The sequence below is a fragment of the Dipodomys spectabilis genome, unplaced genomic scaffold (genome assembly GCF_019054845.1).
Source record: "Dipodomys spectabilis isolate Male_0828 unplaced genomic scaffold, ASM1905484v1 ptg000669l, whole genome shotgun sequence".
In the NCBI taxonomy this organism is placed as follows: domain Eukaryota; kingdom Metazoa; phylum Chordata; class Mammalia; order Rodentia; family Heteromyidae; genus Dipodomys; species Dipodomys spectabilis.
In genome coordinates this window covers 358718-430089 of record NW_024871346.1, presented here as the reverse complement: position 1 = coordinate 430089, position 71372 = coordinate 358718, and the positions used below count along the sequence as shown (strand labels likewise).

Genomic DNA, 71372 nt, shown 5'->3' with positions numbered 1-71372 from the left:
TCTGCAATAATGTCCATGTCACTCTTTCTTTCTTTCTTTCTTTCTTTCTCCTCGTTCTCTGGGTACACCCTGGGCGTCTTTTCTGTGAAGCCGAGTCATGCAATGGTGGCTATTCCTGAACACGAAACCCTTGCTTCTAAAGAGGTAAATAGAAGACGTGGCTGGAGATCTGTTTGTTACTGTGTTACACTGATCATAGAAATAAGCGAATCTTAGCTGGGCGCTGGTGGCTCACGCCTGTCATCCTATCTACTCTAGAGGCTGAGATCTGAGGATCCTGGTTCAAAGCCAGCCCAGGCAGAAAAAGTCTGTGAGACTCATCTCCAATAAACCACTAGAAAACTGGAAGCGGTGCTGTGGTTCAAGTGGTAAAGCACTTGCCTTGAGCTGAAGAGCTGAGGCACAGCGCCCGGGCCCAGAATTCAAGCCCCATGATCAACCAAAAAAGAGAAAGAAAGAAGCAAATCTAATTTTGAAGCATTTTTTAAAGGCACAAGGTGTTTTGAAGGAGCAGGACTGCCCCATCCACTGTGCGAGTCAGTCAAGGCGTCTGCTCCTCCACCCAGCGCCTTCCTGCTGCTTTGCGGTGTGGCTGTCGTGATGGAGTTCCTGTGTGCATAGCGTGCATGACACACCAACTCAGCATCACAGCCTGTGCGTGCGTGGAAACACCGGCGTCTTTGGTCTAGAGGGTCCTGGGAGTCTCTGGTACACACAGTGTTTTCAGAAGGGGTCAGTGCCCAGAGGGTGCCTGTGCTCAGGGCACAGGATTGCTTTGCTCTCGCCTACCATGCCTCCATCGGTGAATAGTCTCTCTGGCATGTCACATACAGGCCGACGCAGATCCAGCTCCACCTTGGCCTCCAAGTTTCATGGGGATGCTTACTCCCTTTTGTATATTCAGTGAAGGAAAAGTACAGTTAAAATAAAAACCTTTAACTTCTTTCTTATCAATGCTATACCATACAAAGAGAAAACCTGCAAAGAAAGAAATCCTGTGCATGGTCTGTGTGCTGGCAGACAGAAAGGGTAATCGAGTTGTGTTATACTCTTCATCCTTTCAGACAACATAGAAAATGCGAGAAAAAGTAAAATGCCCAAGGACTGCTTTAAGAAAGGAGGAGGTTAGACACATATTTTAGATCATTTTACCAGGGAGAGTGAACAGTGAATTGAAGCTGCTTCATCTCCATTTATTGGCAATCTGGGAAAGCCAATCAAAGGATCTAATTTTGAAAATGGACGATCAAGCCAATAGAAAAAGAAAATCAAAGCCAAAGGACCATTTTAAGAATTGCCACTGCTGGGGCTGGGAACGTGGCTCAGTGGTAGAGTGGTTGCCTTGCATGCCTGAGGCCCTGGGTTTGATTTCCCAGCACCACATAAGCAAAAAGAAAAAAAGCTGGAAGTGGCGCTGTGGCTCAAGTGGTAGAGCGCTAGCCTTGAGCTGAAGAGCTGAGGGACAGCGCCCAGGCCCAGAGTTCAGGCCCCACGACTGGACCCCCCCCCCAAAAAAAAAGACTTGTCACTGCCAATATTTTCTATCACCAAAAGTTGGGTAATACATTCTTGTCCAGTGGCATAGAGTTAGGACACGAGTTGTATCTTGTGGTAGATTAATTTTGAAAGCTTTCTGTTGAGCATCACTGTAATTTCCTGAGTAAGATCTGGATCTTTCTGGTTTCCCCAGCCCTCCCCCCAGTCTGGAAGATGCTAACGCTGGGTCTGGACACAGCGCTAGGTATACACAGAGTGTGTGGGGGCAGGACATTGCAGACAGTGTTGAATGTATAGTTTATGACAGACCAAATAATTCTCCAAGTCACATGGTGGGCTGCCAGTGTGTACGCCATGGTGGATATTTAATGCCATGCAGACAGCATGCTCTCTGCCCACAAAAACTCATTTCTGAGGGGTTGATGAGAACTGCATTCTAATAGCGACACCAGTTCCTCATTGCATTATGATAAACACAGCACATGGCAGCCTTGTGACTTCAGCCTGTGACACGGTAACTGTGAGATGTGGATGTCACACTGGAGGGAGCGATGTGCTGGCCCGGCCTTCTCCCACCCCGGCTCCCTGCAGCCCAGGCCTGGCTCATTCTCGCGTGGAGTCCGTTGATTTCCCAAACATGATTAGCCGGGTTTTGACCTCTCAGGTTCACTTGCTGTTAACACAATTAAGAACTAATTAATTGCTAATTGCTTTTAAAAACGCATGCTAGACAAATTCTTCTGCGTCCGTCTTGTTTATTTTGCGTACTTGTTTGTTTATTTTCATGCTGGGGATGGAACCCTGAGCCTCACACAGGATTTCCACTGAGCTACCGCTTCATTCTTTCTCATGTCTTATTCCTTGTCTCCATATTTTGATAAGCATCTAAAAGTTGACAACGTTACAATTCTCATAGCAAGATGGCTATTTTGCGTTATATAAGGTTGAAGCTCAAGTTGGCGTCTGAGCCTATCTGAGAAATAGGAGTTAGGGACATCATGATCCTGGCATATTTGCATACAGAGGAGATGTTTTATTAATGTCTTGGAAAGACTTTTCTGGGCCTTTTAAAATAACGTATGAATAGTTTAGAGAGAGAGAAAAAAATATTTGCACTGGCAAGCAGTCAAAGAGAAAAAAGAGAAGGAACGTTTTCCCGCGTAGTCCACGGCCAGTGTGAGTTCTGCGGCAGCATCCCGCACCTTCCCAGCGGCTGTGGAGCCCTCCGCGTCGGGCGCTCACTGCCAGCCGGCGCGCAGTCTCCTGTGTCTTTTCCTTGCAGGAACTCAGTTGCATCTACTATAGAAGAGGTGGAAGTTTTGACAATTTAGGGCTTGAAAGTCATGTCAGCCGAGAGTTGTAGAGAGTCATGGAGCAGAGGATGAGGAAGTGGAGGAGGAGGAAGAGGGTAGGAGGAGGAAGAGGGTAGGAGGAGAGAATGAGGAGGAGGAGGTGGTAGGGCTGGACAGACTTGTAACTCCTCTGCCTCGTGACTTGCAAAGATGACTTCTCTTTTTCAAGAGCAACAGACAAAGTGATGGGATCAGGGTTAATAAACCATTTATAACTTGGATCTTCTGGAGATCATGGGGTTTTGATGACATTCAAATGCCGATGTCTCTTGAATCAGTGACATCGGCAATTTCCATCATGTTATCTCCGCTGGACCTTAATTGCTGGATGTCTTTTAGTTTCTGACCTACAGAGAATGAATTTAAATGCCAGATCTGATATGTTCACACTGAAGTCGGTAGTTATATACACAAACATCTATCAGAAAAAGGAAAGCATAGCATGTAATAATAGGAGCTATACATTTCCTGGAAATGGCTTTGCATTTATAAGAATGTATATGTAGATCACCTTGGCAGGAAAGAATGTGCATATTTGATTTTGCATTAATAGGAAATGTAAAAACCAATTTATACAGCACATTCCTTTAAAACGTGCTTTCGGTAATATTGGCTTAATGTTTCACAAGACTTAACTCACTTCTTAACCAAAGCTGGAATTTGACTCTGGAGCATTTTCAAAGCATCTTAAGTTCATTCTTACTTACGTCTTCTTAAATAAGTAAGTGGGCTGTCCAGTTCGATAAAACATCCACTCTTCACTGTCAGAGTGCTAGTCCAGAGACAAGGATTTATTTATGATTTTACTTAATGATCATCAACTCTTTTAAATGTGTACCTTGGTTTCTCTTGGGCTGTTTAGTTATTTTGAGATCAGCCAGGAGTGTAAGAGCTACCTAAATTGCCTGAGATGGTGGCTCTCTCTGCCATGGCCGACTAGATCATTCTCAGCCAGTTACAGATCACCGTGAGCCGTCAGTGGGCCAGGGAGGAGCCAAGACACAGCGCTGGCCTGTCGGCAGAGCATGCGCCGTGTGCTCTGTGAGACAAGCTGACTGAATTATTCATGCAGTTATGACAATCACGTTTCCAAGGGCACTTAGCTCAGTGTTTTATTTACCATGACATACATTGTTGTTACGTCTTCGGATGACTGTGTGCTGTCTCTCAAAGCCACTCGCCATGTATGCTTAGGAATGATCCGTGCAAGGTCACCCATGACCTGATCAACAGTGGAAGTTACTAGGAAACACCGAATCAGCTAAGGCGCATCTGGGACATTGTGGACTTGGGTGTGATGCTTAACCTTGAACCTTAACTTCATTTTCTTTAAAATGGAATGAGAAGATGATGATGGAGATTCATATTTAGATGCCTGCAGTATTTAGTATATAAGATGCACAGCACCTGGTGTCAGCCAATGGTGACGGCTTATTTAAATTGCTTATAAGACGGCGGGATGTTGGTACTTTCAGCAAAGTCTTTTCATTGTTATTTGCTTATTTGTAGCATTTTTATTGGTTGGAAAAATAAAGGAATAGAGACAAGTCAGTCGCTTGCTCCTTCCCTTCATTCAACTTAAATCCTGAAGGAGTCCCAGGCAATAAAAGATACCATATAGCCCACCTAGGGTACAACTGAGAATGGCCAGTGGTCAGGACCATGTGGCACAGGAATGGAGCTGCTTCCTCCTTTTAGAGCTTTACTCCTCCTGTTCCTCCTCCTCCTCTCCCCCTCCTCCTCCCCCTCCTCCCCTTCCCCCTCCTCCTCCCCCTCCTCCCCTTCCCCCTCTTCCTCCTCCCCCTCCTCCTCCCCCTCCTCCCCTTCCCCCTCCTCTTCCCCCTCCTCCTCCCCCTCCTCCCCTTCCCCCTCCTTCCCTTCCCCCTCCTTCCCTTCCTACTCTCCCCCCTCCTCCTCCCCCTCCTCCCCTTCCCCCTCCTCCCCTTCTCCCTCTTCCCTTTCCCCCCCTCCTCCTCCTCCCCTCCCCCTCCCCCTCCCCCTCCACTCCCTCCTCCTGTCCTTATTGTAAAGCAGCACAGAATGCGTCCATGTTTCACCCCGCCGTGTAGCTCTCCGCCAGCCTCACCAGGCCTCTCTTCTGCCTGCCTGTCGCTGGACCGTGCTGGTTGTGGCGCTGCTGCGGTCCTCTGCCTCCTCCTCCCATGATCTGGCCCAGGGCATGGCACAAAGAGTGTTCTCCAGCCCTCGTTTTGGAGAGCTCCGTTTCCAGCCAGGCACTGGCACCTGGAAATAGAAAGTTCTGGTCAGTTCCTGTCCCAGTGTCTTCTATCACTGTGTTCTATCAGGGCAATGTGGCGGGAGGAAATGTCTCCTGTCTCCTCTCCTCTGGCGCTTCCTTTTGTATACCGGGACTTCACAGCTTCAAAAACCCATCTTGGCCCAGTGAGGCTTTTTTTTATCTGCTCCAGACAGTGTCACCCTATTCCACGGGGGCACACAGTGTCTAAGTGACTACGGAAATGATCGAATGGCTCCTGCACTGCAGAGCAGCCTCATGAAGGCAGGGAAAACCAGTGTGTACATCAGTGTGCACACACAGCAGCATGTGCAGGAGAGGTGGCTCAGGTGGCCAGCGCGGGGGTCCCTAGCTTGCTTCCTGGTACTGCATGAACCAGTGTGTACATCAGTGTGCACACACAGCAGCATGTGCAGGAGAGGTGGCTCAGGTGGCCAGCGCGGGGGTCCCTAGCTTGCTTCCTGGTACTGCATGAACCAGTGTGTACATCAGTGTGCACACACAGCAGCATGTGCAGGAGAGGTGGCTCAGGTGGCCAGCGCGGGGGTCCCTAGCTTGCTTCCTGGTACTGCATGAACCAGTGTGTACATCAGTGTGCACACACAGCAGCATGTGCAGGAGAGGTGGCTCAGGTGGCCAGCGCGGGGGTCCCTAGCTTGCTTCCTGGTACTGCATGAACCAGTGTGTACATCAGTGTGCACACACAGCAGCATGTGCAGGAGGGGTGGCTCAGGTGGCCAGCGCGGGGGTCCCTAGCTTGCTTCCTGGTACTGCATGAAAAAGCGCACAGAGCAAAGGACAGCAATGCCCTCCCTGCTGGTCTCCATTTCCCAAGAGCCGAGCCGAGCCTTGCGCCAGCTCGGCGCCACACTCTTGCCCGAGAACAGGGATCATGTTTTAGGGAAGGAAGCAGCAATGCTAAAGGAAAGGTGAGGCGGCCTCTGGGTAATGGGGGCTGAGGGCTGCTGCTCCCGGGGGGCGCACCAGAGCCTCTAGGCCCCCAGTGGTCTGGGAGGAGCCCACAACCGCTGGGCTCGCCAGAGACCAGATGGTGATGGAGGTTTCCATTGCTCACCCTCTCCAGCTCCTTTAACAAGACAGCGGCTACCGAAGAGAGAGAATCAAACCCGGCCCGCCGGAAACCATTGTCACATGAGATCTATGTCCACAATACCAACGGGTACTGTTGAGAGTCTTTTTCTGATTGTTTCCTTCCTCTCCACCAACCTGTTCATTCTGTCTTGTTTTGCAGCAATGAAGTTGGCGCAGAAGTCATGATGCTGGAACGTTCTAGAAGGCCGGTCTAACCACTTGCTAGATTTAACGTTGACTTTTCCCCCCCAGAGTGAGTGCCCTTGTTATGAACTGCAGTGCAGCCGAGGAAGCGCAAACCTAAACTAGCTTCCTGCAGGTGCGGTGCGGTGACCTCACCAGGCCCAGCACAGGCGGATTGAGCCATTGCTTCTCGCTCCACTAACAGCTTCCACTAAGCCGACAGCAGTACTAACATCCCCTCCCCTGGCCACCAAAATAAAGCTGAGTCGTGCACAACGACAAGAAACGGCTGCGACTGTTTATCAAAACCGCGCACACGCTACTGATGGGATCAAGGCTGTGTCTTCCTCTCCCTTCACTTTTTACATGTTTAAAAAAAGAAACAAAAACCAGGGCAAAGAGCACCCCAGAACGAAACAAAACACAACCCCAGAGCGTCTTTCTAAAGGGCCCCTGCGTGTCTTAACAGGAGGCTGACACGCAAGGGTCCGGTGGACGAGCCGTGAATGCAACCAAGTTGGCATTTCACGAAATACCCGTGCGTGTTTAGGATTCCATGCACTGGAACACACGGTGGCCGGGCCCAGGGTGGGGACGCTGGCCGCCATCTTGCTGGAGTGTCTGGAGCGAACGCTTCTCTGCCTGCGGCCACATGAACCTTGTGTTTCCTGGAGGGTCTGCTGTGATAATCCCGGGAACGGCAGAGACCACAGACAAACCACACCGGTGGCTCCTGCGTATGGGCCATGCGCCATGTGTCACGCCAGCTCCTCTGCAAAGCTCTGAGTCATGGAAAATTCCACACACAGCTCTAAACAGGGCCCCTGGGTAGCAAAGGAGCCTTTGCAAGGGCCCTGTGACTCCCCGTGGTGCTCCAGCCCATGTTCCCCACAGAGCCGACTCTCGGCCAGGCCTCCCGTCCCCACAGTCACCCGGCGCAGGAGACTTTCTCTCCTGCAGAAGAATGGCTCCTTCATCCTCCAACATCCACTTCGGAAGTTTCCACGGTCAACATGTGAATATACAGTTCTCCTCATTTCCTCCAGAGGAATCTCAAGTGGGCCCTCAGCTCACCAGTCTCTCTTTGGGAGCACGCTGCATTGTGTGATCTCCCTGGGTAACCGACGGTGGACTCTGTAACATTCATTGTGGTCTCGCGTGCGTCATCACCACCCCAAGTGCTTCACATGAGCTCAGTACACATTCTCAGTACTCCTACACGGCAGGTAATATCACAGTAGAAATTTTATGTTTATAATTCATGTATTTCACATGGGGAAATCAAACCAGGAAGTAGCAGGGGCAAAAATCCAGGTAGTCTAAGACCATTTACTCATTCATTCATTCATTCACTTTTTAACATGTGAATCTTTGAGTTGATCATAGCCCCCAGGTTATAACAGATTAGGGTCATAAATCTGACTATAGTTCCTCTGTGTATCTTGTGCCTAGATGACGATTAGTTCCAGCATTTCTATTTTCCTTTCCCTTGCTGTAGGCCCGCATGCTTCTGTGTTAGTGTTCATCTTTTCTAAAATAAATATTTTTCATTCTTACTATAAAGGCGATGTACGGAGGGGTGACAGTTACGGAAGTCAGGTAATGAGTGCGTGTCTTTTTGGACAATATCGCCCTTTCCCTTGCTCTCTCCCAGTCCTTCCCTCCTGTCCCCATCTATACATTGCACAGTTCATTTTCAACAGAGTGTGTAGTGAGTACCACTGCTGCTTTTGTTCACCGTTTGTCCTTCCATTTCCATGCCCTCTTACCCTCCCAAAGACAGGCAAACAAACAAACAAGATGAAAAGAAAAAAAAAACAGCCCTCTTGTTTCCGTTTCCTAGAGTTCATTTCAATAAATCTTATTTTAGATGAGCAGAGGCACAGAGGCCGTGTGCCCTTGTCATGTTCATTTTCCATGTGTGTTTTGAGGATGTGCATCTTTTTGCTATGTCTGTTTTGTCTGCGTAGGTATTTAATCAACATGGATGGCATTCCCCATATCCTCCTTGTGCTCAGCGCTGCGTTTTCAAGGCCCTGCGGCACACTGGGCTCTGACACGCGGCCTCTGGCTCCTGGCAGCAGAGGCTGAGGACTCTCGCCACAGTTCACCTGCTCATCTGCCCAGCCGTGGCCGCTCACTTGCTTTCCTTCACAAAAAAACCAGTGCACTGTACAACGTGTACCACCATGTGGGTCTTTATCAGAATATCCTGGAAATCTATGCCCAGGACTAGACTTGTCAGATTCTCAAGGATTCATGTACAGAGGGATGCCTAGAATAGGCAAGAAGGCTGTTTCTTAATCCCAGAGCCTGGCTCTGCTTCGAATGGCTGAGCTTCCAAGCGTGGGCCATCCTGCCATGAATGCAGCTCTCCGGATGGGGTAGGTTTGACTGTGGAACCCTGCCTACCTTGTGTCTGCACGTTCTCAAAGGCTTCTGTGTCACTGGGACATCAAGACCTAAACCACTTAAGGGAGAGAAACACCTGGACTTCTGCTGGTTTCAGAGGTGTCAATCCCTGCTCCTGAGCAGGTGATGTCATGATCGACCCCTGATGGTCAGGAAGAAGAGGTGACAGAGGAACCGTGCATCCGGTGTGACCTTCACAGGCATGCTCCAAGTGGGCTATTTCCAAACCTCCTCAGGTTTCTAGAACCTTCCAAAATAGCACCAGTAGCTGGAGACCAGGCATTCAATGCACGAGCCTGACAGGGATAGTCCACATTCAAAGTGTCACACCCTTTAGCTCACCGCGGTCTTCCATCAAGTATTGTTGATGTATTTCATTGGTGAAGAAAGTGTTTTTTAATTGAATCACCAAACTAGTGAAGTACAAGCCTTCTACAAAGTCTTCTGATTCCCCTGCTGTGTGACTTATTTTTTTTAAAACACAGATAAACGAGGGCATCTGAACATCGTGTTTCCATTGGTGTGTTCTGTGAGGGGTTTTGTCTTTTGGTGGTGAGGACATGGTGCACAGACACTTGTTTAGTGTTGGGTTGGTCTAGTGCTGGCATCTAGTGCTCTGAGGTTGGCTGTAGAAATGGCTGTCTGAGGGCGAAGGCAGTACAGACAGACCCCGGTGCTGTCTGTCCCCTTGGGCTCCCCGGGAAGCTCACTAGTCTAAGCGAAGGATGTAGTCATTTGTTTTGGATGTGATCAACACAAGAGCACTGGTAAGGATGTGAGGAGGTGAGCTGTGGAAGGGAAACGAGACATGGAGGAATTCATGGTCGAGCCACGGACTGCGCAGACGGGTGGCCGGAGCCCACTGCCGGAGCCCACCTGAGCACGGAGACTCCCCCGCGCCGCGCAGCTGCTCCGGGTGCTGCCTTGACCCCTTGATGGGAAGCATTTTCTCCCCTCCGTGAACATTTCACGGCGCGCACTAAATTGGAGCCATCATTTTTCTGCAGAATTTTAATTTCGGGAAAATAGATGGTGTATTAAATAGTGTTCGTTATTGTTTCTGAAGTACAGGAAGGAAGAGCTGGCTGAAAGCTTACGTAACAAGAGAATATTCTGAGAATTATATCAATTGCGAAAGTGGAGAATTTTGCCAGTACAAATGGGAACAAAAACTTCCTTTAACTAGACGGCTGTGGGTTTCCACCCTTGGACAATTTATCTCCTAGAAGTGAAGTCAGCGGAGTGTGAGTGGAGAGTAGGAAGCATCTGTCGGAAGGAAAGATGGTTTTGCTTACAATAGGCCCAGAGGCCTTATTATAATCAATTACTAATTAAGAAATATTTTTTACTTTCTTAAAGGATACTGCATTCTGGGGATATTTCCTGTGACACGCTGTAAAATTACATATTATATTCCCCCAATGCTTTGAAATATATTATTCTCAATTTATCTGACTGGAAATCGATTTTATTTTATGTCCAGTGGACACATTTTAATTTTTTATGAAGGCTATCTAATGTTACCTAATGTTTCTTTTTTTCCCCTCAGTTGCTCTCCAACCACTTAAGCATCTGAGCCCAGATTTTCCTTTCACTGAAAACTCTGGAATTGAAGTAAAAAAAAATAATAGTACTATCCAGTAGACAGTGGAAGCTTCATGAATAATGAGCAAAAAGGAAAGAACAAACATGAAAATTTCCAGGGACTACAGATTGCAACTCTGAAATACTGAGCCAAATGTCTGAAATAAAAACAGTAGATGACTCAGCATTAAAACACCAAAATCTCTGTGTAACATTTGGCCAAAAGCATGTTTTGTGGGAAGACTTAGCGAGGAAGAAGTTCAGATAACAATGTGGATGAGACTGGAAAGTATTTCTCACCAGGCTTAGTGAATGCGTTCAAGCTTGACCTAAATCATCCAAGAAAGAAAGGATTCCAGAGATTTTTGTAAAATCTGCTTTCAGGTCAGTGTTGAATCTTCTAAGTCAGGAACAGTGGAGGTAAAGAGGTATAGCATGTGGATAAACAGAGGTTTATGAAAAACTCTTTACCTATGTTGCTTAATGTTGGAGAAAGAAGCAGATGTTGACAAATATGGTCAGGGCCAGGCTCTGAGTCTTCTTTAACTGGTTCTTAGTTGATAGCACAGTAGAAAGGCTCAACATAATGTGAGAAAGTACACCGCCAAGGACTCGTGTTCTCTGAAGGATTATATGATAAAGTAGGGATCTCCGGCAGAATCTACTTTTACTGGAAATTTGTTCTTAATGGTGAGAGCTGAGGAGACAATGCAATATAAAACACTATCCGATAACAGACTGTTAAATGAGATTATGGATTCCTTGTTCTTGGAATGAGCTTTTAAGACAGATGAGTCCTGGTCTTCCTTCTATGTTTTCTAGTTCCATTCCATCTTCAGATTGCTTCTTAATTTCTATGTAGGTACTTTACTATCCCTTTCTCTATCTTCTCCCTGTCAGTCCAGGAAGCTTATTGAATTCCTTCAATAAAAGTAGTTCCCATCCTCAGAACTCCCCCGCAGCGGGTCAAACAAGTCATACCGTTTACGATCAGAACATAATATCCTATCCACAATCAGAACCACCTCCTTCTTTCTCTATAGCATGAAAGCATTGCATGAAAACATTACCACAAAACAAACACACAGAAAACCAAACCAAACCACAGTCACCTCCAGGATGACCGGAAGCCGTCCCTGCTGCTCTTCTGTGGAGCTGTTCATTTGGGCATGTTCTGCAACGAGGAACTTCCTCCAAGACAGCCTGCCTTTAGGGTCTCCACAGCCCATCTGCATGCTCACGCGCTCACGCTCCCTCATTGGGTCTGCAGCTCTGCAGCTCCAATTTGGACACTGCCCTGGGCTCTGACTTGCACGTCCCCAGGGCCACACTCCTTGGCTTTGGAATTCTTTAGCCTCCTCGACTCTCTGCGCACTTGTGAAGGGCTCAGGCCCCAGGGCCAATCTACAGGAGAGCAGTGCAGGCTCCGGCTTAAACCATCGACCATGACCACTGGGACGTGTCCATCACATTGATTAGCAATGCATTGATTAACAAACGCTGGGAAGGTGATCTGTGCTTTCTACCATCTCTGAGGTGCAGATAGAAACATTGAGAGCAACACTAAAAAATGTTGATGATTGAAAATGCACTTGACTTCCTGGAAGAAAAAAAACCCACACTCATGAAAATTTCAGTTTCTATTGATTGCCTTTGTGAGAGTTCAACATAATTTAGAGACTTTAAATGGAACAGAATATATGAGGGTAAGCTCAGAATCCTAAGTCATTCTTGTTGCGTAAGATACATTTTTAGGGTTATTAAAAATATTATATGCCAGACAATCTCCTAAGTAAGGGCTTTATTTCTACAGCTAATAGAAGATAAAAATGGAAACCTGTTCTGGAAGCTCACATGCTACTTCCTGCCTACCGCCAGGACTGAGCTAAGCAAGGGTGTTTTGCATTCTAGATGAGCGTCTGCTCCCTTGGTCGCCCTGCGGACAGAGAGGTTCAGATGTTTCCTACAGACAGAACTTCTGCTCCCGGCTAGTATCAGCCTGAACACAACCACAGGGAAAGGGTTCCTGGCACACACTTCCAGGATGGCACATGGGACGTGGTGGCGGATTATTCTACTCACTACCTTTGGCCTTTGCCTTTGGTGGTGTCACAGCTCACCAGTACCAGCTCCAGATTTAGATTCAGGAATGGGGGCAGGGAGGTAGGGGGAGAAAAAAGAGCAGATGGGTTGTTGCATCCATTCTCCATCATCAATCCAATAACAGTCTCTCAGCCTGCTCACCACTTCTCAATATAACACACACACACACACACACACATTCATGCACACACATGCATGCACACACACGTCTTTCTCTGTGTGAACTCAAATAGGCACACTTTCTGTACTTCATGATTACCTGCTAATTTTAAGCATTCTTTTATAATTATTTTGATGGCTCAAGGTTTGGGTCTAACACATATCCGTGAGCACTAACATGTTGCTACATGCAAGCAAGCTGTCAGAGAAGTCAGACACTAGAGGTGGAACGAATCCACTCTGCCTAGAACAAGAAGTCTGGCGGCATTCTTCCATCATGCAGGGTGTTTTTGTCAGGATGGCAGGATGCTTTCTTCATCCTGGCCTCGTACGCTCTGAAGTCCAGGCCTAGCTTCAGAATTTCCCATGCAGAACTCCAGGTGGTCCTCACCATGTGAGTATCGCATTACCGTTTCTGCCCTGAAGAGATGCAAGCTAGCTCTCGGGAAGTTCATTCTCCTGTGTGTGTGTGTGTGTGTGTGTGTGTGTGTGTGTGTGTGTGTACTCTTCGATGACCATTCATGTTGAATGTTGGCTCCAGCTGAGTGCTCCAGGCAAGCGGAGTTTTGTGCGCTGTGCTCTGTGTGCTGGGAGAACCTTCCAGGGCAATGCCCACGCCATTGCCCACAGCAGCGCTGCCTTGAGTTCTCAGTGCACACAGCACATCCCCAGGATGCGCCCCGGGTTAGATCACGGGACAAGTCCTAACACAGCTGAGGAAGTCAAGGTGACTTCAAATTTCTTCTTTCAATACAAAGGAATAAAGCGTACATCGATATCAGATGGGAAAACTGGAAAATTCTCAAACAGGTGGAAATAATACTAGTCCAACCCTTCAATAAACAGGATCAAGAACAAATCAAAAGGGATGTTCAGAAACATATTGAGATAAATAAAAAGGAAACGTAGCATGCCAAAATTATGAGAAGAAGCAAAAGCAGCACTAAGATGGAAATTTATAGTGGTGTCTACATTATAAAAAAATAATCATCTCAAACAAATGATGTGACAGTACATTTCAAATAGCTAAGACAGAACAAATTAACAGATCCCAGAAATTAATTAGCGCTAGACAAAAATAAATAAAATGGAGACTAGAAAAGCCATAGAAAAGTCAGTGGATCTAAGAGTTGCTTATTTGAAAGGGTAACCTATCAAAACTTTAGCCATCTCAAAAAAAGAAGAAAGATTCAAATAAATACAATCAAAAGACAAAAAATTTACACATGAAATAGTATATGGCAATAAGTTTGACAGCCTAAAGAAAGTGCATAAATACCCAGAAACATACAAACCATTAAGTCTGAATCACAGTGAAATTTAAACTTTGAGATGACCTATTGTTAAGAAGTCTAATGAATTAACAATAAAATACTTCCCAACAAAGAATTGCCAAGATTCATTGATGAATTTTTACCAAATCTATAAAGATGAATTAATGATAGATCTCCTCAGACTGTAGCCAAAAAAAAGAAGAAAGGGAAGGAACTCATCCAAATTCACTTGTATCAGATTAGCCTTACCTTCCCTCCATGCCCATCCAGGGAAAGAATACAGGAGAGGAAGACTTAGGACACCACCCTGATGATTCAGATATAAAAATGCTAATGAGTGGCTGTCAAACTAAATTCAATGGTACATTAAAAGGATCACACACCATGGCCAAGTTCAATTTATCTCTGGATTGCAAGCATGTTTTAACATTGGAAATTCAATCAATGTGACACGCTACACTAACTGAAAAGAGCATGAAAATCACATAATCATCTCAATGCATTCAGAAAAATATTGATTAAATGAAACACAGCCTCTCATGATGAAGGAGAATGAAATTGCCTTAAGAACAAAGACCAGATTTCAGTAACCCAGAGCCAACACCATACTAGATGGTTAAAAAAAAGAATCAGGTTTATTAAGACCAAGCGGCAATGTCATCGTATCCTTCTGAAGCAGGAGCAGGCAAGCCAAGAATAAATGGCTGCTCCAAAGGTGGTTGGGTTTTGCGCTTCTCTTGCTGTCTTGAAATTGGTTGGTGTTACAGTCAGCGGGACTGGCACCGTCCCCGGGTGGATGGAAAGTTTGTCTGCTTGTAGTGTAGGGAGGGCTCCCTGGCTCCGTCACTGTCCAGGCTGGGCAGGCGGTCGACAGCCGCAGTCCTGCGTCAGGAGTTGTGCTCTTAGTACCCACTCCCCACCATTCTCAGGCATCAGGTTTCTGGATCTGTCTCTAATAGTGATGTCAGTGAGCATCACGTGTAATATCCAACCTATCGCATCCCACATCCCTAGATCCAGGGACAAGCCCGAGCCTTTGCAGCTGCTGGGGTCAGAGGTTACAGATAGAGGACGGCGTGGACGGCTCTCTCAGGATGCAGATAGTGGAGCTATCCAGGTTAAAACAAACAAACCACCAGAGAACAACCCGGAGTTCTCCAGGAGGCGTACTGAACCAACAAAAGTAGAGAAAGTCAGAAAGAAGCTGTGGGTTAAAGCAGGGTCTGGAAACATAAGGGAGCCGTAGGGCAGGGGGTGTATGTGCTGGTGCCGGCCGGACGAAGCCGAGAGGAGGCTCGCAGGGAGACCTGAGGCCTTGGCATTCCCTGCTCTTCCTTCCCAGCTAGCCCAGCCTTCCCTGGTGAGCCTCTGGTGGGCGGGAGGCGGAGGGGCCATCCCTGGGGGGTGAAGCGCACATGAAATGGGAAATGCCGCGTGCTCCGCGCAAGGTGAGGCGCTGGAAGTGTCCTTCTCATCTGCGTTGGCAGGAAGCGGTGGAGACATGCGTGGAGGTGCACCAGCAGCCGGACCCCTGCTCAGCTCTGGGGGACTGGGAGCGAATGCAGCTTTCAGAGGGTGTGTGTGTGTGCGCACGTGTGTGTGTGTGTGTGTGTGTGTGTGTGTGTGTGTGTGTGTGTGTGTAATGTGTTTGAGGACAGCCACTCCGACCATGCCCACTTCCTTCCTTCTCTCTCTTTCCTTCCTTCCTTCTTTCTCGCTCTCATTATTTCCTCCCCCCTCGCTTTCATTCTTTAAGTTCTTTAATTATCCTTAAGTAGTTGTACAAAGGAGCTGCCATTTTGCTGAGCAGTTTATGAACTCAATGCCCCTTGCTCGATGTGACCTTTCCACAGCCCACCCCTCCCTTCTCTGTCCCCTCCCTCTTCTTAAGTTTGTAGGACATGCAATGGATTGTCGTTGGCGTTTTCCCCTCTTCTCCTCCATCGTTCCTTCTCTCTCTGTCCTTCCTCCTCTCTTTCTCTCCCTCCCTCCTTCCCTTCCTCCTCCTCTTCCTTCTCCTCCTCTCTCCTCTCTGGTGTATGTTTAGAAATGCTGGGCCTGTAACTAGAAGATACTTCAATGGTCGTATCCAGTGTACGGGTAAAATACGTATGAGGAATCTGAAACAAAATCTAGACCAAAGCTGTAGATGTTGAAAGGCAACATTGCCAGTAAGAGAAACCACGGGACAGATGCGTCCCAGCTGCCCGATGCGGAGACACAATCCAAGCCGCACGACGCAGGGCTCCGAGGGGCTCTGGCTCGGGTCACAGTGTCACTGTTACCCTTGTAGAGGAGCGGCATTCGTTAGCTGGGCCCTTTACTTTTAAAGCTGAATTTGCTATTCACACCCATCTCAACACACACCGCCTATTGTAAAGCTCCTGAAAAGCCTCGGCGAGTTCTGTATGACATTTAGGAGCAGTTTCCACCTGCTGAGGAAGAGTGGAACTTCCCGGAGACCATGACGTGCTCAGCTTGGATAGTGGGAAGCTTCTGGAAACTGAAGGGAAAGGCCTCTTGCAATGGCGAGGCGTGGACCCGCAGCGAGAGCCGGGCGCGGCACAGACCACCACGTAGGCCGAGGCCGCCCGCCAGGGGCCGTCTTACAGCGCGGGTGACATGTCCACTTCCCAGCAGGACTTGTCACTCAAGGCCCCACATCACCTGGGGCCTTGTCCAGTGTGGTGTGGGCCACGTTTCCTTCGTCTGTGAGTCACGTCTCGTGTACATGACCAGCGTAATTGACCTGTGAAGACTCACCAGAAAATCTCTGCTAGTGCTCTACATGGGCCCACCACAATTTCTTTGTGCTGCCCTAGTCATCCGGAATTGTCTCTGCGTTCCGTCAATGTGCTGGCGATGAGGGCAGCAAAGTTCCTGGCATCTACTAGAAGCTCAGTATATTTTTAAACTGACATTTCTACCAGCGTGCATTAATTAGACAAAGGATTTCACTGTAATGTTTCCATACACGTGTATCATACGTGATTACAAGCCTTATTACCTCTCCTTAGCCCTCGGTTTTGCTCACAGTTTTTAATGGATTTTATTCTTCTATTTTAATGCATGGATCACATTCACCCCACATTTTCTCTATTTGCCCTCCCCCTTTCTGCTTTTTTTCCTCCAAAAGACCAACTTTTTTATCTCCCCACATTTTTTTTTTCATTTTTGTAGGGCTAGATTCCACAGATGAGGAAAAAAATGTGATATTTCTATTATTAGGATAAAAGAGTGAGTGAATAAAACCAGCTTTCCTCAAAGCAGTATAGCACAAGTGTGCTGACAGATAGCAGCCGTTTCTCCTTTCAAGTGCCTCTTGTGAAATCAAGCACTAATTACGCATTTTTATTGGCTCTGGAAGTAACACTTTGCGTTCCCCATTATTTCCTGTTTAATGATATTGAACATGGAATTTTGATGTGGAAGGAAAACTTTGTTCTTTCTCATCTCTGCAACTTCCCCTCCAATGACTGGTAGTTTTGCCCTAGTATTGGATTGCTACCCAATTTCGCTTTCATGCATTTGCTTTTTCTCTTTCTGGGTTTTGTCATTGCCAGGTTTACCACGAGGCATGGAATTGGCAGCCTTGCCTGGTGGTATGTTGAGCCAGAGTAGAAAACAGGAGGGAGGTGTGTGGCGTTGGTGTCCCTGTCTCTGTCTTCTTTCAGACGGAAAGGTCACATCTCTGTGGACATCGCCCTTGGCGTGCGTGGAGAGCAAATGTCTCCAGGCTGTCTCCATGTAGAAGTACACAAGTCACCAGGCCTCTCCCTGCTGACTGGGATGTCAGCAGGAAAATGTAGGACAGAAAGAAGACAAGAGGAAGGCGGTACCCTAAGTACCGGTTTGGTTGTGGTGAGAAAGGAAAGGGTTGGAGCAGAATTGCTGAAAGCTAGGAGCAGGCCAGTGTCTCCACCCATGCCCGGCCGGGGCTGTGGGAGGTTTTCCTTCCCAGGTCCCAGGCCGCTCTTCTTCCCCAGCTCTCAGGAGCCTGTCCTGGAAACACAGGCGGGCGTCCGCAGAAGACTGCGGCTCTCCTCGCGCAGTGTAACAGCCCAGCGGTGGGACTCCCCTCGCTCCTCCTCCAGCTCTGCCTCCGCCTCCGCCCCTTCCACACGGGTCCACTGAGGAATGTGGAGAGGGAAGATTCGTACCCGAGTTGCAGGCTGAGCCCCGGCTTCGGACACAAGGCCAGGTCGAGACTTGGACAGAAGGGCGGACGGGGCACGGGGCGCTCACTGCACCTGGGGCGAACACTGTGTGACCTTGCTTCGTCTCCAGCCTTTGTCCTTTGTCTGGCAGCGCTGACCGCGATAGTCATTACAGCCTCTGCCACTGCAGCCTGCTGGAGGATTCCGTGAGATTCTCACTCACCTGCACATGGCAGAGACAACACGCGGAGATGCTCGGGGTGACACAGACATACACACGGAGATGTCCTTGGTGACAGAGACGTACATGCAGAGATGTCCTTGGTGATTGTCATGTGCCAACTTCTTCAGGATCCTTCAGAAACTGAATCCAAACATCAACCCATCTTGGAGCTAGAAAGCATTTGTTACTCTCGATAAAACGGCTGAAATTAGAATTTACTCACTGGGGTAGTGCCCAGTGATTCATTGATTAATAAGTCATTGGTTATTGCTCATCAATCAAGTCTCTTGCCATCCTCCTCAGTCCCCGCTGGCCCTGGGGACCATCCCAGATCGCCTGTGGAGCGGGAAGGGTCCCACACGAACCTCAAAGGTGGGTGCCAATTCCTTCAGTGTCCTTGTGAAGGGAGACACAAAGCTGAACTCTCCTGCCCACTTCCTATTTCAGAGCGATGACTCTCTAATGCTAGAATTTAAGACATCGGGTTGATTAAGATCTAAAGCGTCTAAAGCACCACGGCACAAGGCGTTGTTACAATTGACATGAGTGGCAGTGCAATGGCTGTGCTGGGGTCCTGGGCGCCGGGAAGTGGAAAGACGGTGGACACAGAGGTGAGCGAGGGTGCGGACATGCACGCAGCTCTTCGCAATGTGAATAGAGAGCAGCGAGACCTGGTGGCGCTGTTGTGCGGGGCAGGGGAGGGGGAGCGTGGAGCGGAGTCTCACCGGCTGGCATTCATTATGCGCATGCACGGGAATGTCACAGTGTACCTTCCGCTGTAAATCCCATTCAAGCTGATCAAAATTCATACAAAGATTGAATTTAGGTCAATCAAATTATCCTCAGCAAGCCAGTCTTCTGATACCGTCTCTGCGTGGCATATAATGCGTTGGACAGAGGCCCTGTCCCCACACAACGCCTACCAGGGAAACGAGCGTCTGTATTGCTCACCTCACTACAGCTGCCCCGTCCCCTCTCTTCCTTTACCACCCCTCCTTCCCTCCCTCTCTCCTCCCTGCTTTCCTCTCCTCATCCTCTTCCTGAGCACACCTAAGGCCCAACCTCTTGAATGCTACAGCTGAGTCACGAGCCGGCAGGGGAGAGGAGTCAGCGTTTGTTGGACTGGGAAGAAGGGGCACCAGAGTCGGTGCCATCCAGGTGATGTGGATTTGTTTTTTTCAAGTTAAGCTTGTATCTATTTATCTCTGGCGAGGAGGGGTCGGAAGGAAGTGACAAAAGGCCGATAAAAGTGTACGTTGAATACATTACAGACAAGGTCAGGGAACAAGGTGGAAGGATTCGAATGACAAAAATAGCCACGCAGAGGAAAATCCTCATTTCACAGCAAAGTAACTGAGGGCCGGAGAAGTAGCAGCAGGGTTTTGCCCCGGTGTCTGCCAATTAATAGGGTGGAGGCCACCAGACATGTCCTTCCCACACGGCCGGCCAGCGGTGTCCGCTCAGCCATTCCCCAGCGCTGTCCCCTGTCCCGAGGGAGTTATTATCGTTAATGAATAAATCAGCAAAACCCCCTGTAAGTGCAGAGCTCTACAGAAACACCGCCGCCGGCATGGTGACCTTTGAGTTTTGTTCCCGACTCCCTCCCCGGCGGGGAATTTCCTTGGCTGGGTACCTTGGATTTCCACGGACGCTGGGCAGAGCCCGGTGGAGGGCTGAAGGTCACTACAGGAATGTCTAGCTAGGGGGGCTCCAGCACACCTCGAAGTCCCACCGCTTCTGATAGCCGTGGTCAGGGCCTCCCAAATGGGGCCCGGCCGGGAAATCAAGCCAGTGTGTGGCTGGTGTGGCAGATCCCGGCTGGCCAGCCGAGGGACGCTTGGGGCATAGCTCTTCACTTGTGACTTCCCTGCCCTTTGTCCCTGGTGACTGCAGCCATTGTGTGAACCTTACGTCTAACACGAGTTTCAGACTTAAATTCTAGAACCTTGGAGTGGGAAGACCATCCCTCTATCATTTAGGTAGATTGTTTAGTGATATGGCCGGCTTTTCACATTAGATGAAATATCATGCTTAACTCTGAAGAAATTACACTTGTATTATCTTGGGCAAACATGGAAATTCTTGACTAATGATTAACTGGGAGAGGTATGCTCAAGGAAAGGGTGTGTTTCAGAGTTCAGGCAGAAGTGTCCTGCTGATTAGATTTCAGGCTCCCAGGAACAATCAGAATAAGGAGAGGCCTGGCTAAGGAGTGAGGGTCCAGAGAATGTGGACCGGATATAAGATACTAATTTTCTCTTATCTGGCTACAGAAATATGGACAGAGGGGAGTTCTTTGTCTGGAAGAGACGCGGGCCCGGGAGCGGCTTCCAGCAGGAATCACAGCAGCTCGGAAGGTACTCGCTTGAAAAGGGCTGTGTTCCCAGGCCGCTACTGTAGCGCCCTGGGGTGCTGTGAAGACAGAGATGATGCCTGTGTAACTCCGTTCTATGAGGCAGACGCGGTGTGTTACTGTGATAGATTCTGTGAGAGGGACCATTCTGATTGCTGTCCCGATTACCAGTCCTTTTGCCGTGAAGAAAAGGAAAGGCCCAAAGCTCTGCCTTGGTATTCGGAAGGTAGGCCTTGAAGACGCGTTTGCACATTGAGCTCACAACAAGATCCAATTGTTCTTCCTCCCTCCCTCCCTCCTTTCCTTCCTTCCTCTCCTCTCCTCTCCTCTCCTCTCCTCTCCTCTCCTCTCCTCTCCTCTCCTTCCCTTCCCCTCCCCTTCTGAGGAGCAAGTGGTTTCTGTGATGAATATCTTTGAACTGTCAACCGTCATTTGCTTTGGTTCAGGAGCAGGGTACCTGCATTGCATTAGCATCTTCAGGAAAGTTCTGGTCTGGACACTGTTTTAAACACTCTTCAAGTTATAGATTATCTGCCACTTTTTCTTTCTTTTAAAATGTGTGGGAGCTACAGCTGCAGTTCAGTGGCAGGAGATTTGCCTACCATGTGTGTCACCCTGGGTTCAATCCCCAGCACTAGAAAATGGACACAGAATGTGTTTCGAACAGAGCTCTGAGGGTTTTTGAGTCAAACTCTTAGTGACTCAAAGCTGGCACATGGTCGTAAACAGCACCAGGCACATTTTACTCACCTACTTACTGTCTCGTGGGACTAACACACCCCTGCCATTGACATCTGTGATGCTAACAATGCCATTAAATCCCAGGCGAAAGCAAATCAAGTCTGGCCACTGCCACGGCCCCCTAAGTAATATGAAATACATCCATCAAGTGTCTTTTTATTTTTATTAGCCTGTAACTTTTAAATTATTTTTAAAAAGGAGGGGGCTGGAGGTGTGGATGGAGTGGTAGAGCTCCAGCTGAGCAAGCGCTGAGTACAGGCCTTGTTACCTGAAAAGGGGCAGGTTTGGGAGCCGGTTGGTGTAGAACAGACCTAAAGCCTGGTGTCCAGTGATCAGTGCAAAAGGCTCTTGCAGAGCACGGTAGCTCTTACTGTATTGGCCTACTTATATGAGAGTGGTTATTGATTCTGAGCAAATGGTAGCATAGAGTTCCGGAACAAACATACCCCAGGCAGGGGGCTTAGCTGAAGCCCCATCTTACTGCCTCCTCCCACTCAGTGTTCTCCTCCATGGAACCCCTGGGTTGATTAGCATGTAAAGCCTGGGAGTCTTTATTGAAAGCTGTGTTTCTAGCTACTCTTGAGAAGCTGGTGGATCCTAGGTTCAGTCTTACAGGACTCCATCTCTGGAGCTCTTAGCTTTAGAAGCCACTGGGTGAAAGGAAAGAAACTTTCACAAAGTTGGAAAAATGTGCAAAAATTAAAAAATTAAAAGACACCTGTGCTTTATTTTTTTGCATGTACAAAACAACTTCTCCCCCAAGATATCATGCTGTTCGTTTATTTATTTATTCTATCTAACTTTGCCCCTACAAGGGTTTGAACTCAGTAACAGTCCTGAAGAAAAAAATAGAATTTAAGATTGGAGGTGTGACTAAAGTGGTAGAGTACTTGCCTAACAAGCAGTAGGCACTGAGTTCAATGTCTAGTAGCAGAAGAAAAAAGGCAAAAAGAAAGGCAAGAAGGAAACAGAAAGAAAGATGCCCCCCCCCAAAAAAAAGAAGGAAAGCAAAGAAGGAAGGAATTAAAAATAGGATGTATCTAGTTTTTTTTTTCCCCCCTCTGGTCGTGGAGCCTGAACTCTGGGCCTGGGCGCTGTCCCTCAGCTCTTCAGCTCAAGGCTAGCGCTCTACCACTTGAGCCACAGCGCCACTTCCAGCCTTTTCTGCTTATATGGTCCTGAGGACTTGAATCCAGGGCCTCATGCATACAAGGCTAGCACTCTACCACTGAGCCACCTTCCCAGCCCCGGATGTATCTATTTTATAAAGTATATCCAATGAGTTTTTTTTTGTATTTTGGTCCAGATTTATGAGCTACTTTCTCTGGTCATTTGTCATGAATCACATCCACTTATGAGATCTGATTGGCATCTGGGAGGTGAAGTGGAGTTTGAGCTCTGGGCAGACACTCTTACCTCTGCATCCTGCACGCAGCCCTGACTTCTCCTTGTTATTTTGATATAGGGTCTCCCTGCCTGCCTGCAAGAGTTTCTGGGCACAGTCCTCCAGTGTTAGGCACCAGGTCCAGCTTCTGAGAAAGCATCTAGCAGACTTTTATTAATTTTTTTTAGGCTGGCCTCAAACCATGATCCCAACCATCCTAGCACCCGAGGCAGCTAGGATTACTGGTGGGGGTCACTGGCCTCTGCTCTGATTACTGTTTTTTTATTAATAACATAACCATAAATGAATTCAAATGCTGTTATATATAAACAAATTAATTACTTTTGGGTGTAGTGATTAAGTCTATGGCAACCCAGGTTTTATGCTTTACAAATCCTTTCTGTGTAACATAGTAGCCATTTAAAGATAAAAGCTCCTGGAACATCCCCGGAAAGAATCTGAGATACAAACCTGGGCTGGCCACGTGTGGACTGCCGTCAGATCGGCATCGAACGGTTTTGCCTGTGGCAGCGTTCACCACGGGGTGAGATGCCTGTTGCCCACGCACGGCAGCCACGGAGGGGCTAATTTGTGTGCGTCTTCTGCTAACAGGTTGCCTCAGAGATGGGCAGCACTTCGAAGAAGGATCGGTAATTAAGGAGAACTGCAACCCCTGGTAATGCCCGAGGGATTCGGGGCCCAGCGCTGTGGTCTGTGTGTGCTTTCTTCTGCTAAGAGGGTCACGGGAGGCGGGGGAGCAGAGCACGTGTTTAAGCGTGTGCTGGCGCTCCATATCATGGGGCATCCCACCACATAGGTGCACACCCTAAAAGCACATTGCAGAACGTAATTATGCATGAATCTCTTGTGATTGAGCTTAATAATGTTCTCGATAATGAGCCTCCTCCATACACCGGGCGACATCACACGTACCCCTTCATTATGAACACTTTAACAGGCTCGAAGCAAGTTGCTTTTTTATGAGTAGAAGAACTCTATATAAAAACAGGCTGCTTCCAGAAAGGGTCTAAGCACCGGTACATTGAATCCACTCTCCAAGTTGTATTTCTTTAAGAACAGATTCAGTGAATGTGAAGCAGAGGACGGGAGCCACCGGGGCCACGCCTGATATCTGTGTGATGCGGACTGGTTTTCCTCCAAGGATCAGACAGACACGGCTGCTGTTAGCCGAGCGAGATCCGTTCTGTGTCAGCTCTCCCGGTCAGTTCTGAAGTGTAACCGGCCAGGCCTGGCCGCCGCCTTCATGATGTTTGTGTCTTCGCAGCACCTGCTCTCAACGACAGTGGAGATGCTCCCAGCACGCGTGCCTCGTCCGCCCAGAGTTACTGGAACACATCAATAATGGAGACTTTGGGTGAGTACCCCCCCCAGTTCTGACTTCTTGGCACCCCAATTACTCTTTAGATTTAGACTATACTTACTTCCCTTCTGAACGTGGTCATTGTCTAAGAAGGAAAATCAGGAGAGAGACAGGAAGGAAGATAAAACACAAACGGTGTGCAGACGTGGAATGTATATGGTAAACTTAAGTAATAAAAATGCACGCATAAAAACCCACAAACCTAGCGGCCAGTGTTCAGTTCTGCAGGTGTTGGCACGCAGACATGGGTGGCGGGACCGGGGAGCTTTGCGCTGCCTGGGTGTTTAGACACTATTAGGAAGGTGGCAGAGTTGACTTTTTCATGTTAGTCTTTTCTCTCCCATGCCACCCTCTCCAAGCCAGTCCTGGGCTCCACTGAGTCAGGTCATAAGACCTCCAACGCGTAGATCATCCCCAAGGCCAAATCACGGAGTCGGAAGGCAGGATGAGCGCCCCGCTTTGCTGGTCATGCACAGAGAGGACGGATGGAGGTGGAATCCTGGGGGTGGCGTGGCACGCTCTCCTGTCAGCTAGGACAGTGCCCGGCCTCACCCCTGACACAGGGACACGGAGGCTCCGGCACCAGCCCTGGCTTCTTGTGGAACTGCGGGGCAGGGGGCCAGCCCGGCTGATCTGCCTCCGGACTCCTCCGCTGGCCCAGATCTCGCTCTGCCCTTGGCCACCCCTCTCTATTTCTGGAAAAGGTGCCACAGTAGCAACTCTATTTTCCAGCAACTAGAAAAGCGAAGTCACTCTGGGACATGTTTTCCTAAAACACAGAAGAGTGATTTCCTCCCTCACATCGGACGGTCTTCCCTGGCACAGTGGAGATTCTGGTTTCCTCATATCCAAAGTGCTTTCTTGGAGGATAGAAACTGTACAAAGTCCCATTTGTTGACATTAATCTTCTTAACTCACCCCCAAGCCCTGTGTGTGTGTGTGTGTGTGTGTGTGTGTGTGTGTGTGTGTGTGTGTGTGTGTGTGTTTGCTCAGGGAGTGTCTTTGGTGAGCTCTTGATAACACTGAAGTATTTCTAGGGAAAACCAATTACAATCTTCTGTGACTAGATGATATTTAAATCGTGGGGATGTGTCAGTTGACAGACTGTTGAGTTAGGTTCCTGAAAGGATTTAAACAGCTGGTCGTTTCTAGCTCACACCTCCAAGAAACCAGGACACAAACCCAGAAACCACAAGACAGCCCTCTTCAAACCCTGGTGCTTGAAAGCTGCGCGCTCTTTGTGTATCAGCCATCTTCGTCCTGTCAGCCATTCGGCCTAGGTTCAGCTGAAGCTGCATTTGTTTGGTTGGTTCGTTGGGTTTTGTGGTGGGTTTTCTTTTTATTTTTCTTTCTTCAGTGTTAGTGATTGAACATACAGCTTCTCACTTGCTAGACAAGCTCGCTCTCCCCCGGAGCCATTCCTCTCTTTCTTTTGCTTTTACCTTCTTTTCTTCTTTTTCTGGCTCATTTTCCTGACTGTGGCCCTCCGGAGTGGCCGGCACCCAGAGCCTGCTTTTGATGGAGGATGTCACTAACATTTTCCCTGAGCTGCTCTCCAGCTCTTGTGTTCTGCCTTTGAATTTAGGTGAGATTGGATGAGGCCTGTACCACTTTGTGTTTAGTTTTGAGACAAAGCCTTGCTACGGAGTCTAAGAGGGCCTCAGAGCAGGGATCCTCCAGCCTCTGTCTCCTGAGTGCTAGGGTTATGGATGTGCAGCACTGAGCCCGGCCGGAGTTCCCCCAGATCCCGTTCCTCCTGAGTCTCCGCAGGCCAGGGCTGGCCTCTTCCTGTGGGGCTCTGCCTGGGCAGGAGCGGCACCTGCCAACCCCACCGGGCGCCTGGGTGTGCGCGCGGCACACAGATCTATTGTTCCCTTATCATTTGGCCATACTCCTAATAGAATGAACGAGAAGTCTTTTAGGACCTTCTGTAATCTGTGCGGTTTCTGAGTGTGGCTTTCCTTATGGACTTAGAATCGAATCTCTTGGACACCTGCACTGATATTTATCTTTCTCCAAACCAGCCCAAACTGGACCGGCCACTGTCTCTCCCTCCCTTCAGTGAGCCGCGTCTGCCTTGCACCTGAGCCAAAGCCAGGCCGCCGGCCGCCGGTTTGCTTCTTCCTTCCTCTTCATTCTCAGGTGGCTACGTCAGGCAGGACTCTTCAGGTGTTTGCGCCCCACGCCTGTGCTGTGTTCAAGCTCACATTGAAGCGGCGCGGTTTGTCTCTCCTGTCCGGTTCACTCCAACTCCGCTCTGTCATTTCACTTTCATGCTCAACCCTTTGGACACAAAGCTTTGATTCTGTCACACAAGTTGTTCCTAAAATCTCTCCCTTCCGTTCCTTCCGTGAAGTAAATTTCTCCTCGGTGTAAACGACTCGACCGGCTCCCCTCGGTCCCCGTCCCCGTGTCCCCCCCATCCCGCGGGCCATTCCTGCATCTTAGCACCAGCCTTCCCCGCGGCTCCCCTGGAGAGCCACCGAGCGCAGTCTCCAGGCCTCGTTCAGGGCTGGCCTTCGCTGAGGTGAGCGCTTTCTCGCTTCACGTTTGGCCCCCAGCCTCCTCCTTTTGCCTTCATCAGACGGTAGCTTCACTTCCCACAGGAGCGCGCCAACTCTGGCCAGCGCTGTGGGAGCCTCTGCGCTGATCACGCCCGCGCTGCAAAGGTGGCTCTCCACGAAGCCTTTGCTTTGCTTTTTTGTAGACTTTACGAGGGTACAGCCTCCGGTAGGGAGAGACGCTTGCTTCTCTGTCTGCGTTCCTGGTGTCTATCCTTATTTTGTTTAAAAAGTCCTCTTACACTATTCAATGAAGGCCACTGGCCTAGTATTTGCTGACTGCTCCCTTAATTGCAAGTCCTCAGTTGGTGCAAATGACACGTTAAAATTGTAGCTGAGAATTACTGAAGATTTTATGAACTGATTAGAGGCAGGGATTTGCGGTAGGGAGCATACGAGGCAACAAAACATAAATTCTATGAACTAACAGATTTTATTAACTTTCTAGGCATATTGGTGAGCACTGAGTTGTATTTCTAATCACTCACCCATTATACATGACTTGTGATAAAAACAACAAAATAAAGTTTAGATCTGACATAAGTATGGAAACGTATTGCCCTCAAACGTTAGATATTTTAAATAAGTAATGATTAAATTACTTTCTTCTTTCTAATTTTTGTTTACCACCTCCCAAAGAAATCTGCTTGCAAATTCAAATGTCTCATTTTATTATTATTTTTAAGTGTCTCATTTTAAAAAGACAGTATCTTAATCTAGATATGAGCACAAAATATCTCAAAAGCATGCACCAGCCTTTTAACCACCTAATTTCACATCAATTTCATATTTACTATCTGAGATGATCAAATACTGGGCACAAATTATCATGCAGTATAAAATAGCCTCTGTCAATAAAATGAGTCGTCAGGGCTACAACTGCTCAGGGCAGGAGTGTAGCGCAATGGTCGGGTATTGGTCTGCTAGGCATGAGGCCCTGGGTTCAGCTCCAAGGGGTGAAAACAAAGGGAAAAACAGAAGTATAATTAGTCTGTTCTCGTTTTTCCACAGAAACTTTTTACCTGTTCTCTATCTTTTCAAATCTAAAGTATAATGGAAACAGATTACTGTAGGGAAACGAGAAGTACATTTCTATATATTTAAGCTTCTTCCTAAAACCCATTTAATGACACTTAAAGAAACTTCATTTATTGCTCTTATCACTTAATCCATCCAAGGACAGTATGCGAAGATTCCATATTCTTCATCGTAACCTTTATGTGTCTCCGATGAATCTCCGCAATAATTGAAATGCGCCGGATTCAGGAGGTTGTCTCCTCTATCTGACTGCACGATAATGAACGCTTTATTGTTGTAGAGGGACAGTCTAGCCGGCAGGGACCGCTTCCACCCTGGGCGATCTGCCTGCTGTGCCTGCAGATCGACAGGTGAATTCAGAAGTGGTGTCTCACCTGTCGGCATCTCCTCTCTCGTGGAAGGCAGGTGGACGGCCCAGAACTACAGCCAGTTCTGGGGAATGACGCTGCAAGAGGGGTTCACACACCGCCTGGGCACGATGCCTCCTGGCCCCACGCTGCTGAGCATGAGTGAAGTCACAGTAAGTGTTCCTCCCAGTTCACATGTGTGTGTACACGTCTCTGTGTGTGTGTGTACACGTGCAAGTAGATTTGTGGTTTAAAGTAAGTGAAGGAAGCCAAGGGCCATGGCTCGCTGAGTGCCTGTAACCCTAGCTACCTGCTGGCCATGGATGTCAGGCCTCCTGCTCGGGCTGTTGTGGGCAGACAAACACAAGACAGCCCTTCTCAACGGGAGCCGAGTGTGGCGGGGCGCACATCGCTCCCATGGCTCCGTGGGGGATGGAGGTCGGGAGGATCAGAGTTCTAGGTCAACCCAGGCAGAAAAGTCTGTGAGACGCCATCTCCACAGAGTGAACTGCACCGCCGTCTTGCATCTGTCATCCTGGCGAGGCAGTAACCTTAAAAGAGCTGGATCTGTATCCAAGGATGGGGGTGGGAAGCGAGGCTCTATGTGAATAATAGCAGTGCAGAAGAATGAGGCAGAGGCGGGGCTCAGCAGCAGAGTGGCCGGCCGGGGCAAGGCCCCCAGTCCAAACCCCAGCAGCACCCAAAGGAACAAATGCAATGTAAATAGCAAACACGTCGAGCTCGAACTGTAGGACTCATTAAAACGTGCCCCTTTTTGACTACCCACAACTGTAAGACTATCCATGATCTCGTGAGATTGAAGCAGAGGCTTGAAATGTCTCGTTGAAAACTGTGCTGGTGGGTGAGGGTGGGTCCTCAGAATCTACCAAAGCACACACGGTGTGTGTGGGTACGCAGGCCCCCGTACTCTGTCTCCTTCAACTCTCACGGGAGTGCAGTGCGGGGACATGATGGTTAGCCACACTTTGAAGACAGGTGGATGAATACTGATGGAGTTTGAATCCCTCTGAGATGGAGACAGGTGCAGGGCTGCCACGAATCACTTGCATTCAGAGCCAGGACATCTCTAAGGATCAGCAAATAGTCCATCTCGGGATCAGCAGATAGTCCTCGGAGTTTCCGTAGAACCTGTTAGCTTGGTCAGTTCAGGTTCAAAGAAGACAAAGGATCTTGCCATCTCCTAACTGGAGCTGGTTTTCTGACACGATCTACATAGGGGTGGCTCTGGATCTTTCCTGTAGACAGCCGGATAAACTCTTTGGAGATGTGGCTCAGGCTCACAGTGTCTCACATCCTAACTCTAAAACCGACATGCAGAAGAGAACTTTCCTCTATGTATCATCCTTTCTCTCTGTGCCCCAGCCTGGGAAAGGAGCTGGCTTTGGGAAAATCCCTCTGCTGTACAGGCCATTCTCCCGCCTCGTGTGTTGGGGGCCTTGGTAGGCCCAACGCTAAGGTTTATTTCCACGTCCTTGGGGTTATTTCCAACATTTCCTTTTTCTAAACCTTGGCATTTGCCCTTTGGGATGATTTGAAATCCAGAGGAAACAAAGCCCGGTTCTTTCTCAAGTTGATACTCATCATTATAAAGAAAAAAATCTCATTCAAAAGCATTTGTTGGCTCCTGGAGATTTGTTTGCATAAAAACATCTCTGCAGTGATATTTAAGTGAAAGTTCACAATGATTAGACTTCAGGAGAACTTCAGTTACCCAGTGCAGGGCAACTTAATGTAAGACAAGTAATGGCAAGAAAGTGGTAAGAGGAACCCAGCTGACCTGCCAGAGTTCTGCTACCCACTGAGCATGTAAGACACGGAAATGGAGTCTTATTTCTAAATCAGGTAGCTTGAAGAGCGAGTTCTGAGTGTTGAGATTATCCTAATAACTGGTTAAGTAAAAGAAATTGGACTTTCAGGAAGAGCGGGAGGTCCACGTGGACTGAACTGGCAGCCACCGGAAACACAGAGAGAACAACAGGTTATGATTTGGCCAGATGATGATGTGGAAATCGCCCAGTACTTGATATCACACAGCCTCCACACACAGGGAGGATTGTGTCTGTGTTAACGCTCCTGAGCCAACTGATATTTCCTCCACGTTGAACAAATAGATGATTTTCAACAAAGGTGGCCTCTCCACATAATGGCCTCAGGCCGTCGCCAATGGGACATGCTTTCCAGTAGGTGAAGAAAATCCATTCACCCTAATGCCCCAGCCCCCTCCTTTGACCTGCCTGTGTCAGAGCTTTGACCCGCGGAGTTCTTTATTCTGGGTGGGAAGAATGAGCGAGGAATCCTCCTGCCCATGCCCTCCCTCAATTTGTTCCTTCCCTCATGTCATTACAAGTCTACAAAGCAGGAGGTAGAAGAGCAGCCATGGCTACAAGGCCGAGATTTCCCCCACTGTATGAATGGGGTGACCCATTATTTAAAGCCTGCAGATACATGGCATCAGAGATGGTCAGAGGCAAACATGTTTGTATTTTTTGTGTTAACTTCACAGTTAACTGCTATAACACATCTTTCTCTCCCTCCCCAATATAAATGAATCATGAAAAACAATGTCATGATGTGGTTTGCTGGACGTTTACATAATGTGACATTGTAATACCATACCGTGACCTTTAAAGACAGTAATGTTTAGACGAGAATTGAAAACATCATCTAATTCTCCAAACACTTTAATATTCTCTAGATAAACGTGACAGTCGATTGGCTCAATTTATTTCTCTAGCCATTTAGATGTAACAGGAGGAAATGGGTTTTCCTTCTAAAAATATGTTTCGGTAATAACAGAACTGAGCCATTAGACAGATATTTGGAAAAACCAAGGTGACTATTTCCAGGTTTAGGTTTTTTCCTTTATTTCTTCTCATTACTCACAGAGTATTGGCATTTTTAGTTGGCTTAGCAATCACTATCTGAATGGACATCTCAACCTAATTCCAACGGCTGTCATTGATGTACACAGAAGCTGCTCTGGAATCCGACACTGGCCACAGAAGGGAGGACGCAGTTAACCAGAGATACGTGTGGCCTGAAATTGAACAAAACTGAAGACCTCACCTACAACCGTGACGTTTGGCTCACACATGGGCCACAGACAGACGTCGATGGTCTGTCTTCTCCACCCATCCTCTTCCCGAAGTGTGATGCGCACAATGGCAGGTTCACCATAAAAATGATAGACCGGGAATCAAAGCAACGTATTTTGTACTGGCCCAAATGATGAAATGTTGAAGCCATTCCCATCATTTCCACTTTTTGGAGTCTGACAAACACTGGCTGTTTCAAAACATTCAAAAGTACCACAACACACAACAGTGGTGACAACCATCTTTTTAATTTTCAGAACCAGGTTTCTGGGAACTGTGGGGTGAATCAACTCTGCAGTGACTGGGTGCGGTTCCTCAGAATGGCGTTCTAAGGGGCTGCTCCAAGGAAAGTCACAGCTCACGATTTCTTCCCTTCTTCGCCCCTCTGGGGTTGGGAGGTCCGTGACGGCGCATGATGTATGGCTTTAGTGGGACGTGGTACTGCGTGAGCAGCTTTGATGGTCATCACGAGTGTCATGCTAGCCGTCATCCGGCTCAGCCAAGAGTGACCGAAGCCACACACAGTAGACACGTAAGACCTAACTGGATGTCTCCACATCCTGGACAGGACGGCTGCTTCCTTCTGCTGCAGGCCCCCTCCATCCTGTATTGCACAGGCTTTATAACAAGTCCGAAGAACATGCTGCGGCCATCAGTGACATGCACATTTCTACCCGCAGGAAAAGATGTGCAATCAAGGGAAAGGATTAAAAGGCAAGTTCCCGTGGCCTCTTAGTTCTCCAGCATCCCCCATGACACATACCTGGGTATCAGTCACCACATGGAAGCCTAGATATGGACCTCATCACCCCATGGGGGGCAGGAATCGCCACTTTTCCTGACCCTGCACGTGTCTGGAGAAGACACCTACTCCCTTGAGGAAAAGCTGGGCATGAATGCATCAGTGATCATCAAGTAGTGCTATTAGCATCATTTAGAAAATCGTTCTATCCTGAGACACTAGAGAAGAACCAGCGGGGGCCTTTCGGGGTTCAGGCACGAAGGCAAAGGTGGTTGAAGAGGAGACATTCCCGTCCCTTCTTCCAGCGGGGAAGCTGCCCTCTCCTTCCGTGTGTGGAGTGCGCCTGGCGTGCAGGGCCGCCGACCTCAGTCGGCCAGGTCGGGGCAGGTCGTGTGCCTGTGGCTTTGGTTGATTCGCGGTCAGGCTGGTGGCTTGGGGTGATTCTGAGGACATGGGAGTTGTCCACACTGAAGTGGGGACCCGCTGCCGCAGGAGGAAGAGCCATCTGCACCGTGTGTGCCCTGTCGGTGCACAGGGCATGTGGAATCCACTCCCACTTCCTCAGGGAATGCCAGGCGCGCGAGTCAGGCCTCAGGTGATGGACGCCCCTCACGGCTCAGAGAACTCCGGTCAGTGACACGGCGGAGTCACCACAAAGCCAAACTCCCCAGGTTTGCCGCTGCGTCTCCTTCTCCAACTTGTCCACCCTGGCTGCTTTATTCCTTGTAATTCCTAGATGAAAACAGGAGTGCGGGGAGGTGTCCCCATGCAGGTGTAGAGGAAATCTTGCTCTAGGATCGCTTCCGGGTCATGTAAGACAAGCACGTTGGAATTTCTGTCAAGCTGAGCGGCTCCTTGTCCTTAATTTTGCTTTGCTGGCAGACAATAGTTTAGGTGTCTCATCTCTTGAAGCCAGACTGCCATGACCTGAACGCTGTTATTCTGTGTTTCTTTGCAGTCTCTAAAGCACTCCTACTTTACAGGGCATGTGACATGTATAGAATACTGGGATATACAATTTCCTCTATGTCCATTTTGTGAGGTTATTGGATCTCATGAGGCCGATAAAATCACAGGGGGATGCAGCCTACAGACCTCACGTCCTCGAGACCCATTTTTATGGAAAGCTATAGTAAATGAGCAGTTAAAAAAATCTTAATAAAACCAAGAGGTAAACATCCGGAAATCATCTGGCTCTGAGGACTGTGAAACACATTTTTAGGGAAACTGTCACTCTGATCGTTGTTTCTCTGGTGCCTTATCCTAGTAGGAAGCACTGTGCACGCGTACTTTTTAAAGGATAAACCATAAAAGCGACAAGGGCATATCGGTGTAATCGTTTCCCTGAGGGTGCTGAGGGAAATGTGTTTAAGAGTTGACATTTCCCTGACAGATGTATCCCAACATTGCTACCAGGGTGCACAAATGCCACGTAGGCCTGTCGGATGTGGAGGCCACTTCCTGTCGGATGCAGGGCCACTTCCTGTCAGCTGCAGGGCCGTTTCCTGTCAGATGTGGGCCACTTCCTGTCGGCTGCAGGGCCGCTTCCTGTCAGATGTGGGCCACTTCAGAGTCATTCAGTCCACGGCAGATTAAGGGTCATCACTGTATCTTTGTTGCTTCCACAAAGATAAGGTTTTATTTGCTGTGTGATTAAATTGGCCTTGTAAAGTCACCATTGGAAGCTGACGTTCTGTCTAGTTTTCTGGAAACTTCAGCAGCTTCCCATGTTCAGCGTCTGAAGGCACTCTGGCATACCGAGTCAGCAAAATAGGGAGGTGCTGAGCAATACTGCTGTTCCTCCGCCCCAGGTGTGCTCCTCAGGAGCTGACAGAAACATATCACTGCATCGTGGATTTCACCTCTGAAGGAAGGGGCGGAGAGCCAGATCACACGGTCTCTAGGGGTGGTCACGATGAGAGGGACCCTGGTGTGAGGTAACACAAGTGCTCTCCAGATTGTTCCAATGAGTTTGTTTTACACCACGATTCCCCACAGCGAGATGTCATTTCTAGCGTGGAGTGAAACAGAAATCCTACAAAACTATACTGTATTCAAAATCTTGGATGTAGGAAACGGTTAGAGAAGGAACTGTGGTAGGAAGGTCTGACATCTTCTTGTGGTGGTTGTTAGAATACACTTGAGAAACCCTAACCTGTCTGCCTCTCTCTCCTCCAGGCCTCCTTACCCGCCCACACTGACCTCCCAGAGATTTTCATTTCTTCTTATAAGTGGCCCGGATGGACTCACGGCCCTTTGGATCAGAAAAACTGTGCTGCATCGTGGGCATTTTCCACCGCAAGTAATACGATCATTTTAATGACATTTGTTTAATTTTCCCCTTTGACTCAGGAGTCTGAGAGGGCAACTTAAAAGTTTTACAAATTAGAATGTATATATATTACCATCTGTTCAATTAAAATAAAATTTTATTGTGGCCTAGGAAAACAACTGGAAGGTTATATATTTCCACCTAAGAATTGGTCATCCATATCTCATGTTAAATGCAGAATGAATCAAAAGAGCCATGGCTAGGAGTGTGCTGGCCAAAGGCGAGCGATGGCCAGGGGTTAGAGGAGCATTAGGGCTTCACCTCACCAGAGGGTAACGTACAATCTTAGCATGCGTACGGACCCCACACAAGCCGTATGTCTTCCTTCATCGCTGTGGAACTATTTTGAAGGGAAGCAAAACTTGAGAAATAAGTAAGAGTGGATGAAATGTTTTCAGTCTCGTTGGTCAAGAAGACATGGGTTCTGACTGTGGACTGACATGTGCAGCCATCTACTCGGGGCAGCGGCACACGTCTGTGTTTCCAGCCAGCTTCTTAGGAGGTGGAGGTTAGGAAGTATGACATTCCAAGAGAGGGTGGACAAAGAGTTAGCAAGACCCCATCTCAATTTATTAGTAGGCTGTGGTGGTGTAAATCTATGATCCCACCGACATAAGAAGCCAGAGGTAGGATACTTATGGTCTGAGGACAGGCCCAGGTGAAACCATGAGGCTAACCACCAAAAAAGAGCCTGCCTGGCAAGTTTGAGCCCTAAACCAAACCCAGCTACAGACACTAAATTAATACATGAATAGGAAGCAATTGTGATGTAACTCATGAATGTTGGTCCAAAAGTGTGAGTGATGCTTCTTTTATAGCTACTTTATCTAGGTTCACAAGTCCAATAATTTCAGACTTATCCCAAGATTTTATCCCCTGAATTGTTACAGTCACAGAAAACCACAAACGTAAAAAACATAAAACCATGGATTCTTTTTAAGTGAGTTATTTTGGAAAAAACAAATCACAGTACAGAGACAGACAATTTTGATGTTAAAAGACCCACTTCCACTGACAAGAATATAATTGATAAAGAAAGACTATATTCTTATTGTCTTCATGTAAAAGAGAACAAGATATTCTCTCAGTCTGAATCTAAGCATTGAAAAGGAGACAGTTTAGGCATTCGGCAAGCAAACATCTCTAACTATCATGATGGCATTGTATTAACTGGCACAATGGCATGCTCTTGCCAGCCTGTCATGAGACCATGGTCGCTGTGATGGTGCGTGCAGATTTCTAGATGATTCCTTTCTGAGAAAAGCATCTTTTATCTGTTTCTTGTTAATTGTTGTAACTTCTAATGTTCCAGGGCTGAGGGCCAAGTAAGTGCTCAAAAGAGTTGAGAGAAAGAACGAACTTACAACCGTCTTAATGTTAGGGAGCTGTTAAGTGGATGAATAGAAGGTTCAAAGAGGTTAATGTTTATGTGTCTATACATTTCGATAGTCAATAATAATATCCCCATATTAATTATATAAAGCAGAATGTCAGTAATTGCATATTGTAGTAGATAGCATATACATGGATTTGTAGCTATTTGCAGCTGTGTTATTGGGTGTAACCAAATAATAGTATCAATTAATAATAATTGCAGTGGTCAGTGCTGCTTATAACTAATAACATACTACAACTTTATACTTAAAACTAATAACATACTCACAAAGATAAGATTGCGGCAGTGATTTTCCATTGTATTATGAGCATGAAAGTACACTAGGCAGCCTTCAGATATGACATCAGCTAGAAGTTCAGCAGTCTGAATTAGCTGAAATTCGGGCCCCTGTGTAGTTCCACATGACATCAGAAGGACCCTGTGGTGTACCGCTTGCCTATTAACCAGTATTCTGTTTGAAACAGGCGTGGCAGCTGACCGAATTGCAATTCACTCCAAAGGTCAGTACACCGCTAACCTGTCCCCCCAGAACCTGATCTCCTGCTGTGCCAAGAGCCGCCTCGGGTGCCACGGTGGGAGCATCGACAGAGCTTGGTGGTTCCTGAGAAAACGTGGGTAAATAGCTGCTCGGCTCTGCTCCTCCCACGTCCCGGGCTGCTGCAGGGCACTGACCGAGGCAGGGATGGTCCGAGAGTTCACAAAAAGTACCTCAAGCATATCCTGTCTCTGTGAGTATGGCGTGGCGTCGGAGCACGTGCTTGGAACTGACAAGGCCCCCGGATTATTGAATAATGGTGGCATGCCTGCTCTTGTTTCAACTCTGATCCCCGGAGAGGGAGGAAGAGAATCAAAGCGGCTGTGTCTCCTCATTCACCATTTTCTTCCCCAGCTCGATGAATAGGGAAATCAGGTTAGCAATAGGAAGAATAAAATAGGTTCTTCCCAGTTGCCTCCGGTCCCGTTGGGCACTCCCTCCCATGTGGTGACGGCTGATGGCCGTCCTTAGTGTGACACCAGCACCACCCCCTCCTGTCTGTCTCAGGACGTGTCTGTTCCTGCGTTTTGGGTCTTCAGCCAGGGGAATGGAAGCGGATTCACTGCTGCCACCGCTCTGGGTCTTCCTTACACCAGTCAGAGGCTGTGAAGGGCCAGGGCACCTCAGACACTGATGCGGGCATTCATCATTCTCTCATATATTTTGCCTAGTGAAGTTTCTCTGAGCACACAGACCCGTCTGATACCTTCTGGGTGTAGTACTGTGCGCGTGGCTTCTGTTCTGTATTATGTCAACAAAAAAAAGCCTTAGAGGGACTCGAGTGATCAATTATCATTGACACACCACGGATCTCATTGTGCTGTGTCCTTGCCCCCACCCCCCATAACAAGACATACAAGAGGCAATGGCTTAGGTAACAGATGCCACGTTCTGGAGCTGGGGCGCTGGAGTCTCTTCTTGAAAGGCCTCCCATCCCATCCCTAAGGGCCCCAATGCTGTGACCTCCTTCCAATCCCCGTGACTCCCATCTTGAGTTACCATCACAGATGCTTCAGCAGAGTGAACTCCTAGCACTCAACATCCATAGAGATACAGCACCATCAGCTGAAGATGTTGAAATGCTTGACCGTTTTGATGCCTTTGTTTCCATCTTGTCCCCTTCTGTGTTCCCACACCCAGATAGAGGCTGCTTTTCCCAGAACCCTCTTTAGTGGGACCCCATTAGGCCACATTAGCCTCGTGTGTCTGAGATCGCCACTTGAGTGGTTGGGCTCTCTTGTGGTCTTTCCCTCTACTCAACATGCTTCACTAGATTTGGAGTCTAATAATTGGCACTTTGCTGTGTCCAGTGTTGCATCCAGAAATCAAAATGATTTTTAGTCGCCAATATAATGTATTTGATAAATGTCTACCTTATTAAATGTTCTATTATATAATATGTATTATAATATTTATACTCTTTTCCCAAGGTATTATGAACCACAGACATATAATCTTTGATGTGCTTTGATGAAAGTATCAACAGGTTAATGAGCACGTCAATAGAAAAACCATCTCCTAATTCTAAGTGTTGCGCAGTGGATGGGAACCTCTCCTCTGTGAACAGGCGGTCATGGACTGCCGTCCTCTCCCATATCGTCATTGCTGTTAGGAGCACAGGTGGAAGGAGTCCTTTATTATTAACATTGCCACAGACTGTCGGCCGGCCCGTGTCACCCTGGAAACTCTCCACTGACTAGAGGCCTGGTGAGCACGACAGAGGCGTAGGATGCGGAGATTCGTAATAAGAGATCTGAGGACAGGGAGCCTTGAAGGCGCCAGGCCTCCGAGGCCCCTGGGCTGCCCCCGAGGCCAGGCCTGCAGCTGGCAGGCGTGCTGGCGGAGTCCTCCCCGTTTCGGGGTGCGCAGGTGGCGGAGCCGCCCCTACCCCGGGCGGCGTGGCGGCGGCCCCAACACCCCGTTTGCCTCTCCCGCTCGTTCCCCGCAGGCTGGTGTCGCACGCGTGCTACCCGCTCCTGAGGGACCCGCGGCCCGACGCTCACGCGTGCGCCATGGAGAGCCGGGCGGCCGCGCGGGGCCGGCGGCAGGCCACGAGGCCGTGTCCTAACAGCCTGGAGAAGTCCAACCGCATCTTCCAGTGCTCGCCCGCCTACCGCGTCTCCTCCAACGTGAGTGCGCCCGTCCACCGCGCACGCGTGTGGGCACACGCGCATGCAGGGCACACACCAGTGCGTCCGCACTCCACACGGAAAGTGACGTGCACGGGCACCAGTTGGCTCCGGGGGACGTGGGGGTGGCGTGGAGGGGTCACAGGAGGCCGGCCATGGTGGATCACAGGCCGCCTGAGTCACCATCTCACCAAGGATCATGGAGCACCACGCGAGGGCAGGGCCCCGCGCTGCCTGCAGTGTGCTCCGTGCATGTGTGCTCCCCGTGCTCCATGCGCTCCACCCCGCGCTCCATGCGCTCTGTGCGCTCTGTGTGCTCCGTGTGCTCCCTGCGCTCCCTGCGCTCCGTGTGCTCCGTGTACTCCCCACGCTCCCCGCACTCTGTGTGCTCCCCGTGCTCCATGCACTCCACCCCGCGCTCCATGCGCTCCGTGCGCTCCGTGTGCTCCCCGCGCTCCATGCACTCCATGCGCTCCGTGCGCTCCATGTGCTCCCCGCGCTCCATGCGCTCGCGGGTGGCCGTCGGGACAATGCTCATTCCCGTTTCTCATTCCAGGAAACCGAGATAATGAGGGAAATCATGCAAAATGGACCCGTGCAAGGTAAGCGCGCATGCTGCGTGGTTTTACTCCAGCCGTCCTGTTAATAAGTGTGATGTCAAGCTAGTGTACACGGAGATTACTGAAAGAAAAACAACCCGAGGGCTGGACAGCTCCGAAGGGTGGGCCATCAGCTCACCTGCTGATAACCTCCCTCAATGCCCTTTTATTTTCACATGAAGGGCTCACTTATAAATTGATCTTAGAGATCAGTGACCCATTTTAAGTCTTAGTGACCCATCAGAGGAAAGTGGAAGTCTTAGAGTGATCCTGGACCAAAAAAGTGTCCCATGTGAAGTCAGGTGTCCACCACAAAGCTCATTTTGTTCATCTGATCATAGTTAGGACTCATAACTAAGACCAGACATTTAATTCTTTTCATTGTTAGTGAATCAGGCAATGGATGGGGGGAAATAAGGGTTAATAGAAACAAATTCAATTCTTTTCTCTGTGAAAAGCAAATTAAATAAGTAGTATGATGATTTCTGTGACTTACCACAGGCTGTCAAAGTAGACCAATCTTCTCTTACCCTCTGGGATAATGTTTCCTTTTGTTTGTTGAATTATTGGATTTTGTTTTGTGCCAATGTCATGAAGTCTGATAAATTCACAAAATATTTTCTCTGTACCTTGAGTGCATGTGAAACCAGACTGAACAAGGTGTAAGATGGGAATTCAGGTCTTGAATTCTGAAGGGAACTAAATAGATTATCAATGAAGTCAAATTTAGAATAAGTCACGATGAATTTAAAACATGATACACACTAGAGAAAACTATTGACCAGTTTTTTTTATCTTTTTTTTACTTTCTTCTGAATGTTGATCTAATTTGTATCAGTTCAGTATATAGCAGAAATCATGTATTTTCTAATTATACCAAAATAACTTATTCCTCGAGAAATAAAAGCAAAGAGTTAAACTTCCCTGAATTTAAATTTAATTGCTAGAACTTTGCACCAAGCTAAAGCCTCTGTGTTCTTACATCTGCATGATTTGTTGGATGTTGTAAGTATGGGGGGGAAGGAAAGGTTCATGTCTAATTTCCATCTGTGCTTTAGTGAGGGGTATTTATGAGACAGATTTGAAGGAGGGAAGACATTTGACCCAGAGCTAAACTCAAGATGCCAATTTTGACATTCATTATTAAATAACTTTTGACAAGTTACTCAGCCTTTTCTGCATTTTGTGTCTTTCTCTAGCCAATCAAAATCAATTTGAATCCTAATCACTAGAAACTGGGAGTTTTTTAACGTGTACAAATTTTACCTATTGCTTCAAAATGAAATGGAAAAGTCCTTCAAGGCAATGAGTTAAAGAAAAAAAAATGTGAATGGTTCAGCGCTCACTTTTCACTTTTCAAGGATGTGTTGAGAAGCTGTGTCCATGCCGGCCTGGATGGGGCCACAGCCCAGAGAGAGCAAAGGCCATCCGCACACACGGCCCTTGCACAGGTTACACTTCTGTATAATGAATTTGCCGTGGCTTTCCAAGAGTAAACTTGCACTGTGGTAGTGTGTGCACGGAGGTAGTGTGCATAGTCATGTGCTGGTTTTTCATGACACAGCAGAGGTGACTCAGAGGAGTTAAAGGTTCCACAGCAGAGAAGAACCACCCGGAAGGCCTCCTTGTTTTTATGAGTGGATAGAACACTGTTTGTTGCTCATTGTAGAGGCTGCATGATTATCCACTTGTTGTTGTTGGACACTTCTTCCTACCTCAGCACAAAAGAAGGCCAAAGGAATAGAATGCCACACAAATAACACTGTGTACGTTCTCCTGAAATCTGTAGGATTAAAAAGAAGTATAGGTGACGGGAAGAGAACAAAGCAGAAATCTTCGTAGAGTGCAGTTATGTAAAAACTGTAAAGTCCTATCAAAATGTGTTTTAGAGCAGATAAAGATTTAGCTTCTTTGGGGCTATTGAAGAGCTTCAGCCAAGACATGGACCATTAAAAATGAAGTAAAAAGTGGGGCATTCAAAAGCTATATTTACCTTTGGAGCCTAAGCTTTTCATTTTAGGATCTTTCAGCCGTGAGTGATGTTAGCTTCTGTTTTGTTTTAAATGCACGCGCTCTAAGGTAGATAAATAGTTTGCAGTTATAAGATGTCCGTGTCAAATTCCAGCTTAAGAACTCTTCAGTTCTCACTTTGTGGAGCCAAGGGGAAAGTCTCTGCCTCGAATGGCATCAGTACAATACAGAACTCACCCTCGCGAGAGAATGCGAGGCGTTTCCGGGGTGCTGGTCCCGGCTGTTGAAGGGCACAGGGCCCACTCAGCTCTCCAGAGGTGGAAGGTGGAATCCTGTCCCAGCGGTCTTCTGCCAAGGGTTTGTTTTGTATTCAAACTCCTAAGTACCGCTTTGCGTTTTTCACCCTGATGAGGGACCGTGGCTTTCCATGTGGTCGGCCGAGGCCCTCTTGGGGTTTTCAGGCCTGGTAAAGACACTGAAGGTTAGCAATGAGCCATCTCTGACCCCACGCTGCCCGAGGCTCAGGGCCCTTCTGGTCTGACTGGAACGGCACAGAAGGAGCATAATGTTCACTTAATCCTATACATAGGTAAAGGGGATAAGAAAACATTAGCCAGCCCTCTTTCAGATTCATGTCCTCGTCATTGTATGCAGTGAGAATTCCCGAAGACTTTTAAAGCTGAGGTTTTCAACATTGTCCTGTGTCCTGTTGGGTTTCATTTCAGCCATAATGCAGGTCCACGAGGATTTCTTCCACTACAAAACAGGCATCTACAGACACGTGGCCAGCTCACGCGAAGAGTCCAAGTACAGGAAGCTGCGGTCACATGCAGTGAAGCTCACCGGGTAAGGGGGGTTCTTGGAATATTATTTGGCTGTTTTAAAACATTTTTCTAAATTAAAACTAAAAACGAGAACATTAATGCATGTAGATACCAGAAGACTCCTTTGTATGTGTGAATCTGCTACAATTTAAAAGTTATCTAAGCTTTGCAATGATGTTAAAGACCATTGTATTCTAACCCAGTATCCTGGGAGAGACGCCAAATCTGGCCTCTCACTGACTTGTGAATGTATCCTAAGAGACTGTCTGGGGCAAAGGAAATATATCACTGGAACAAAGATCACCAGTGGCGTAATGAAGGAAAATGCTCAATCCCAAAGTATTGTGATTTGCAGAGGCCATCTTGACTGGAATTATGAATTGTAAGGATTTAGCAGATGTAAGGGAAGGTCACCTGAAATTCAATAGATGGCTACTTAATATTCTGAGTATTGCAAAACTTACATTCATCCAACTTACAAGTCACATGCAGTACGATGAAAAGGCAAGAAACAAGCTCAAATGTGCTAGTTGTGTTCCGAGAGGAAATAATATCACAGAGCTCCTCCTCTGAAAGCCAAGGCAGGTGAGAAAGCACCTTCGTGGGCCTTCTCTGATTGCTCCCCTCTGCAGCAGCTCCACACAGAGCCTTGCTTCAGCTCTGGCCGGGCCTGCTGGGGTAAACCACTTGGTCCTTTGAACATGTCTCACTGGACACTTGGATTGAGCACACACAGAACGCCGTCCTGGTGGCCGCCCCGTTCATTCCTCCTTACCCATCTCGGAAGCACACATTGTTTCAGATGCCTTCAGTCACAGCAGATACTTTACTTTAAATGCTCTGTTATTTCAGTTACTAATTCAGCATGTTTAGGAATCCTCCAAGACTTGATTCAGGAAAAATGAAAATGTATGTAACTTCAAATTAAGGTTATATAAATGCACTGAGAAACTTCAGATAAAGCTACAGATAAAACAGACAGGAAAAAAAAAATCCGTCAAACATAGATTTGATTTCGCCATGAAAAAATAAACCTTTCTCAGATTTTAGAACACACACATACCTATCTATACATATGTAAATATATACATATATATATATATATGAGATATTAGAGACAGAATATAATTATGTGTGTGAGAGAAGGAAAGGAAGAGAAAAGAAAGTGTATCATTAGAAAATGGAAGTGCAGAACTACTTAAGATTTTATGAAAAGGACAATATTGCTAGTCTTTTTGTTAGCAATAATACAAAAATGTTTCTCCACGTCCTTGAGTCTCTAGATATTTTCTTTTTGTCTATTTTCGTAGATTTACCCTGCAGCATACTGATCACAGCACTGTGGCTTAGAGGCCTATGGTAGGCTCTGCTTTTGCAGTTATATTGAGCATGGCGCGTGTCTTAATTTGGGGGGAAAAGGATGCATTGGCTTTTCTTTTACGGAATTCATCTGTAAGCTAGTCAAAATGCCCCGGTTCACACCTGCCCCGTCTCACCCAGCCTGGGTTTTCTGTGCCTTGTCTGACTCATCACTGGAGCTTGGCAGCAGCTCATTTCTAGATCAATTCGTGTTGTGTCTGCAGCAGCGCAAGGACATAGTTAGAAAAAAATGCAGCTGCGTTGATTTCCCCTTAATTTACAAAGACAAACGTCAAGCCGGAAGTCCTGTTCCAAACCCCTTCTCTCTATTCTTCCACTCTCCAAGTGATTACCTCAAAACGTGTCCGTTTTCCTCGAATCCCCAGTACCTCCACTTTCTGTTCTTAGAGGATAACTCTGTGTTCTGTTTCACTGCAAAGACGGAAGTAAACAGAACACCTTGCCTGGCCTTACCAACTCACCTTTCCACGTGCAGACTGGGCGCTCTTTCTTCCAGGGTTTACCCACGTGAACCATCCCCGCCGTAGCCTAGATTCTTCTTCTCCCCAAGACCCCAGCCACTCTGAACTGTTCAGCAGGCTGCCCCGGTTATCTTCTCAGGGATCACTTGTGTGCTGGGAAAGGCTGAGCAGCTTTTGAGAGCAGAGCCCTGGTCTCTCCGCTCTGCAGCTCATTTGTGTTCTCTCCTCCGTGGCAACTCCTTGCAAGCTCTGCCCAGACCCGTTTCCTTCAAACTGCACCCCTTCTTCTTTCTATTCCCACTTTCCCTGTCACACAGTGACTTGTTCAAAGATTCCATGGCCTCTACCTCAGTAAATCCAGATTCCAGATCTTTCTCCCTATCAGACAAAAAAAAATGGCGGTGGTCTTTGCGGGCTGCGGCCCCCTGCCTGTTCGCGTGGGCACACCTTCCTCTCCCTTCTACTACCACTCTTCCTCTGGGGAACTCTTTCTTTTTTTCAGCATTAGAAAAAGACAATGCCAACCAAATGATATTTCCAGCCCAGACCTGTCCTGAGTTCCGCACACACACAGTCCGCCATCTCATTGACACCTCTGACCTGAGTTCCGCACACACACAGTCCGCCATCTCGTTGGCACCACTGACCTGTGTCCTGAGTTCCGCACACACACAGTCCGCCATCTCGTTGGCACCTCTGTCAGATGCAGGCCTAATATTCCCAGACTGAGCTCCTGGTTCTCTCACAGTTGCTGAACAGCCTCAATTTTTTCCCTATCTAGTAGATTACAACTTTCATATTTCTGGCGGGAAAACTGGGAATCGTTCTCTGCTCTTTCCCCACAGCTGCCGTCCACCATGCCACACGCAGCTGGCCCTGCCGGCCATTCTCACCCTGACCTGCCCACGTCCCCGTCTGGATCCCCATGCTCATGACTGGAGGCTGCTTTCCACAGTCTGTGTGTCTTTACCGCTGCCCTCGGACACTGTTTTCAGGATGAAATAACCAGGGTTTCCCTCGAGGTCTTTGTCAGAGCTCATCCCACCTTCTATGATTTCCCGGTTCACCTGAAGCAGAAATCAAGGTTCTTAGAACAGTGGCCGGGACTTCCCACAGGACCGACCTGCTGGCTGCAATTCTTGCTCCCCGGCTCCCCACTCTCCTTACATTAGGAATGCACCCCCGCCCCAGCCTACAGTGTAAAAGGCCTCCCACCAGATGCCAGCCCGTTCCTCCATCGAATCTCTTCTTGGTTAGTTATCACCTGCTCAGTTCTGTTTTAAATCTGTGACTTACCCTCTGCTCAGCTGGTCTCCATCCCTGTCACCTACTCTGTTTTCCTCGACTCTCATGGAATGATCATTTTCTCACATACTGTGTGATTTCATTAGCTGTTGAGGTTGATGGTATGATATCTGTATCTGGTGCTGGAGTGAAGCTCTAGAACATGTGTATGATGTCTTGCCTGGCAGTGGATTGAAGCTGTAGAACACCCCTGTATTTTCTCTATCTGGCACTGGAGTGAAGCTCTAGAACATGTGTGTGATGTCTTACCTGGCACTGGATTGAAGCTCTAGAATGAAGCTCTAGAACACCCCTGTATTTTCTCTATCTGGCGCTGGAGTGAGGCTCTAGAATGAAGCTCTAGAACACCTGTGTTGCTCACAGATATTGTGGAGTCACCTGGTGTACACTTAATGCTTTTTCTAGGAAAAAGCAAAGGACTTATCTTTAACCTCTACTGGGGCTAATCTTCCTTCGTGATTACTAATCTTTAGCTGACAGCCTCCATCCACCATCCTCATACCTCTGCCTTCTGAGTAACTGGAATTACAGGCATGCACATTACTAGCTCAGAATCATTTTTTTTGTGGGTTTTCTCCAGTGATGTCTTTTAGCTAGGAAAAAAATTATCCTCACAAGCTATGAGGTGGTGGATCTATATATGCGTATATATACATATATATAATCATTATTATTCTGAGAACTCTAAGAACTCCAAGGTTGGTGAGGGGCATCTCTTGATTTACTGAAAGTGGTCTCTGCCACCTGCTAGCCACACATGTCACCTTTTCTTCACTTAGTGCCTATTTACCTTCACGCTGAATTTGGACAAGATATAAATGTGTTTGCATGCAGCCACACTTGCTTGTGGATTCCCCACAAGAAACACATCAGTCACAGGAAGGTGTTCCTTCTCTTACGTGCCTAGAGAAACAAACTTACCTCACAGGGTGAAAACGAACAATGAACAAGGCCAGTTTTGTGTGTAGGCAAATTACGTTGGTGGGATGTGTGTATTTCCCACAACAGTGTTTGTCTGGAGTCTGGGCATTGTTGGGTGTCCTGAGGTGGAAGATTTTAATTCATTTTTTCCATTAGTGGTCCCCTCTTAGGTTATTAGGACGTTCAGGAATGAACGCATCAGTGAAATAGGGAGTAATCAAATAGCTCTCGCAAGTTCAAGCTCCTTATCAAGAGCTTAGTGTTTCTGGATTGTACCTCACACATTTATCTCCTTAAGCTGTTTGGTGCCTTTGCTGGAAAAGATAAAGTTATCAGACTTTCCTCCCTTGAACGGATGAATGTGAGTTTATATGCAGTGATCAGCCCAAGGAACAGAAGGAGGACTAATGCACAGTGTCATTTTCAAGAAATAGGGAGTGATGCTTTGAAGAACACATTATTTCATATACTGGTGCTAGAAGAACATGTCGCTGCTTAAACTGAGCAACTCCGTTCACTGTAGGAGGGATGCCGATTGTAGAGGTGTTACAGTGGGGTTTGAGGTTCTCCATGAACATTCCACAATCCATACTCCTCCATCTAGCCTTGTCCAGAAACCAAAGGCTCTGAGCTTTCTTAATAAAAATATCTATCATCATTATTATTGAGTGATGTACAGAGGGGTTACACTGTCATAGGTCAGGTAATGAGTACATTTCTTTTTGGACGATGTCACCCCTTCCTTTGCAGTTCTAAGCTTTCTTTAATTGCTACGCCAAAGTTGACCAGGCAGTACATGAATGTCTCCTTTATTTTGCCTGTGATTCTCATGACTCACTCAGAATTCAGCTGAATAAATTCAGCGATTAAAATTTTAGCAAATTAATAGAAATCACTGGGCAAAAGTTAACTTTTCTTCATCATCATTTCTATTTATGGAACAGAATTATACCACCAGTAGATACCACCAATGGATTATAAAATCACCTTAAGCATAAATGCCATGCTAAATAAATAGGTGTGAAGGTATGCAGATGTGCATTTATTAAGCAAGTATTTTTGTCTACCTGTGTGTCAGCTACTATTTTAGGTGATGTAGATATATTCATAAGTAAAATGGACAACGATCCTGACCCTCATAAAAATTATATTCTACTTATAAATTTTTGCATGAGTCAGAGTTTTGAAACTATACTCTGTGTATGTGTGTGTGTGTGTGTGTGTGTGTGTGTGCGCGCGCATGCGTGCGTTTGGGTTGTCAAAAATGCCAAGATTTTTATTTATAAATATTCAGTGGTTTTCCAGGGACGAGGAGACAAACTATTGTGAATAAAGCCTGGAAGGAAAACAAACAATATAATTAAAGAAGAAGTTTTCTAAGTGGGCTGTGAATAACTGCTGTTTCTTTTTTAAAATTTAATTGAATCCCCTCCACCAAATACACCAAAATTCCAGCACAGAATGGTAGAAACTAGCCAGGCCGAAGAAATCTAGTTTGAGGGAAGTATCAGAGGAAAAAAAAAAAAAACCTCAGAAATTTCTGTAAACTTTGATGCAAATTTTATACGAATTAAAATGGGACATCAGTAAAATGATCTAAGTTTTCATTTTCTGTGTTCAGCAGATATTAAAAGCTAGTCCTGGAAAGTGCTGGTTCTGTGTTGAGTGCTAGGCAGGGTGAGCAGGATCTAAAACCTCTTTCCCGACTGTGCACACAGCTACATGTGAACGCAGGGCTGCATAGAGCTAAGAAGTGGACTGAGAGTAAGTCAGGAGAAAATCTACCATCTCCTGATGGAGTAGGAATGGGAGAGATAGGGCCAGAGGCAGTGTGGTTTAAAATAAAACAACACTGTCATTGGTGTAGGAGTTTTTAGAAGCTGGAATGCTGGAAGAAATCCAGAGAACCTGCGGCGAGGCTGGTCTTACAGGGAACGTGCAGCAGCTCTGCTCATCCAGTCAGAGCTGAGCGACATTTTCTATCAGATTTCCTTCTCTGTCTTGCAGATGTACGGCCAGGTTACCCTTCGGAGGGGGAGTTCGTGGGAGGAAGGCGTTGTTAGAGATGTAAGGAGAGTAGAGCTGGCTTGCTGCTGTCCAGAGGTTTCTGAGAATCCGAAGAGATTGCCTCTCCAAGGCATTCTGCCCCCTGGTGTGTGCTTTTCGCAGAGTGGCCAGCGGCTCAGCTCCTGGAAGCAGGAGAGGGAGGTTGAGTTCATCATTTCCAGAGGTGACATAAAGAGTTACAAAAACGAAGCACATGTTTAGGATACTGCAGTATGTGTTTAGAAAAATGATGCAGGCTTTAATAAGACACACACTTGGAGAAAATGGAAAATATGTTGAGCTTCAAGCTCTGGGAATGCTATGCTGTGTTTTTATGATTCTCTAATTTTTGTCCTTACTGGGTTCAAATTTTAATCTAGTTCCTTATGAGAAAAGCGTGATCATGTAATAACAGGGTGGTGATACTTTAAGAATCAGTTTTGCCGAGTAACTAAAAACCATCTTCTTAAATAATAGGTGTCTAATTATATTATCAAACTGTTTGCCTATTTTGTAGTCATAGCGTTTGGTATTTTCATATCTATCAATCCATCTATTATATATATATCTGTAAGGAAACTTGCCCTTTACAATAGTATAAATAATCTTTAGCAGTGACTTTCTAATATATTTTATTCCAATTTTCTATACATATAAATTTCAAGGAACTCCCAGTCACAAATTATTATTTAGGACAGTACTACAATAATTTGCTGTGGTTTTATTAGGGCCATTACTTTTGTCCTCATTTCTTACTCTTCTCTATCTTTTTTTTTTCCTGCATGCATCATTTATTTTTATCTCTGGCTATTTGAATAACAACAAAAGGCTAAGCTTGAATTTTCATGCTGTTATGTTTAACCTCTGGTGAATTCTGAGCAGATGTTTTAATTTGAGATTTTTAATGCATGGGGAAATCTAAGATAGTTAAATGAACATTTCTACTATGGTTACTTAGCAAATGCAAATGGATATGTGATAATTAGTGTAGATAATGTCAGACATTTAATTTGTGTTTGGATTTCAACAGCAAGGTACTTAGTTCTTTTCTGTTGGAGGGCAGGTGACACATGTACAGTTAAATATAATTCCTTGATTTTCCTTGAGGGAAACTGAGCCAGAGAAAGATTTCATGGTTTTGGTGTTCTGGGCAAGTTTTCATTACACATTTGAAACCTACATAGAAGCATATGCACAATGTACTTACCAAGATATTGTGCATTTGAAAATAATGTTTAGTCTCTTGGATAGTAAAAGTAATCAAGTAGATATGTGATTTTTCTTGAGTTCAGCTTTTTTTGGTGTTTATGGTTTGCAAGGAGAAACTAGCATTTCTATTTAGGTGGAGTCTGGAAATTCTGAACATACTTAAGTGAAACATCCAGTAAGCAATTGTATTTATAATATATATGACACATACTGTATATGTTAAAAATGGACTTTAAGACTTCAGATCCAAGCCTGTGAATATGATCAGCACTGAGATGGTGGTGAAAGTCCTGGAAATATTTAGGATTTCATGGGAAGGAATACGGCAAGATGGTAGTTCAAGGCCAAACCCTGAAGAAAAGTAACATTTGAAGGTCACCAGGAAAAGAGTGGTTGGTGGTGCCGCCCAGGGGAAGGAGAAAACTGGAGGACCACACTTCACACAGTTCGGGGAGTGAGAGGTCTGTGAAAACAGGAAGGGGTGGGGGGGGCAGTGCAGAATGCTGCACAAATTGTTTGAGCTAAATCGTATCTCCTGACAAATTTGATCTGAACCTTACCAGAAAGCAATAAATAAATAGATAAAATGCAATCCTTTAATTCATTTAGACACTTCTCAGATTGATTGTCACCTCACTGCTTAATATATGTTATTGATCGTGTGCCAGCGCTGTTAGGCGCTGGAGGTGAGGTGGGCAGCGTGAGTTAGAGGCAGTTGGATGCCGCTGGACGCGGGTCACGCAGCGAAGCTGCGTACAGGTCCCGGGGGGGAGGGGCTGCAGGAGATCTCCCCAGCCAAGCGAGCATGTGGACGCCCTAGGGCGGATGGCATTGACAAATGGGGTTTATGTTTCCCCGTCTGTTTTCAGAGCCGATGAACCCTGTTGTCTGGCCTGTCAGCACTGAGTCAAGCTGACAAGATGCTTTGTGCTGCGCTGGTTTTCTGTGGTCTGATGTGGGCCGTTCACGGCTTGTCAGCTCATTTGATGGCTAGATCTGTGCAGAGCTGTCACTGCTGTGCAGAGAACATGTCAACACCACACCCGGCACCAGCTCAGAAAGCCAGCTTCTCAGCTTCTCAGGCGTTAAAATGAAAGCCAGGCGCCGGCGGCTCACGCCTGTCATCCTAGCTACGCAGGAGGCTGAGATCTGAGGATCACAGCTCAAAGCCAGCCCGGGCAGGAAAGTCCACGAGACTCTTATCTCCAATAAACCACCAGAAAACTGGAAGTGGTGCTGTGGCTCAAGTGGTAGAGTGCTAGCTTAGGATGAAAAATTACCCAGGCCTCTGGTTCAAGCCCCACTACTGACACAAGAAAATATGGCATGTAAACATGGTGTGTATGTGTGAGACAGAAGGAGAGCGTGGTTTCAAGTGAAGAACAGTCCTCCTGATTGTAATGCACTGTTGTATTCAGTCTCAAGGCGTGGCTCGGGTGCAAACCCTGAGCTTTCTTTCCACAGCTCAGATTTCTCAGTTCTTACATTGCGATCTCAATACTGTTCTCCTTTTCCTGTTGCCAGTATTAAATGTGACAGTATATTCTCTACCTAGTAGATTGCTCATTATGTTTTCTTTCATTTTTAAAGTTTATACTTTCTCCAACTATTTATTAGTAGGAATCTATTTTCATAATTATTTTAATACGTTCTTCATACATGATTCTAAATATGGTAGCTATTAATTTATGAAGAGCTGTTGCTTTTACCATTATTTTTCAATTACTATTTAGGACCTAGGTTATTTTGAGAACATAAGCAAATATATAAGGATGAAAAGAGAAATGTGAGTATAGGAACATAAAACAATTCATTTGAGAACAATACACTAAAATTCTCTATGATCTTAGATAATAGAGTTCTATCTGTACCAAGAGAGCCAAATTAGCTCATTTATTACTGAATCACTAGATTATATAAAATCACTGTGGTTAAACATAATAAATTCCTAGTTGGGAAACACTGCTCATGAACAAATGACTCACCTGTTGAAATTGGCCGCAGATAATTTCCTGTATCAGCAGAGAACTTGGGAGTCAGGTCACCGCGAAGGTGGAGGAGATGCTTGGGTGGTGTTGTCAATGACAACACGCAGTGCTCATGTCCGCAGCCCTTTGCTATGGGCAGCTAAGATGGAATCTCATTCACCCCTTGGTACAATGCTATCCTCCCCAACTAGTTTTATAAGTTCTTTTTGTTGATTCTGGCTTAAATCTAACACCTCTTTGGGAAGTGTTTTTGTCAGACTTGTAATCACAGTGCTGCTCATGTGGAGGTATGGGGGCATGCCTGTCTAAACATGCAGAGATTGGGGGGGTCTCAGTGTTCAGAGGTGGGCGGGGCCTCAGAAGTAAGAAGCATGGTCAGTTATTTCTATCAACTGGGCAATGGGTCAGCTGCCTTGAAGAAGGAGGCCCTGCAGAGTTTTCCTCTGTGTCTCTGTGTAGCACGTAATGCAGGAGTACCTTTCAGGATCTCAGATTAGGATTTGATCCTGGCTCTAAAAATATTATTGCACATATCATGTATTCTTCCGAATTACCATGTACATGACAGCTATGTATAAATGATATGTATTTCTATGTTACAGATTTTATCATATGTATGATAGTTCAGATACAGGGATGACACATGGGGAGTTTCTGTTGAAAAGAATGTGTAGCTGTGGAAATCGACAATGTCTTGACTGCTTGAAAGTATCTGGGATAGTGCGTATCACTTTAGTAAGGCCAAAGAGAAGGTCAGCCAGTCTGTGTGCCAATAAGAAAAAAGGAAAATTATCAAAAAGAAACACACTCATATTCTGCCATTGATGCCTGTTACCTGTGCTGTAAGTGACACCTGTGGCTTACTTTCATCTGCAAATAAATGCATTAAGTGTGACTCCCGCAGTCACAGTCACAAGCATGCTCGTCACATTTCTGGCTTCAGATTAAACCTCTGGATGGCACGAATATGGGCCCCGTGAGAATACATTTTGTGATCATCTAACTGTTCCCCGTTCCTCGTGCCAACTGCAGACACCTCCACTTCCCAACCCATCCGCTTTCTAGCATACCCCCACCCCAGCCTCCGCTTCTGTGTGCAAGCCTCCTCCTTCAGACCCCTCGTGACTCTGGTGGTGCTCGAAGACCCGGCTGCCTTCACTCGTACCATGCTCTTCTTTGTGGTTACGACTTCATCGACCTGAGACTCATTTCTTACTGAAAATGATCCCAGGCTTTCCTTCTTTCTTCAGGTCATACTGTGTTATTTGCATTATTCTGTTATTGTGGCTTGCATTATTAAATGCCTTTTAGACACCAGTGGCATCTACTGTTGAAGTGTTACTGATCTCTATGGGCCTTGCTTTTCTTGTCTGTGAAGAAATCAGGTTAAAGTCCTATTATCTTGGTGGGCCATGGGGTTTTGAGCGTCCAACTCTGCAATGAGCCAACTTACTGAAATATTTAAATGAAAGAGGAGGAATGTTCCATAAAATTCCACTCAGCAAAGCAGTTCTCGGGCCAGATCCACCCCGTGGAGAGCCGCTGTCATGGTGGTCTCCTTCCTGCTCTGTGATTCCACGAGGAGGCAAACAGCCATTTGTCCTCCTGACACCAGTGAGGTGAGGTTCTCCCTTAAAGCAAAAGGTCCCACGGTAGTTGGTCATCCTTGCTGGTGATGAACAGGTGAGCTACGTTTGGCTAACCCTCAACCCTGCGTCTCCCTCCAAGTGCTGTGCTTTGATGAGAATGTCATCTCTGATCTCCGCTACGAAGGGCTGCGTTCCTCCCGTAAAAGATGGTCCTACTTCCCCTCTTAGTTATAATTGACAGTGATGGATGATGGCATCTGTCTTGCATCTGCTTTGCTCACCAGTGCACTTCATGTGATTTTGCACCTTTGAGCACACATCTGCCAATACACAGAATGCAGAGGGGCCGCTCCCCCCATCAGGTAGCAGATCATTCTGGTAATGTCACAAACAGAGCGCAGTCATCCATCCTTTCCTGTCGTATTTCTTCCTTCAGGCCGGTTTCCAGATGAGATGCTGTTGGCATGCCTTTTGCCTCTTGATAGACGGAGTGGTGGGAGCGGAGTGTGGGGCGTGTTAGGGGAATGGCTAGAGGCGTCGCCACCGGCACGTGTACAGCCTCCCCTGTGATATTTCCTGCAAAACTATCTTTCAGACATTTCCATCCATCTGTCAGGAAGCAGAAGGCATGCGAGCCTCTGGTGGAAGGGCCAATCAGGAAATGCATTTGATCTTAATTGTAGTGAATCCGTTTTGCTTAAGGAGGGAATATGGCGAGGGGCCGGGAGGTCTCTCATCACCATTGACACCCCCTTCATCGCCTTCGCCAGCATTCCCTGTCACTGCCAGCTCTGGCCAGCACTGCTGCCAGAATGGCCTAGTATGCCAGTATGGGACAGGTCGGTGGCAGGCGGAGAATGAACACTAAGCTGGATCTAGCCGGGCCAGGCAGGGTTGAGGCCTTTCTTCCTTGTAAAGCTGATGCAGTCCGAGATCGCTGCGGCTGGGTCTGTGATGTGTTTCTGAGTGAAGGAGCCACGCAACCTGTGAAGAGGAACTTGATGTTTGAGTTTCTCAGCAAATAGAACGTGCGAAGAATCCCTACCTTACTGGTCTCCTTGACAGAAAATGCATTGTAGGTTCAAGTTCTTCAGCGTGCTTCATGAAATGAGGCCAGTCCGGGGAATCTAGCATTTGATTTCCATACATTCAAGAGATTTCAGAAACTTGATACATTGTTGCATCGTCAAATGCTCTGAATATAAGAATTTGTTTGTGTAAAATGCCCCCATTTCTAGTAATTATCCGCATTTAAATTGTGACCTTTGTCAGTAGTCTTAGATTATTTCATTTAGGGTAGCATCTCCGAGGACAGGTTTTAAAGATAGTATCTTTTATTATCTTTTAGGTAGTTGTACAAGAAGAGTCTCCATTCCTGGAGGCAGTTTTGTCAGTAGAGCGCATCTCCCTCCACGTCACACTGTTCTTCTCCATCCCTCCCAGCCCCACCCCTTTCCTCGAGTTTCTTGCTTCACGAGGGTACCCATTGATTTTCTTGACCGCATTCCATGTGGCTCAAGTGGTAGAGCACCTGCCTAGCAAGATAGTATCTTTCCAGTACAGTAAGACGCCTAGCTGAGTTGTCTGAGGGTGTCTCTGTGTTTGTCAATAAGATTCATGTCCGTTTGCATCCTCCTTATAGATGAGTCTCTTCTGTGAATATAAATAACGTTGCGTGGAAGCAGAAGATGATGATGTGTCACTGCTGCAGGGCAGGGCTGACACTTTCCTTATTAAACTGACTGGAAGAGAAGGAAAAGTGAAATGCAAATAAAAACCTTTACCCCGATATTCACGATTGTTATCACTTATTATTTGTAGATGGGGCACACTGAGAGGCGCACAAGGGAAGAAAGAAAAGTTCTGGGTATGTATCCCTTCTGTTAGTTAACGTGTAAGGGAAGAATGATTTTAGATTGTAAGAGATGAACAGTTTTTATTTTTTCCATATTGATTGAGCATCAACAGGACTGTCTTGACATCTATATTCAAGTAAATCTTATACTTTCCTCCCCCCTCTATATATATCAACAAATGTGTGATGGCTGTGACATTAATGTTGTATCTTATCTATAGCATAATGTATACATATATATATCTTAAAAGCTAAATGGTCCTTGTATCATTAAAATACACATCTTTATGGAGAAAGAACATCTCATCTTAAATATTGCATGATGCTATAGGTAAGAGACACTTTGAAGCAGATTGGAGTGTATCATTGTAAATATCCAGTTAATTGTGAGTTGTGTCAATTGTCTCCAAGTCGTTATGCATTCGTCTTTCTTCACAAATAGTCTGAAGTCTAGGCAGAGATACGTAGCCTGTAACGTGAGTTTGATGTCACAGCGGTGGGTGAGACACAGCTTGCAAGCTTCCTCACCACACCGGCAGACACTTGACAGCGCCCCAAGCCAGTCACTAACGTGGCCACAACTGATGTTTTTCTGATTGATAGTTGATTTTTTATTTATTTATTTATTTTTTTGTCGGTTGTGGGGCCTGAGCTCTGGGCCTGGGCGCTGTCCCTCAGCTCTTCAGCTCAAGGCTAGTGCTCTACCACTTGAGCCACAGTGCCACTTCTGGCTTTTTTCTGCTTATGTGGTGCTGAGGAATCGAACCCAGGGCCTCATGCATGCAAGGCAAGCGCTCTACCACTGAGCCAGCCCACCAGCCCCAATGGAGTTTTTTTTTAATAGAAGGATATTTACATTTTGATGGAGCTTTTAAAAATATTTCCTTCATCAAAATAAACTTCAAATCAACAAAACAACAGTTTTCACTAATTAAAGAATGGAAGAGAGTGTGAGTTATTAGAATGCCTACAATTAAGTTGTCCTTTCTAAAAAATGAATTTGAAGGACATTGTTTCGTTACTGGGTAATACTTAAGGACCAGCTAAGGTCTTTGCTGTGTGGAGCTCACAGTGGCTGTTTGTGGGGAGGGGATGAATGGATGTGCAGAGAAATGTTCTGTAAGTCTCCCTGGCTCGTCTGATCGTTTCCAGCCTGGCCTTGTACAACAGTCCATCCATGTGGATGCGTGTGCATACATGGATGCAGCCCACCCCTACACACACACACACACACACACAACACCTGAGCCAGAAACAAAGCCCTGAGATCCAAACCGGATGGAGAGGCCGAGACTCCCAGGGCAGTCTTAGCCTGTGTCTTGCACATGATTGGAGTCAGCGTGAGTCTCCCACACAGGTAACCAGACATGCCCATGACATTGGCATAACAGAGGGCCAGGCAGCGGTACTTTCCCTCTAGTGCACAAGCAAACGGTGTATCTTTTTCGCAGAGTGAAAGGAAAGAGAAGTCAAACTGAAACAAACCACAGACACAAGCCCCATGAGTTCACTTGGATGGGCTGAGCCGCCTCAGGCTTGTGTGTTAGACTTGGGGAGTATTGACTTGCCTTGCAAAGGTGAGGCCCCCCCCCCCCGGAAATGGGCGGTATGGGGAAGAGAGCATCCCAGGGCTTCTGGGGTGAGGTCCCCCGGGAACGGTGGGTACGGGGAAAAGAGCGTCCCAGGGCTTCTGGGGTGAGGCCTCCTGGGAATGGGGGGTACGGGGAAGAGAGCGTCCCAGGGCTTCTGCTCCTTGGGGCTTCATTCAGGGCCTGGCGTGCACTCTAACGCTTAGCTCTCTAGGGTGGATAAGAAAAGTTGCAGTGTCCCTTCAGCTCAGATTCTTTAGCTGGAAAAAGGGCTGTATGTAGGGTCACCTCCCGGGGTGGGCAAAGAGCAATTATTTCTAGAAGAAGTGAAAGCACGTATTCCTTATCTCTGCATTCTGTGCGTTTTTTGAAGAGTTTAGGACTCTGCAAACCTCCAAGAAACCCGATAAGCTTCTTTTCCCACACTCTTCTGAAGATGTCTAGATATGTACAGACAGCCTGACAGCACTGTCCTGTGTTACAATAAACGTGCCCCAAGGCCTCCAATCCTGAGTCAAGCGTGGTGAAGAGCAGCGTGCTGTTCGTCTCACTGGGTGACACCCAGGATCCTGGCCAGGCCGTGCTGTGTTCTGATTCCATCCTGTCTACCTCCAGGGGGTGGGAAATTGCACAGGCCAGGCCGCATGCTTGCTCAGGGACTGGAATCCGGGTGTGTGTGGGGGGGTGAGGGTGGATCTTGAAATGCTTCCACCCCCGAACCCGTTCACCACTCACGACCTGAAATCTCAGTGAAGGAGAAACGCTCCAGGGCCTCCATTTCCTTACGAAGTCTGTCCTGCAGATCCGCACAGCAAACCGCGTCCTTACAGCCCAGGCTGCCTTCCTCCCGGGCAAGGAGAGCACTAGCTGCCTGGTGAGCAGCGTGTGGAGAGCCACGGGCAGGGCACGGCGGGAATGGGAAAGGGGGACCATCGGATAAGAAATGCCGCGACTGTGTCCGCGGGAATATGATTGTGCACGGCGAAAATCCCACCAACTCTAAGAAATAAGAAAGCGTACCCAGCCAGGCTTCCGGGTGTATTGTCATTCCACGCAGCTGTCTCCCGTCGGGAGGTGGGCAGGCGATCTGTGCGTGGATGGGCTCTATGCGTGGCTCACGTCTTGGTTTAGGTGGAGATTACGTGGCATAAACTTCACCAACCCATGAATAGATGCGCTAACTTGGACACTGAAAGCACAGAGCCCAAGGACTCAGAGCAAAAGGTTTTGTAATTAAGTGCAAGCCAATGTAGACATTTAAAAGCAGCAGAGTGGGTGAGGACAGAAGAGGAGGGAGGATAAGGTGAATTACAAAACAGGAGCCGCTTTGCAGGGGTCCTGGCTAATTTACAGAGAGACCCGCCTTCTCTAATTACATCGCCTTTCTTCTCCACCTCTGCGTGGTTCTCATTAGCATGGAAATTTGCACTTGCTTGAAGAAAACTCTCACAGACACTTCTCAGGTTCACCAAAGATCTAATGATGAAATTAGGAGTGTGAACAATCTTCAGCTATGCAAATGAGGGTGGGTACAGGGCTATGTATCATAGCACTGTGAATTTTAAAGTATTAGGCCTTTTAAAAGTGAGCTTGTGGGCTGGGAAGGTGGCTCAGTGGTAGAGCGCTTGCCTTGCCTACATGAGGCCCTGGGTTCGATTCCTCAGCACCACATAAGCAGAAAAAGCCGGAAGTGGCACTGTGGCTCAAGTGGTAGAGTGCTAGCTTTGAGCTGAAGAGCTGAGGGACAGCGCCCAGACCCAGAGTTCAAGACCCATGACTGACAGGAAAAAAAAGTGAGTTTGTGACTAACATTATTTGACTTTGTAGCCTTGTGTGCATGTACATATGTGTCATGCACACACACATACATATACACATACATACACACGTGTGGTTGTGTGTGTGCACAAACATGCGCATTACACATCTATGTGGTTGGAGACTATACACACGTGTAACCTAGCGTATGGATGTAATGGGCCTGACATGATATGGAAAGCCGAGTTCAGATCGCCGGTGCTGACTCGTACACACCTGTGTGTGCACTCATTTCCAGCCGTGCCACGCCCCGTTTGTCTTTGATGTAAGTGGAATTCACGATGACACACATCTTTGAGGTTGGTCTTTAGGGTGCCAGGGCTGGCCGAGGAGGTGAAGAACCTGCGGGTGGTAAATAGCTGCTCCTCCAGCGGCCGTGAGCACAGCTCTGAAGCCTGAGGGTCAGCCTGGCTCGCGGGAGGACCCCGGACAGGGCCACAGCCGAGCGTGGCGGCTGCGGCTGCGGCTGCGAAGCGTCTCGTTTCCGGGCTTGCCCACTCCACCTCGCCGTGGTCACCGGCCTGCCCTCCCCCCGCCCCTCCAGCTGCCCCGAGTCTCCCTCTCCTTGCTCCATTAAGATCGCAGTCGCTATGAACTTACTCACGCATGAGATCCATGTGTTCTTCTGGACCCATCCCAATTCCAATCATCCTTACTGTTTAAAAAGAACAAGAGGAGAAAGTCTACTTCTGTGGCTCTTGCTTTCTGAAGATCTATCGAGTATTCCTTCCTGGACCTGGGTGGGTGACCCTCCAAATAGCCAAGCACAGGGGCACGTGTCTGTAGCCCTAGAACTTGGGAAGTGGGGGCGGGAGAATCTACTCTCTGGACCAGGGTGGGCTGCGGGCGAGACCCTGGTCCAAAGTGTGAAACCAGTTGGAGGCTTGTGGACTGAGGTTCAGAGCCGGCTCAGGAAAGGAACGTCCAGGAAACTCGTATCTCCAGTTAGCCACCAACAAGCCGCACATGGAGCTCAAGTGGTAGAGCGACAGCCTTGAGTGGAAAAGCTCAGGGACAGCGCTCAGGCCCTGAGTTCAAACCCTAGCACCAGCACACAACAAACATCTAAAAGCAAACTTAACCCAACAAACTGTCTGCTGGTCTCCTGCCTCTGGTTTTGACCCCTTAAGTCAAGCTATCCCACCCACAAGAACAATGTAATGAAAACACACAATTGCCCTGTGGAAGTTCTTCCACATCTTCCTGAGCCATCCAGACAAGTGAGATACAGCTCTAGGGACCTCACCCTTCCGGAAGCTTACATTTCCACCTTGACACATGGCTGATGTTGGCCATCTCCCACAGATAGCTGTTGGTCTTCCTGTACCTAGAGCAGGCTGGCTGTGTAGCCGACGTCTGCAGCTCTAGCTTGTGAGCATCTCTGGCTCAGCATTTCAAACACTCACGGTTAGCTCACAGTATGGGCTATTGCCAAGGTCTCCACGCTTCGTGTATTAATGGAACGTAAGTTGTTTATTTAGAAAATACTTAGGCTTTTAAATAATAGAGCCTATAATAAGTAAAAGTCAGCTAAAGCTGTCTATGAGTTTCCTGGATTTTTATGGGCAGGAGTAAAAATAAAATTCAACGTGTGATCCTCAGCACTTGTACTTTTTGTTTTTCTTGCAGATCGCTGCCAATTCCTGGGGAAAGTCTTGGGGAGAGAATGGCTATTTTAGGATTCTCCGCGGAGTCAATGAGTCTGATATTGAGAAGCTCATCATTGCCGCGTGGGGTCAACTGGCACGTTCCGACCAGGAGCCGTAGCCGTCCGGGTCCGCCGTCCAGGTCCGCCGTCCGGGTCCGCGGGCCGAGCACCTGGGCAGGTCTCACAGCGGCTTCAGCCACGCCGTGTCCCGGGGTGCGTGGACAGCGTCCGTCTTCATGTTTTGCCCAGGTTTGATTCTTGGGCTTCCCTTCCACTTCTGAGTTTGTGAGAACACGAATAAAAGGCAGCGGAGGGGGCTGATGCCTTTGAAGCTCCTGGGTCGTGGGTGATTTTCTCACGAAAGTGTCCCGTCTGCCTTGCTGTCCGTGGAGAGCGTGGCAGGTGTGCGGGAAGCTGGTGCGCTCTCTTCCCGAGATGCTGCGGCCTTCCCAGGGCCGCCGGGGCTGCTGGGGATGGAAATGGGCTGGGCGCCCGCCAGGGCCCCTCTGGGCCGGCTCAGTCCAGCTCACCCTTCATTTCCCTGGCGCGCTGCTAACTGGTAGTGTGAGCTCACAGCCTCACACTTGCGCCCCGCCCTCCTTCGGCCACTTGAGCCACACCCTGTGGCCCCTGTGCACCCGCCTTTGCTTGTTTGCTTTCTGCTACTTTCCACACAGGCCGCTTACTTCTTGCAGAGTTGGATGACAGGCAGACACCATCACACAGCTTTCTATTGGTTAAGAGCGAGGGATCTCCAAAACTTTTGCCTAGGCTGGCCTTGAACTGTGATCTTTCCAGTCTCTTGAATATCTGGGATTACAGGCGTGAACCGTATCACCCAGAATTGCTGAAAGAAGCAGAAAGGTGATTTGCTGTTTCTCCCAAATAAACTAACGTTTCATTTCATTTCCTTTGCCTAACCCTAATTTGTAATCTGGCCACTGGAGATCAGAGTACTGTGCAGTGGTTCAGGAGGAGGAGACGAGGAAAAGGAAAGGAGAGAAGCTAACGAAAGCAGTCGTGGTGCGGGCACACTCCCAATTTTGGAAGCCCTGCACATCGGGTGAAGTTTACTAAAATTACCTGTGAAACTGTATTTTGAAAAGAAATCGTGTAGTTTTCCTCTCATTCCAGGTTCTTCTGGGAGCAGCCCCTATGACAATTAATGTATTGGGCTCTCAGGTGGTCTTTATTTTTCTGTGATTCTTATCAGTAAGTAGTTGTACAAAGGGTTTCGTTCAACGTGTCCGTTTATGAGCCCGTGGGTCTCGCTCAGCGAGAACAGACATAGATGGAGTGGGTTTTGGCGCTTGATGTGGGCAATGTCTGCAGACATGGTGCAGGTGCGGCAGGCTCTGACCACGGGGCCGGGATCGCCTCTGAAGCCCTTCCCTGCGGCATACCCCATCCTGCAGGGCAGACGCAATCGGATCCCGGGGGCTGAGGCTCCTCGGCCGTGGGGGTGGAGGGCTTTGCGTCTGCTGCTCGGAAATGCTTCTTGCGCATCTTCTCCAACAAGGGATCCAGGCAAGGAAGAAGAAAATGTAGCCATCAGAGGAAAATGCACGGTGGGCTCGTTCACAGGACAGGGACAGGAGGAGAGCCAAGGGACACTGTTTTCCCAAGGTTTGTCCCGTCAGAGTCTTCCTTGAGTAACATTGCCGCGTTGTTTCCCGCTTTCCACTCAGTGGCATGTGCAGTTGTATTTATTTTCAGTCAGCCCTCAGAAAACAGCTCCACTTCCGTGTTGTGCAGGTTAATTGGAGAGGAGACTCTCATGAGCTCTTCTGCCTGGGCTGGCTTTGAAGCGGGATCAGCAGATCTCAGCCTTCTGAGAACCTCATGACTGGAGACGTCACAGCGGGATGGCTTCACAGAGTATTTGTAACAAAATTATTCTCCAGAGAAATTCTCCTCGGTAAGGGCAAATTGTGAGGTGATAGTTTACTAAGTTCAAGGGACTGCATTCTCTTCCACAAGACCTATAAGACATAGATCTCTGTTTTCCATAGCCCACTGGGTTCCTACAGAAAACAGGCAAAATGTCAGCAGAGATGTGAACCCCTCCCATGTCTAAGATTCTGTTTCTGAGTCCACCAGGTATTAGCTTTCTCTTCACGGTATTTTATATTGGGGAGGTGAGTGCACTGGACATGTTTCCAACCAAGGTGTAGTTGAGCAAAGGAAGTAAGATGTATTCTTATCAAGGTATCATCGTTAGAGATAATGCCATGCGCGGTCTTTTTGGTGTTTATTTAGCCCTTGTTTATAATTCTTTTTGTGTGACAGTGTTGGGGTGGGAGCCCAGGGCACCCAGCAAGGCTGGCTTCTTCCAGAGGGACTGTTTGGTGGGCTTTTCTGTCTGATAGGCCTGGAGCTTGAGCCTCCTGTTCCCAGCCTCCCCGGGAGGCTTGGGTGAGAAGCAGGCACAACTGTACCCAGCAACAGGTTGCAGAGGGACTTAGGAACTTTCTCTGCCCTGGCGTGTCTTGAACCACGACCTTTTACAGATGTGAGCTCCCTGAGCCCAGCTTCGTTTATACTTTTCTTCACAATTCATATCGCATGAGACCTCTGATTTTATCATGTGGCAGGATATTTGGCTTCTTGGCATTCCCATGGATGCTGCTTAAAGGAGTAAGAAGATGACATCAGAAACAAACAGTCACATATACATTTAGCACAGTGTTGCAAGGCCTCTGCTAAGGACAAATTAGGCTGTAACCCTTCTTACCTATGTTAAATCACTAGGAAAGGTCGCTTTGAAATTCTAGGTAAGTGACTAATCCTCTGCGGCTTTATTTGTTTTGTTGCTTAGCTAAATTATTGTACTAATTGTATTAACATTCATTTAGCATTTGCTGCGTACTGAGCAGTCCATCTTATGTCAGCTAATTCAGGAGATGGCCGTGCAGCTGAATTTAATCCACACACACCTTTAACGACAGAGATCTGGCTTCCCCCTGGCCAGGCCCCAGGTTCAGGGAAGGGAGAAGGAAGAGAACAAATACCATTCAAGTGGATTTTAGTCCTCTCGGGCTCGGTGGTCAGACTCTGCCGCTGTGCAAGTGTGAGCCGCCGGCCCTCCACACAGTTGCTTGTGTGAGGCCAGCATGGGACTCTGTCCTGCCGCCTGGAAGCAGGCTGCTTCCACGACCGTGGTCAGGGAGGAAGTGAGATGCGCTGTGCTGGAAGACGCGGCTGCTTGGAGGCCTCTAACTGGCGAACTGAGTCTCTGCTCCTTTGCAAGCTGTTTTCAAAGGCGGTCCAGGGATGGGTGGAATGGAAAATGAGGGACGAGGCAGTAAGTATGGCTTAGGAAGGATTCTAAGACATGGATGCCGGGAAGAATTCGTTTAGCTTTTTTTTCCAACTAGAATGGTGGTGCTGTGGTTCCATTGGCTATGGAAGAATGAGAAGAAGAGAGCGGGAAGATGGAAGCCAAGTCACGCGTGGACAGGCAACATGTATGACTCCACGCTTCCCACAGTCCTAAAGTGACACGGGAGAGCTCCAAACGCCATCTTCCCACCCCTCCCCCCACCTGCCCACCCACCCAGCTACCCCCTCCCTGCTCCCCGCCTGCATCTCAAGAATTAGCTGCTTCCCGGAAAAGCATTGAGAGAGGGGAAAACCTTGGTCAGTGAGTTTTGCCACAGAAAATAAAGCACGTTTAGCTAAGAGTGGACGGATATTGTATCTTCCCCATTACAACAGATATGTAAGCTAGCAATAAGGATTATAAAATACTAAAAATTAGTGTGCAGATGTGCATTTATTAAATACATATACATAGAAGGAGAGAACAAGGAGAGAGATGCGGAGGGAAGGTCTACACTATGAGAGTTCTGTTCTTCATGGAAATGTTGAAGGTAGAATGCTTTTATTCCCAATAATGCTTAATGCCATGTTTGTTTTAAGCAGGGACCTAATATATGCTTACTGGTGATGAGCGCAAACTACAAATGAATGAGTTATTGCAAAGTTTTGTGATCACTCCAGTATTTGGGCAAAATTTTAAATCAGTAATATCTGCTGAATGAGCTAATGATGGCTATCCTAAGAAAGTGAATGAAAGTTGGGTTTTAATAGCACGAGGAACTTGGTAGAGGCTGTTACAATGCAAATGCACAGAGACTTATTACCAAAATGGAGACAGCTTGTTCCTTGACTGAATGTATAAAATATTCTGTGTTGATGAAACGGAGTCCTCTTCAAGTCCGGAGAAGAATGCAAATCATGAAAACTGACCATGTGTGGTTTTTGGTCAAATAGAGCCCAAATCAACCATAAAAGTTTGATTTTAGGGCTGAGAATGTAGCTTAGTGGTAGAGTGCTCGCCTAGCATGTTTGAAGCCTTGGGTTCTATTCCTCAGTACCACATACACAGAAAAGACTAGAAGTGGTGCTGTGATTCAAATGGAAGAGTGCTAGCCTTTAGCAAAAGAAGCTCAGGGACAGTTCCCAGGCCCTGAGTTCAAGCCCCAGGCCTGCCCAAACAACAACTACAACAACAATAACACAACAACAACAAAATCAAAAGTTTAGCAAAGGAAAAGAAGATGAACCATGGGCTGGGAATGTAGCTCAGTGGTAGAGTGCTTGCCTAATATGCATGAGGCCCTGGGTTCGATCCCTGAGTACTACATAAACAATCAAAAAAAAAAAAGAAGACAAACACAAACTTTAGAAACTATGTGTCTTTGTCCCTAAACACATTGAGCAAGAGAGCAAAGCAGCAGGATCTTGGCCTTTGGGTTCTCTGGAGGGATAGATGGCTTGTGTGAAGACGGCATTCCATACTGTATTCATTAACTATTGGGGCCATCAAAATTCTCATTATTCTCCAATGTCCCCATGTACTTTGCTTTCTGGATTACACTTTAAACATCTGAATTATTTGCATGGTTAGACTCACTCAAAAATTTGTGTGTTTGTACATCTATAATATGACATTACATAGTATATCATGTATGAGAGACAGTGCAGACATACAAAATAGCACTCTCCCTCTCATGATGTGCTAGAACGACGTAAATAAGTGAGAGGTTATGATGTCTATGTGTTGTCATCATTTGAATTCACCTGATAAACCTCCAAAACCCAACCGACAGCGCTGAGCAGAGGAAACGTGATCTTCAATGATGATACAGAATTATTACGTGTATCGATTTCTTCGGATACCAGTCACCGTTGGCCTAGGACTCCTGCTGTTTAATCCGTCGCCCTCGGGCATGTACATGTGTGGTGAACCCATCTGCAAATCCCTCTGGAACAAGGCATCACCCATAAAGATGCCCGGCCGTCTCCTGCCCAGAATCAGACCCGCCCACAGGACAGCGTGCATTCAAGTCAGGGGACGCTACGAAGCACAGCTATGGATCCAGCCAAGCGCGGCGCGTGGAGAGAAGCGAGGTGCGGGGGTGCGTGGACGGCCTCGGCGGCCTCGGGGCGCGTTTCCTCACCTTTGCGAGGTGCGGGGGGTGCGTGGACGGCCTCGGAGCGCGTTTCCTCACCTTTGCGAGGTGCGGGGGTGCGTGGACGGCCTCGGAGCGCGTTTCCTCACCTTTGCGAGGTGCGGGGGTGCGTGGACGGCCTCGGAGCGCGTTTCCTCACCTTTGCGAGGTGCGGGGGTGCGTGGACGGCCTCGGCGGCCTCGGGGCGCGTTTCCTCACCTTTGCGAGGTGCGGGGGTGCGTGGACGGCCTCGGAGCGCGTTTCCTCACCTTTGCGAGGTGCGGGGGTGCGTGGACGGCCTCGGCGGCCTCGGAGCGCGTTTCCTCACCTTTGCGAGGTGCGGGGGTGCGTGGACGGCCTCGGCGGCCTCGGGGCGCGTTTCCCCACCTTTGCGAGGTGCGGGGGGTGCGTGGGCGGCCTCGGCGGCACCGGGGCGCGTTTCCTCACCTTTGCGAGGTGCGGGGGGTGCGTGGGCGGCCTCGGCGGCACCGGGGCGCGTTTCCTCACCTTTGCGAGGTGCGGGGGTGCGTGGCGGCCTCGGGGCGCGTTTCCTCACCTTTGCGAGGTGCGGGGGGTGCGTGGGCGGCCTCGGGGCGCGTTTCCTCACCTTTGCGAGGTGCGGGGGTGCGTGGACGGCCTCGGCGGCCTCGGGGCGCGTTTCCTCACCTTTGCGAGGTGCGGGGGTGCGTGGGCGGCCTCGGCGGCCTCGGGGCGCGTTTCCTCACCTTTGCGAGGTGCGGGGGGTGCGTGGGCGGCCTCGGCGGCACCGGGGCGCGTTTCCTCACCTTTGCGAGGTGCGGGGGGTGCGTGGCGGCCTCGGGGCGCGTTTCCTCACCTTTGCGAGGTGCGGGGGTGCGTGGGCGGCCTCGGGGCGCGTTTCCTCACCTGTGCTCCCCACGTGCCCCTGGGCTCCGCGCTCACTCTTAGTATTTCACGGGAATTAGTCGCGGGGCAAAGCCTTGGGCGCTGCGTTTCCCTCCTGGAACGGCTGTGGAGAATTGCTCCTCCTAGGACCAGCAATGCCAACAACAGCGGGAAGCGTGTGAGACATGCATTCCCGGGCCCCACCAGAGCTCCCGTCACCGAGGTCCCGGACGTGGGGTGTCCTCCAGACTCCTCACACCCCCGCGGGGAGAAGCTCTGGGGCAGTGCGGTGCTCTTCCGTCTGCGCCCCGCAGTCTCAGGCTGGGACTTCTGCCGGCTCGGCTTCCTCCTCTTGGGTGGATGACTGCCGGCAGAGAAACCGAACATTAGACCAGGCTGCGCCCAGAGCCAACGCCTGCCAGGGGAAGGAGATTTGGTGTTTGGCAAACTCTTCAGACCCACAGAGGGGGCTGAATACACAGATGCCCGCCAAGCCAAGGACAGCCCTGTGGGAGAAAAACGGGCAAAGCTCAGAGAGGGCACAACGTGGACCAGCAGCCTCCTTCCCCAGGTGAGAACCGCACAGCTCACACCACGTGGACCAGCAGCCTCCTTCCCCAGGAGAGAACTGCACAGCTCACACCACGTGGACCAGCAGCCTCCTTCCCCAGGTGAGAACAACCGCACTGGGACGTGATCTCCTAACATTTATTGATTTACTGACCGGGGTGAGACAGGGGTGAGAACCCAGAGCCTCACCTCCTCAGATAGCATTCCACCTCTGACCATGTGTACAGCCTACTTGTGATTATTATTATTATCATGATAAAATAAGGAATGAAGAGAGGAATTGGAGAGCACTGTCTTAACATTTAATGCACAGCCTTCCAAATTAAGAGCACTGAGGTCGGCTTGGGGCGGGGGGGAGGGATGGGCAGGGGAGGGGGAGGAGACTGAGGAGGGGTGGGGTGGGGGGCGGGGAGGAGCTGAGAGAGGAGACCTGGATCAAGACGCGCTGTCTTCATGAACCGACTTGTTGAATGGCACTCCTTGTACAACTAGGTAGTGAACATTAAAATGCAGTTTAAAGGATTAGAAAATAACCCAGAGCTGTCCGAGAGCCAGTGATCTCCCTCACAGCCTTGCAGCTGAGGGCTGGGTCCAGTCCCACGGCAGTTCAGCGAGTTCAGCAGCTCTGCGCTGAGGTTAGGAGCTGGCCGCCGGCAGGAAGGGCAGCTCCTTGACCCTGCAAGGAAGCTCAGAGAGCCACGGACTGATCTCATGAGCTAGTCTCTAATTCCCCCTCTCTCCATATCCAATCTCTCTCTCTCCCTCTGTATCTATAGATCCATCTCTGGATCTCTGGTCTACTTCTACCTCCTCCACAGACACACTCTCCTGGCTCTGTTCTTCTGGTGAACCCAGATTTCTGTGTGGATGCAATTCTTCTGTAAGGATAAAGGAATTCCCAAGGCCCCTTGAGAGCATGCCGGGCCCCAGAGAAACAGCCATGTCTCTACACCCAGGAGGAGAAACAGCCGTGTCTGTGCACCCAGGAGCAGAAAGCTGTGCTCATTTGGGGTCATATACTCCAAAATGAATTTTTGAAGCCTGTTTAAACTTAACATCCAAAATAACTTTAACTGGACTTTATGGTAAACCTGGGAAGTGGGCACCCAGAAGAGAGGGGAGCATATAAAGCACTTATCCCTCGATATTCCTCTATAATTTAAAACCAGGAAGAAAATTCTGTTACCTAAAATAAAGACGAAAATCAAGTCATATTAACCACCAACTTATAACACTTGAGTTCTTCTGTCCCATAACAATCCGTTAAGCTCTACAGGTGTGAGAGTGCATGCCCCCCTCCCCAGCTCTGCGGAGGGGGAGGGGAGGACCGGGAGGCCGAGGGAGCACCAGAAGCTCAAGATCAGATTGAGCTATCTGGTAGATCTTGCCTCAAAGCAGACATGGGGGAACTGCCAGAGAAAAGACGAAAGAAGAAGATGGCGCAAAGCCATGGCAGAGAAAGGACAGAATGAAGAAACCAAGGGCGGAGTGAGAGTGCTGTGCCGGACACGGCGCGGGAGTGACAGGCGAGGGGCGCTCTTCACCTTGCTCAGCCTCAAGTCCTTTCCCGGATTCTGCCCCTCCTCTCTTCCGCACACAGCTATGGAGTAGCTGCGCTCCGAGGGGAACGGGCTTCCGTGAGCCCCCGGAGCTGAAGGCGGACACAATCATTACCCAGTGAGGGGTTCCGAACAGACTTCTTCACGAAGGAAGAGGTGAGCATCCTGCGGGTGGAATGGAGAATTTCCTCCGGGGAGGAGTCATTAAGTAGGCGTCAGTGGAAGACAGGAGCTCTTCACACCGAGGAAGGACACAGAAGGAGGACTTGCAGCTAGAGAATGGTGGAGAGAAAAGGGGAAGGAACAACCGGACCTGCCCCGGCCTGCCCTGCGTCTCCCACGCTGCGCTCGTTCCCGCGTGCACGCCTCGTGGGGCTACATTCACGTGGAGACTGCAGGATAAAATATTTGTACTAGAGTCTTCTCTAAAGAAGTTCATGTTTGACCCCAGTACGTTTGTTCCTCTTGCTCCTCAGCTCATAAAGACCTCATTTGACTGTTGACACATGTCATTTCTTTTTCTTGAGAGTGGTCATGAATGGGGTGTGCGGTTAGGAACTCCGCCAGCAGAAATGGGGCTCTACTTGAGCAAATATCCGTGGCCTGAGTGATCGACAATCTCTGTGCTCAGCCATTGGGTGGATGCTCCTTCCATACTCTCCACAGCCTGTCCTCACGCCCCATTCTGTGCCTCTCTACGCTCACATCTTCTCAGATAGCAGGTGTCTATTGGATGTAAAGATGCTGCTGGGCTGGGAAGGAGGCAGCTGTACCCAGCCCAGTGCAGGACGTTGAAGGAGGAAGTGGTGGACGGGGCAAACGGACTGGGAGCAGGTTGGGAACCCCTGGCCAGCCTGGGAGCCGGGAGGGGACTGCAGGGAGGCAGACGCTACCCCTGCAGATGGCCGCCTGGTCACGCTTCCACTGGGCAGTGGACATTTTCAGGGAACTTGCCATACTTCAATGGCAGATCATTGCACAATACAGTCTTCTCTCGTTCTCCATATGAAAGGAAATGATCCATTTCTTCATCTTTGCGTCTTTTGAAAATTGCTTTTCTGGCTTTGGGAAATCATAAATGGTTGGAGAAATGTTGTTCAGAGCCACCCAGTATAATGCTCATGCGATGCCACTGGACAGACTGCAGGCCTTGGTGGACACGGCGGAGCGCGGCCGGGCGGCTGCAGGCCTGTCGGCCTTCCACGCGGTTCTCTTCCTCGCAGCGCTCGGGGCTTCCTGTGGAACTAAAAGGTCCACATGGGTGAGAAGACCTTCGGCAAAAAGGACAAAATGGAGGTATTCAGTTCTCTGTGGACCAAAGGACCCCAATCAGGCCCACAGCCCCATGGTGCTGGCAGCCGTCAGCTCTGAGACCCGTTAAAACCCAAATAACGCTGAAAGCCAGGGACAGCTTTTGACTGGCAGATTGTCCAGGCACAGCCCACGTGTTGAAACCCCTTTTAACTTAATACTCAGGGAAGTCACAGTGGGTTTCTCATGCCATTTTGAGACAGTTAAGGCATTGGAATGCTACTTCCCCAGTTGTGGAAAATGGAAGCTAAATAATCTGTCCGAGCGTCTGCACAATTGAGAATACACATCTACAAGCGTGCCATGGATTGGACTGCACTAGCATTTATCTAGCTGTGCACGTGGCTCGTGCAGATAACCACAGTTGCTTGGGAGATGGAGATCTGAAGGCTCCGGTTTGAGGCCAGCTGGGTGGAAAGTTCATGAGGCCCCTTCTCCCTCCAGAGCAGGGCTGGCAACGCCTCCCCAGCATGCTATGTGGTAGGATGAGATCTGGAAGACCACGGGGCCCAGGCCCCCCGGGCGGAAATGTCCTCTAAGGAAGGAAAACCAGATGCAGCAATTCCAGATATGGTGGGAAGCTTAAGAAAGATGGAGAGCTCTTCAACATTGGTGTTATGAGGGATGCTTTGGAATATGGCACAGAAAGCAAAAGTAAGCAAGTCAAGATGGCTCTTCATGGCCAAAGAAATGTCATGAGCAGGCAGCCACAGTATGGACGTACTGCTTGCAAAACGTATATCCAGTTAAGGATTAATATTTAAAATGGGCTAAGAACCCAAGTAAACATTTCTCCCAAGAAAACACACAAGTGGCCAGCCAAAGGATGCAAAGCTGCCAATCACTGGGAAAATGCAAATTAAAACCACAAAGCGATAAGACCTCACACTAATTAGGATGAGATAACAAGTGTTTGCAAAGATTTGGAGGAAACGGAACCTTCCCATGTTTTGGTAGGAATATAAATTGGTGCAATCACATGGAAAACATTATGACATTGCTCCACAGTATTCATAATATAACTGCTACATGAGGTAACGATCCAAAACCTGTATAGATGTATGAATGTGCTCACGCAAGGGAAACAAAAACCAGTATATCAAAGAAGTATCTGCGCTCACTTTGTAACATTACCTCACAAAAGCCAAGCTGAATCAACCTATGTCCTTCAACAGATGAATGGATTAAAAAAATAGGGTATAAATGTGTAACAGAATGCTAGTGAGCCTTCAATAGGACAGAAATTCTGACCTTACTACAATGTGAATGAATCTTGAAGATTCTTCTTTGTTATGCTAAATAAAATAAGTCAAACAAAGGAAGACACCCTGCATGGTCTCACTTCTAAGAGGAATGGAGAAACGCGACATAGAAGCAGGGCCTGGGGGGGATTGCTCGGAGCCAGGGTTGCTGAGGAGTGAAATGTTGATTGAAGGGTGTGCACTCCGTTTCAAACGCGTGAAGCTCTAGAGACCTGATGCGAAGCACAGAGACGGTAGCTCGTAATATACTGTGTACTTGGCATTTGCTTAGCTTGTGTGTCTCAAACATCCTAAGTCCTAGGGAGGCTCTGGGTGTAGGCCTATGGTCTTTATATCATAATAGATACAGACATCAAAGTATCATGCTGGGTATTGAGGCTGGTATTATAGCAGGTTAATATTACCGAAATTACCAATATCTTGGAGATACATAATTTTGTCAACTGTAGCTCATAAAGCTGAAAAATGGAAGCCCTGGAAAACACAAATGGTAACATTCCTGCGTTTCAAGACTAATTCAAGGGACTAATCTTCCAAGAATTTTTGATAGCATCCCATCCCATAAAACATGCTTCCGTGATTTCTATCGTTAGCTAAACGACGCTATCATCTCACCAGATGGTAGCCCAGAAGACCAGGGGAGGTTTTGTTCTGTTGTCATGGGGGGAGGGGAACATTTTAGGAGGTGGTTGTCAATCCTGGGAATTAGAGACGTCTCCCTGAAGTTTAAACTGCCTCCAACCATATTTTAATTTTAATTTAATTTTAGGCATCGGTTCCTAACACCCATTATCCATCC

General features: G+C 47.9%; 1 protein-coding gene across 3 annotated transcripts; it reads left to right on the top strand.

Annotated features, from left to right (window-relative positions):
• Window positions 1–20446: 20446 nt before the first annotated feature.
• Tinag (tubulointerstitial nephritis antigen) lies at window positions 20447–59882 on the top strand. 3 transcript variants are annotated; one of them, XM_042671962.1, is made up of 11 exons: window positions 20450–20872; window positions 23384–23447; window positions 24057–24146; window positions 28157–28271; window positions 34135–34258; window positions 36149–36299; window positions 38168–38348; window positions 38905–38950; window positions 41644–41764; window positions 54463–54508; window positions 59533–59756. In XM_042671962.1, the coding sequence occupies exons 1-11, from the start codon at window positions 20521–20523 to the stop codon at window positions 59668–59670; spliced, it is 1428 nt and encodes a 475-aa protein (XP_042527896.1). In that variant the 5' UTR covers window positions 20450–20520; the 3' UTR covers window positions 59671–59756. The 3 variants fall into 3 exon arrangements, with proteins under 3 accessions (XP_042527895.1, XP_042527897.1, XP_042527896.1); XM_042671961.1 differs by lacking the exon at window positions 54463–54508 and having other exon boundaries at window positions 20447–20872; window positions 59533–59882; XM_042671963.1 differs by lacking the exon at window positions 54463–54508 and having other exon boundaries at window positions 20449–20650; window positions 59533–59882.
• Window positions 59883–71372: the final 11490 nt, after the last annotated feature.

Bases quoted from the DNA above. Each gene is read 5' to 3' on its own strand.
- Tinag (XM_042671961.1), top strand. From the start codon at position 20,521: ATGTGGACCGGATATAAGATACTAATTTTCTCTTATCTGGCTACAGAA. The intron at 23,448-24,056 runs GTAATGCCCGAG...GTGTCTTCGCAG, and splicing joins AAGGAGAACTGCAACCCCTG to CACCTGCTCTCAACGACAGT. The intron at 36,300-38,167 runs GTAAATAGCTGC...CGTTCCCCGCAG, and splicing joins TGGTTCCTGAGAAAACGTGG to GCTGGTGTCGCACGCGTGCT.